The following is a 59,147-nucleotide window of genomic DNA, read 5'->3' as shown; positions in this document are numbered from 1 at the left end:
CCTGTTGGAGCTAAAGCCACTCATTCAGTCAGTCTCTACCAACAGCTTTGCAGCTCTGAAAATTTAAGGGAGATTTGCAGAGGCACCTAGAGGATTTTGGCACTCAAATCCATGCCAGCAGGGCTGGGGCTGCTAAGCAACATAGACAGCTGAACAGATCCCTCTGAGAGCACATGAGCTTCATTAGCCAATGATGTGACTTATGTTATGAAACTGGCCTCTCTGCCAACCTTTTGCAACAGGATTTTGGTTCCACAGCTTATCCTTAGGAGTCAGCACCCTGGTTCTGCAAGGGAAACAAGCACTGCCACCCTTCCTGCTCAGCACAGACAGGAGGAGGATGCCTGGGCTGGAAACAACCCAGTGACAGACACCCAGCTCAGAACCAAAACACCACCCACCAAACACTACCTGAACAGGAATCTGAAAGCTTTTATCAAGAGAGCCCTGCTCTCCCTGGGGCTTTGACCTGTGAGTGGAACTCCTCTTGTGTGTTCAGCTGGCACCTGGCACAGGCTCTGTGCTGAATTCCCCAGGCAGCCTGGAAAGCTCACACCCACCCCAAGGCTGAGCAGTCTGGGGGTGTTTAGCCCCAGGACAGTGTCACCAAACCACTGCTGCTTGTGCCACTTGGGCAGTGCTGGGAATGCCAAAGCAAAGGCATCCCAACGCTTTCAAGAGCTACATGAGAACATCTCAGGTGTCTTATGTCCATTCCCTTCCCTCTGAGAGTGGTTGGTGAATTTATTCAGACAAACGATGACTGAAACACTCCCAAGCAGCAGGATGGAGGAGCAGCTCTGGCTGTTGGAGCACAGTGGTCAAATGGCAAGGCTGAGAAAGGGAAGGCAGGGAGCACCCACACCCTGGAGCCAGCTTTGCTGTGCCATCCTGATCACTCTTTTGTCAACTATTCTTAGCTTTAACTTTATGGCACCTATTGATGAGTGAAAGCAATCAGCAGCAGAGCCCAACATCCTGTGCTCTTTAAAAATAGCAAAGCATGGAGAAAAGATTCAGTCAAGCACATGATGTGACCATGACAGCCTTGGCCTTCAGGGACATCTCGTGGCTAAGCACACCAGACCCAAGTAAAGAATTTTGTAGAGGTTCTGAGCAGGAGGGGCATTTAAGCAGGGAAAAAAAAAAAAAGAAAAATTGTACTATCTTCCCTTTAACTTGCTCATTCCAGCCCCAAGAATGTGCATTTCATAGAATATCCTGAGTTGGAAGGGACCCACAAGGCCACTCAAGCCTCATTGGAAAGGACTTCCTTACCCAGAACTGGGAGATTCTTATCGTAATCACTATTTAAGAGGAATGTGGAGCAGACAGGATTGGAGCAGGAGCCTACCTACCTTTAGACCTCTTTTTGTTAACAGGAAGAAAAATTAATATTGTCTTTCTCACTCTTTAATTGTATTTTAAACCAATACAATTCAAACAAGCACTCTAATATAAATCCTTAAAGGTAGCCCTTCATTTAATAGAATTATTTTTTGATGCAGAGGATATTGTGTTATAAAAACATGATCTAAAAATATATGCAGTATTCAAAGTACCTGCTGCATCCCAGACATTTTCTGGAAAGGTCCATCTGAAATGTTTGCTATCTCTGCTTTATTTAGATTCAGCCTACTTGTTGCACTTCTAAAACCTAGAGGCATAGAAAATACAGAAGCAAGTGCTTTTAAAAACATTTGCCTTGGGAAGACAAAGAAATCCCATCTCTGTACTGCAGCATGCATTACTGGAAAAAGCACTATCCTTACTCCTGAGAGGAATCAGCCTCGAGAGTTCCAATTAGATGGAGGGAAAAAAGAAAAGACTAATTGATATGCTTGCTTTCCAGACAGAAATACATTTTTAGTTCAGCTTGTCTATATTTTATGCAATGATACTCCTCCAGGGATAAGAGCAAAATTATGTATTTCAATGTTCTAAATTGAAATTTAGAACATTGAAATTGGGGGAAAAAATCCCAATATATTCTTATATCCCAGAACAGCAAAAGGGAAAAGCAAGTTCTAACTATTGACCAAAATTTAGACAGAAATATATTTTTTCCATAGTAAAAATTGAATATTTTTGATTACAGTCTTTCTTACTGTTTTTAAAGCATTGGCTGAGCAGACATGGGGCTCCTAAGGTTCAATTCAGGATCCTTTTTGTCAGGAGTGGCCACAGTGTCAGTCTCTGACCGCCCTGCCTAAATGATGGAGAGGGAAAAAAAACAACCACCAAGAAAACAAGAGTTTCCAAATTGCACCAAATGTTTATTGTTAGTCTAGTACATTCAATATCATATTGACTAGAATACAGTAATTCAAAATATTTTTGGCGAATTGAAACTTTTTAAAAACCATTTCAAACACTCCAAAAAGCAAATGCCATGAAAAATTAACTTAAAATTAAAACAAACATATTCAAGCAATAGTTTAACTTTTGACTACAGAAAACCTTTACATGTATTTTAGTGGTTTTAGCAGTACTGCATTTCAACAAAATATATGAACTCACAAAAAGTGGAAAATATTAAAATAGACACAATGTTAAAAATCTGAGGCATCCAGATCTGCAAGACTGTTGTAGTAGAATTACCTGCCCAGCTGTTCCCTTTGCTCTCTTTTGGGGCAGTTTGAGTTTGCTGTGGTGCTGCCACTTCTCTGCTCACCTGCTACCACCACAGAGCAATTCTTCAATGTCTTGAATTTAAAGTTTGACCCTCTGGTAAATTCCCTATACAAGTGTAAATATTCTAAAACTTGCGGCCCTCTGGCAAATCTGAGTGAAACAGGACCTTTGAAACATCCCTATCTTGCTATTTATTGTTTGCAGACAGGCAATATCCAGAACAAAATCTGAAAAAGGCAACACATTTTGGTTTTGTTTTTAAATACTGACATGTAAAACTGAGTAAATTAGAAAAAGGATAAAGTCAATCTTAATATAAGACATCCATTACATAGTGGGACAGGATACAATTATTGGAGAAACAGGATTACAATGACTCTTCTACATTGGTCATTTGAGCACATCCTACAATCATGACTTGCTACCACAGCTGGATTTCCTGTACAGACAGACAGTAACAAAGACCAGTCAGACTCTGTGTGAAGCCCCAGGATGACAAGTGACACCCTAGCACATCCTCCAAGCTCTGCTCCCTGCCAGGCTGTGCTTGTGAAGAACCCTGAGCTCCAGGTGCTCAGCAATGCTCCGCCTCTTGCTCCCACCTGGGTTTCCCAGCACAACCACCCCACCAAAAGCTGGTGGGACCAGTCAGTTTAAGCCTCTTTGGAAACCCAAGTCTCAGTGCCACATGCGTGTGCAGGGGCTGGGGAAATGAAATGGGGAAAGCCCTGGCTTGGATGGGGGATATTCCACACGAGCCCCCACGCTGGGCAGTATGGGTACAGCTGGGAACTTGGAGGAGAAAATCACCTCAGCTATTCCTTTTACAGCTCTTCATCACAAATAAAGCCAACTTAAGGTCTGGTTCAGTGGTACTGTAAATGAGCAGAATGCTGCCATGTTAGAACTCAGCAGAATCACATTTAGGTTTTAGTTTGTAAAAGTGGTTATTACAATTACAGCTGCAACACAAACTTCAGAAGAGGTACAATGTTTGCTCCTCAGAACAGGGTGTGGAATGTAACCATTTCTTGCAAGAGTTTGCAACATGAATAACTGCATAGATGACAGTTGTGTGTCTTCAGTTCAATAAATGTACTTTTAAAGTTTACAAAAAACACAGAAAAATTTCTATAAAAGTCACATTATACCAAGATAATGGGTGGTAAAAGTAGATTAGTTGTCTCTGATTAATGTTTAAGAAATGACTCGTGGAAAGGTGATAGAAACCAATTTCATGTCAAGAGCATTACATTTTCACTATTGCACTGACTTCACCATTTGAATCACTAATTTAGAAAAATTCACGTAGTTAAAAACTGTAAAATTAAACTAGCATACAAAATTTGTTTGTAAACATCAGGTAGCCAGTTCTGCTAACATGGAATGGACTCTTGGTTACTGCAGTACAGTATCTTGGTTATTTACAGCACTTGCCATGTGATGGGAAATGGCAGGACACAAACATCAGTTCACAGTAATTGTGTTCACAGAACTACCAAAGTCAGTGCAGTTTTGCTGTGCAATTTTTCCAATTCCCCCCAATTCTTTAAGTCAAATAATACTGTTACAGAGGCCAAGTGCAGATTATTGTTTTGTATGATCTCATAAGTGACGAATGATGTCTGCAGGACTTCTGTAAAGGTACTTCCAAATGGCGTAGTAATGGACAGCAGCTGCTGTGGCCACGAAGAGGTGCCAGATGGCGTGGGCAAAGGGGATCACTCCATCACTCTTGAAGAACACCACGCCCAGGCAATAGATCAAACCTCCCCAGGCCACTTCCTGCAGTCCCTCGGTGTTGCTCTGCCAGGGAACAAGGACAGGTCAGGGGCAGGGTGTAAAGGGGGAAAAGAGTATTTATGGACAAAATACACAGTGCTTTTCTCCCCCAGGCAAAGGGAGCTGGCTGTGACAACTCTGAAAATGTTGGGTGGGACAGATGGACAAGTGAGAAATGTAGTGTATTTATATTACACTTTGTGAAATGCACAATAATGTCCTTATATACCATGTCCCCATAGCACTAGAAAACTTATACTGGGACAACTCAAGAACTAAAACAAGATTGATGGTTTGCTTCATCAGCAGAGCAGACAATCATGGAGACAAAGAAAATCACAGTACTCTGTGGAAGTGTGAGTTTAATGCAGAGCTCCTCCCATCAAGACTTTGATACAGTCAGTTAAGGCATTAACCTGAAAATGTGTCACGTTTATATTAGCAGCAGAGATGGTTAATCAACATCATTTAAAATGTGCAACTATAAAAAAGTTTGGAGTAGGATGCTTTTCAGATGCACCAAGAAACCCAGGCTCTCTCCATCTACACAATGCAGCCCAGATTGAAGAAAACAAGGCACCATTTCACTGAAATGTGAACTATAAATCCAAACTATGACAGGCTGTATTTGGTTGCTCTGCAAAGAGCATTTACAAGTATAGTGTACTAAAATGAACATCTCTGCAGAGGAAAGAGCTGCACTGGAATTTAAGCTGGTTATAAAAGGCAAGTTTTGTTTGTTTGCACTGTTAATAGTCACATTCCTTACCATGGATGTCACTACCAGAGCAGGAGAAAATCCCATCGCTAAATAGAAAAAGAGTTCAACGATCTTATACCTAAAAAGGAATGATTTGAGCAATTTAAGGTGGTGTACAAAAGGATGAACATTTCCTTCAACAGCAAAAATGAATATTTTAAATTATGTGTTGGTATTGGGTCATTATACAAAAAATTTTCATGCAGATAGGTTATAGTGTTTTATGACAAAATTAAAACTAGTGTTTATCTCTGCATTTTAGAGTTGCAGGCAATACCTTCTCTAAATATTGCCCACACACTTTCACTTGCAGTAAGTACCAGTGAGAATATAAAACACTGAGGCAACTTAAATTTTCTTGTTTGATGAGAACCTTGGCAGGTCATCTCCAAAACAAAAAAAGTTTGGTCTTGTTCCCTGATGATAATTTTCAGTTTAAAGTTAAATGCAAAGAATAATTCTTACTTTTCATGGTAGAGAAATACATAAAGGGTTCCTCCAGCAGCCATCAGCCAGATAAACCATCTCATGTGAGATGCCAGAGGTCCCAGCTCACGGAGATTTAACCTGGAGGTATAAAGGTTCCAAGAGACAAAAGTGATGAGTAAACTAACACAATAGCAGTGGGGATTAATAAAAACAAATAAATACTCAGAGCTTTAACTACAGAATGATAGGGGAACAAACACTAGGACGTTCTACCCACAGAGAGGCAGAAGGTGTTTGCATTGATGGGTGGAAAGCATGAACTGAGATATGTGGAGTATAAATAAACTACTTTCTGATGCTTTCTAGCATCACTTTCTGTTCAGCAAGGCCCAGGAGATGACATTACAATGTTTGTCACAACACAATGTGGTCAATTGCATACAAGAAGCCACCTGTAGATTTTGGAAAGCTGCAACAATGAACTCTTTACTTTGGAAAAGCTTTGATTCCGCAGCTGTGGTCCCCATTTCTTACCATGGTGCGTAGGATGCTGCAATGAAGACATAGATCATCATTCTGTCACACATGTGAAAGCAATGCTCCATTGTCCTAGGGACAGAGAGACAGAACAGGTCACCATGACACATTTTGGGAAATTTTTTGCATCACCTCACTTTCCTGACATGCTTTGGAATTACTCTGGGGAAAATACCATCACCTCCATCCCTCTTACAACCATGTGGAGGAACTGAGACACGTAAGAGCTGAGCACTTCTCCCGTCCCCTCCCCTTCTCCACCCCCACCTTGCATCCCTGCCTAATCCAGACACTGTTACTATTTAGTGACTACTGGCTATATCCAATTTATGGCCCAAAATTATTTAGGGAGTCTTACAAGGGATGGATAAATAAAATAAAATTAAAATAATAAATCCCATGTCAGTTTTGCTATTGCTGCCTTGGTCCCAAGGAGGTTTCCTGCTGGTTAGCTGGGCATTGGCAAAAGCTGTGTTCTTCAAAGCACCTGAGCATGCCATAGTCCCAGACAGTGTCTTCATGTCTGCAATGGGATATTATCCATCAACCACCTACATTATGTTTTTCTCATTCTGCTTCTGGATTAAGAGCCACTAGGGCCTACCGAAACACATTTTCTTTGTGACAAGGCAGCAGACATTTAAGTTCACTGGTACATGAGCTTGGCTATTTCTTCTAAAAAAATCAAGGGTGTTTATAGGAACCAAGGCAACCCCCATGGCAGGGAGAAATGATGCATCTGACCCCACTGATATCGGAAGGTTAATTAATTACTTTATTATACTGTATTATTCTATATGCTATTACACTGCATTAAACTGAATCTGCACAAGCACCCAGCTCAACTCAACTGCCCAGAATTTTGTAGCTGTCAGCTGACAGTCCCAACACACACACACATTTGTCCCTGATAGGCCAAGGAAATAAAACACCCTCACTTTGGGTAAACAATCTCCATATTGCATTCTTGCATTCTACTTTGGCACGACACAGGAGCAGCAAATGAGATGAGAATTGTTTTGATCATTCTTTTCTCTGCTTCTCTCAGGTTCAGAGAATGTGAATCCCACAGGTGTTTTTATCACGATTCAGTAGAAAGTACCACCCCAACCTCCCGTAAAATTGGTTTGACTGAGAAGCACAATGGGCAAACATCCCAAGGAAGTGCAGCATTTTCCCCTGCTACCTTAGGTGACTCTTCTTCCAGGAGACGATGTGGAACACGGTGGAGACGATGAAGAGGGCGCAGAGCCCCACCCCGTACATCCATGCTGTGATCTTCTCCCAGCGGTCGTCGGAGAGCCGATGGAGGAGGGCGCTGCCCACGATGGCAGGGACAATCAGGAACTGCCAAAACAAAAGGCCATTGTCGGGTCCCTGCCGTGGTGCCACCCACAGAGCAGCACCAGCAGGCAGAGAGCCCAGCCCCAGCCAGAGAGTTTTGTCTTTTGGTTTTAAGTTGACACATCAGCACCAGAAATTCATCGATGTCTCAGGCATAGGTTAGATCTGGTTTTGCTAAATTTCTCCCCCCATGGTACCAGGGAAGGTTACCAACTCCTCTAGCCATGACAGCAAATTCTTTTGTCTAATTTTGTACGTATTAGCAGTGGTTTTATTTTCACATTCAGCCTCATGTTTTAAAACCAAATTGATCTTACTCTAGGCTTGAATTTAAGCCACCTCTTGTGCATAGACACAGAGCACAAGACAGACCAAAATAAACTCAAATCCCAAATGAAAAAACAAAGCATTTAGTAAAGTGCAGTTGCAAGAATTAAGCAACAGTTTTGCAGAACTTGGGTTTAAGCTACCATAAATAAATTAGCTGCAAACTTCTCTCATGAATAGATTTTTAATGCACAAAGGTGTTCTTCTAATGCAGCATATCCAACTCTGTTTTCCTTCCCACCTCCCTCTCAAAGCATTTCTAATTCACTTCTTCCAAAACAGGCCCTGTTCAAACATCATGATAAAATTACACATTTGCATGAAGCATCCAAGAAGTGACTGCAGGCTTTAAATGCATTCATTTAAAACCACACTCCCTTCCAGAACAAAATACCTGATGTACCTCTATCTCCTTCAGGAAAGGCAAAAAGAAAAGCAGAAGAAGAAAATAACCCCAAAAACCCTAAAAAACACCATACGTCCAAGTATTTAAAGAAGAGAGCTTACTGACAAAGCGATTTCTACCTATCTCCATCCACTATCAAGTCAGCCTTCTAAGTTACAAACACTGCACAAATTCTCTTCCAGGCCCTACAGCAAGTCTAAAATGCTAATTTGTTCCCTTGAATTGCAAATAAGCTTCTTAGGGTTAAATTCCTGGCAATTTAACCCAAGTCTCATATGTTAAACAATAAAGCCAGGAACAAGCAATGTTTAAACAAATCTGGCCACTTTGCATTACAGGTTTGATAGCTCAGACTGCAGAGTTCTAGTCTAGCCTGAGCTATTTGTCCTTTATCTAATTACAGACGAGAGGAAATCGAGGTTCTGCTCAGTGCAGAGGATGCAGAGCAAACTGAATGGATCTGAGAATAACAATAACATGAATGGATCTGAGAATAACAATTTCCTTCTGACTTTGAAGTATACCAGCTGTAGCTTCATTACTACTCAATTTCCTTATGTTTTGCAAAATTCAGTGTATTTGTGCCAAAAGCTGTAGAGCCATGGAAATTAAAAGTATGGCATTGATACATTCACAGCATTGGGACTAGAGGTGAAAACACTTCCTGAGCTTTGTAATGGAACTATGGAAGTTGACTTGGTGCACTTTAAGGCCAGAAATAGTCTGCCAGCCTGGCTTATCATTTATCATCAACCCTAAGTTTCCTGCACACATCCTGGATAGCCCTCAAATTCAGGGAAGGTTGAAACGTGTCACTCCTCAGGAGATCAGCCACTCCTGTTTTCCACACATGACACACAGTCTGAGTGAAGTGTGGCTGAAGCCCCTGGCACAGCCAGGAACTGATGAGATGTGACAACTGTTTCATTTAGTTTTTGCAGGGGACAGGAGGATACTTAGCCCCAGAAATGGTGGTGTAGCCATGGCTCTAAGCTGTATAATCCCACTGCATCCTCAGTTTCCTTCCCAATTTTCAGTGCAAATTCCAGTTTTGACTAAACTTGACAGAGAACTAAAAGGTTTCAGAGAGATTAAATACCTACAAATACCAGGTAAAACAGCAAATTCCTACTAATTCCCTATAACAGCCTAGGCATGAGCTGCTCAGGGACTCTGACAGAGACCACTTCACAGGAAAAGAGACCTCTTTGGGCTTTAGATTTAGATGTTACACAGAATAACCTGCCTTTCTTACACAGAGACCCCAGTTTTTTACTAATCTCCTCAAATAAATATTTCACAAGCTAAGCTGTGACATGGGATGCTCAAATGGGCCAAAACAAAGTTCAGTGTCAATCACTCTTTCCAGTAATTATTGTGTATAAAGTGATACAGTTAAAACAAAGAAGGAATTCTATTATCACCTCTTTATTTGCACCTTCAGAATCAAGAGTGCAGCACATGAATGAAGACTTTAATCCCTTTTTTGCCTTGTCCCGCTTTAAAGAACAAATCTACCTCTCACAGGCAAGAGCACTGTATTCCATGAAAAGGACTGATTGTTTTTCCTAAGTGTTCTTTTTGCAACCTTTTCCTCTCCGTGCTTGGTAGGCACCATGGGAACAGTCAGACGAAACAAGAGATGTTTTATTACTCTTTTTTTTTGGCCAAAAATAGCTAGATTAAATACAAATTCCAGAAATGATACCCTGCTGTTCCAGCCAACTCGATTAAAGTTCTTCAGATGGCAATGCCATAACAGGTAACATATGGTACAATGGGCTTTATCCATCTTACAAAAGAAATACAAAACTTCAGCTCACAAAAAAAGGCAAATTTTCCCAAGTTCATTTGAAAAAAATCACAAGCACAAGAATTGCATTTTAATCTCCAGTTTTCAGAATGGAACAGCCATTAACCAGTCCTTTAAGAGGAGGGGAGTTTATCAAAAAAGCAGTCAGAGAATCAGAACTAACAGAATGAGTGGGATTGTGCTGTGTCATTTTACAGCATGACAAAGCATTTCTTAGTTGCCAATATTCCTTGAAAAAAATTCCAGCTACAAGTCACAAAATCTTTGCTTATTTCATCATGGAGTGCAAGCCTTCCAAGTGAATAGCATCAAACCCAGTAACTTAATGTACTGTGAGCAAACCCAGAACTGTGATGTGCAAATAAACTAATTTTAGCACCGTGATTAATCCTGGCTGCATCAGAAGTGGGGCTGGAAGGAAGATCTGCAGAACAAGAGAGAAGGCAACAGTTTCCTAAGCTTTCTAGAGAAATGTCAGAACAAAGTAAGAGAATGAAGTTAAAAGCTCTTTGCAATAAGGAGGAAGATGAAGGATAAAAATATGTTAATTTACATCTACAGGTGGTAATCTTTCAGAATAGTTTTCAGCACAACCTTTGTGTGGTGCATTTTGGGAAACCAACTACCACAAGCCCTGCTGTTACAACAAGTAAAAACCCTTAAGGCACAAGGGAAGAGGCTGACACAAAAAGCTGTGAACCTGATCAGGGTCACTTCAGTGAAATGACACTCTCTGGTTACCAACTTACAGCAAAATACCCAGTACCTTTCACCTGTCTGGGGTTACTTAGGATACTGCTCCACTGGCCAGCATTTTACCTGCATTCTTTCCATATTTCTCCAGACAATCTCTGCCACAGACAGCTTTAAAAACCTGTTGGAAGTTTTGGTTTTGTATATCACATTCCTGGAAAATGAAGTTATTCACCTTGCACATCATGCAGGCAGCAACAATGCCCTTTGATGCACGAGCCACTGCAGCAGTGTGGTTGGTGTTACTGCTGCAATCTCATGAGCCTCTCACTGAGAGGGAAACACTGAGGGCACAAAAATGGTCCATGCACTTGCTTTTTTTTAGAAAGGAAGGCAGCAGAAACAGCAATAAAGATGCCACCCCTGCCCCCCAAAAATGTGACAATTAGAGGGACCCGTGAAGGGCTGTGCCCACCTCCTGCTGCCTGCTCCACGAGTGCACTCCTGCTACCATCTCTCCCAACTTTTCAATTTTCACCTAATTTTAGGAGACCAGTAACAGAGTGAGAGGCCCACAAGCAACTTGGGTTGTGCAACACACAGAGAGCAGAAAAACTGCTTATACCAGTCAGTGGGAATGGAGACATTTTCATCAGAAGAGTCCTGAAATTTTGATCACCCCTTCTTCCCTGCTCAAATGGCCACCTAAATGCTCCAAGTCTCACTTTTAAAAAATTTATACTACTTCTGTTCTTCCATGCACTTCACTAACCCAACCTGGAATACAGATTATAACTAATTTTAAGAATAGTTACTCCTTTTAAGGCAGTTAGAAGAAACATTTAAAGTAGTATAAAGCAAGCCATGTCTAAATCCTGAGGTTTTAACACAACAAGGTCTACCTTTTGTTTGATAAACCTTACATAGACCAGAAAGCTTCATTATGAAAGAGTCATCTCTCCCCTCCAATTCTCACAACCCCTGCTTTTCTCATGCACTGTTTCCTTCCTGTTCCTTTGAACACAGAGAACAGCTTTTTCTGTCTGTTTTCAACTACTTTGCTGCCATTCCTCTCCCAGTGTCGGAAGGCAAGTCAATGCTTCATTTAAAGCTAAAAAAAAAAAAAGGCAAGACATTTAAAATAGCTTTACAAGTAAGAAATTTGAACATACCTTACTATGCAACACAAAACTAACTTTTAAGTATTGTACCAAAAGGTTGTGCCTGGGATTCTATACCCTCCTTTATCCTTATTTTTTTTTTTTGTTGCTTGTTTGTTTTTTATTAAGCAGCTGCCATAAACTGATTCCTGTGTATTTTTAAGTTCAAAACCAGATGGGATACCTACTGAGAAGTACAGCCACACGCTACTTTAGTAGAAGCTGATTGCTTCCTGAATTATGAATAAAAGTTTGGAATAAAAATATAGTGGAGAACCATTGTTGAATTCTGTTCTATAGAATCATCAATGTCTAATTGAAAACTCACACTGTAATCTAGCAGCAAAGACTCAGCCACTTGACCATCTAACATTTAGTAAGTCTGCAACACAAAGGAGATGAAAACATCCCCCCTAGCTTTTCTGTGCTTTCCCAGCTTAGACTCCCATTTCGAGACTTTAAATATTGATGAAAAGTTATTGCACATTTATTTTAACAGTTCATTGTAGGTTTTAGCAGGTAGTTTGACTGTTTAGAAAGTAATCAGAGAGCTCCACCACAAACTGCAGCCTACCAGAAAACACTGATCCACCTTGGCTGTCATGTCCTGCTAAAAGGAGGGAGTAAAACATGCCTGTTTTTCAACTAGGTGAAAGCTGAAATTGCTTAGGAGCACAGCAACATCTGCCAGATATTTTGAAATCTAACTTTTTGGCCAGAGCGAACAAGATTTGCACAAGGATTATGAGATAAACTACGCATTTGTGCTAACTAACAGAATGTTGCTTCATTCCTAGACAAATAAGCATATATTTACATAATGCTGTACATGAGACCTTTGGCTTAAGAACACAGAAGTTTCAGTCAACTTTATGTCTACACGCAAAACCAAGGTGATTCTGTTTTTACCAGCACCACAGAGCTGTACGTTGGTTATTTACGAAATACACACAAGGGATCCTTAAGAACAGAGCTCCTTCAAGAACTGAAGAGTCCTGGGCACAACTTTGAGCTTTCATATCTGCAGCTCACTCAGACACACTGGAGATAAGAGATTGAGGACAAAGTCAAACATACTTCAGATGTTTAGAGTTGAGGGATTGAGGAGACGCACAAGCTGCCTTTATAAAAGGGCAAATGCTATCTTAAAAAGCAAACAGACACATTTTAAGTCCTTTTCAAAGTGCCAGACAGCAAATTAAACTTCCTAATTACTAAAAGGAAAAAAAAAAATCAAAGGGGACTGCTTCTGTTCTTTTTTATGTGAATACCACATATTCAAATCTAGAATAAGTCCTTACATTACGAAAATAAGGAAAGACTTGAAATTTCAGCAGGGCTGTCAGCATTATCAGGGCCCCTCGCAAAACAGCAGATTTCTTGAAGAGTCAGTAGGTATCAGAATTAAAACATTCCAGCTCTTGTTGCTCATATCCACAGACAGTCTGATGAGGCCTTGCCATTTCTCACATGGATAAATCTTTCTTTTACTTCCAGTTTACAATTTGCACAGTATTATGTCAGGGCAGACCTGGGAAATCCACCTTGCAGGCTAACTAGTAGTGGCCTATATCCCCTTTACTGCAGGCATCCTTTTACTGAACAGAGGGAAAATATCAAGTTAAAGACCTCTAACATTGGTGAAAATGAATCTTATGAAGTGTCTGGAGCTCCAGGAGATTCGGAACATTACCAAACATCTAATTTTCTGTACTGTTACAGAAATTACTGTTAATTTTCTGTGCATATAAGTTAATGTTTATATGCACAAAACCAGAGAGAGGCTGTAGATATGAACACAGTGAGGCAAAGGTAAGTATTTACAACAGACAAAAATTTATTGAAACATCTGGTTAAAGAAAAAATAGAAAAAGAAGCCCGAAGTGTACTTACTGCATGTGTGTAACAGTTAGCAGCATGTTCATAGCAAGTGGGTTTGTAGCGGCTGTTGGCTGGAGCTGGGTGGTTCATGAACCTGTGGAATAATTAAGAAGTACTTTCAGGAAAGTTACTAAAACATCTCTCTGAGTGTCATGAAGGAGATGAAGGAATACTTCCAACTTGGTAGTATTGAAAATTGTAAGTACAGACATGTTCAAAGTAACTGCAATTTAAATTGCAAGTTCTCCCAAGTAAAGTCTCTTACCAGACACACATGTTAAATAAATTCCTGTGACTGCGTGGTGCAGGGAATGGTTATCTTTAATCAGGAGTTCACATAAAGCAGTCAGACTCCCTCTTTTCTGACAGTTTGGTCAGAGAAAGAATGAAACATTTCCTATTTAAATTACATGGCAAGAACTCAAATTATTCTTGAAATATGGAGTTCATCATAGCTGTCATCATAACTTATTTTAAGAAGTTCTTGAAACTGCATCAATATTCCAGTTTGGAGCACTGAACAATGATTTTTACTCCTATAGCAAACAGTATTTGCATCTCTGGAGCATGAGGTGGCTCATTTTTTCAATCCTACATCTGTAACTGAGATCCAAACATCTCCTACATGGGCATGACACAAGCAGACTCTAATGGTCAGTTCTGAAGAGGAAACATTTCAAGAGGTTTGCCATAGATATTCCATCTTTTTATCTGAGAATTTTCAAACATTCTAACAAACAAACAAGCACATCAAATGCAGTCCATGCAAGCTGAACAGAATATGATGAAACCCTAGAAAGTTCTGGAAGAATTTGCCAATGCAAACGTTTCGTTTAAGTGTATTAAAAAACCCAAACCCTTGAGCTGTTTCCTGTGAAACTCAACAATTTAAATCTGCGTAGGAACACCCGTAAAAGACAGCACACACCTACATGCAACAGTCAAATGAAAGCTGTGAACTTCTCCAGCTCCAGTCTGTTATCCCAGCACTGATGAGTGTCCTAAAAAAGTGATTATCTTTCACAAGTAATTCCAGTTTACTCCAGGTTTTTCTAAAACTATGCACTGACAATCAGTCAGGTATCCAAGTAGCCAGGAACAGCTTCACAAGAAATACAGAACATGTTTGTATACTCAGAACCAAGAGCAGCTTTGTTACCTAGATTTATACAAAAAGCTTGTTAGACAAACATGTCTTTCCCCATGTCCCCCCTGGTTAAAATCAAAATGACTCCTATTTTTATGACATCTATAAAATACTGGCCAACCTCAAAACAGAGGAAAACAAACAACTAAAAAAAATCCAACCCAAATTTTACAGTTGGCATAAGCAGTTCCAGATTTCTGGAATATTTCACTTGGTTTTCTTGACTGATTAATTAAGTGACTTGTGAACCATTTTTTCTAAACTGAATAGATGAAAATGTAGCAGCATTGGGAAAATAACAGTGTCATGATCCCTCCCCGAACCATGGCAATTTCAAGAAACAGTTTCATTGGTACTAATACAAAGGCTAAGAAAAATGTGGATTTAATTCACAGACACAGAACATAAATGGTTGTTAGCACATTAATAACCCTGAAGGAGTTAATGTATAGTTAAAAATGGCAATTCTTTTGTCAGGGAGAAATGGCACCTTGTTCTCCTCTCCAAGAAGACAATGACACCGTCATCACAAAGGCTTGCAGAATATTTGGAAAATTACTTTATTCCCAGTGCTTGTATGTCTTCAACAGCTGCTGAACACCATCTCTGCATCCTCTAAAGATGGAACATTCAGTTTGCTCAGTTCTGCTTCCAAGTCAGGAAGATGTTTAAAAATAAAAGCATCTGTTGGCTCAGTGAGTGGCCAGGCTTGGACTGCCCTTGTCCAACTTCATAAATTCAAAGTCATGGGAAACTTTTCACTTATCACATCTAGAATATTATTGCTTTTCTCTGTGGTGGTACTTTGGAAGTCTCACAAGAAGTAAAAAAAAATTTAAAAAGTCAAACTGAAACCTGAAGAACCAAAAGGAATAATTTTATACTCTGCAGTAGCTTTATAATTTCTGGTGTTCCAAATTTCTATGTTAGATACTATTATCATATACAAATCTATCAATAATTGATGCCTCCTAATGGGATCTTCTATTATCCAACATTAGCCTACTTTTAATTTTTTTCCTTTTTTTTCAGTAGGGAATACACTGCATCTTTCTAAAGCAATCACACTGGATCTAGGGGTAATGTTAGATTTTAGAATTATGCACTAACACTTCAGAAGTTAGGACCTCTTACTGTCACTAATTTAAAGACATCTATTAGCTGTAGAACAGAACACAAAGACAGGAACAAATCTATCCTTGCTCTGTTACCTACACACAGAGCTGGGTTTTTTCCCTGTTTTGTTTGTGGCAGCACAGGAATGATGCAAATATTCTGTACCAGAGCTCCAGCATTAGCAACACCTCACCCATCCCCTTCACCTCAGTGTTTATACCAGTAACACCAACACCCCCAGTGTGTTTTGGCAGGAGGGGAAGTGTTCAGTTTTACCTCTGCCTTGCAGAAACGGGTCTCACAATGCCCCAGCACCAACTTTGCTGCACGTTTGACAGACCTGCACCTCTCCCTTCTGAGAGGGATTGCCTCCAACAGGCTGAAAACATTTGCTCAGGTCACTACTCACAGGCAGCAGTCTTAGTAAAGCAAACTTTGAGTTATTCCTCTTTGCCTTTTGATAATTAACTATTTATAAACGTTATCAGGAACAACTTCAGAGGACGGATCATTAACGAGGTGGCTGGAAGGGCAAAATGCCAGCCAGTGCTTCTCACGAGTTCATTTCATTTCCAGCTTGACAGTTTAGGCTTAATGTCTTAAGAAACAGATGTGGATTTTGAAAATAGCTGCTCTGTGGTATTACTGATGTGCTCATCAAAACCAGGAAAATTATTCTGACACACACAGTTAAAGTCAGTCATATACTCCTGCAGTTATAGACACATATGATATTGCAACACAAAGGCAGAAGAATGTGGTTGCTTATTCACATTCTAGAGGCAAAACAGCTCTGCTCCTTCTTAAAGATAAATAAATAAGCAAACAAACCCCACGCCACCACCAACAATGGATGCTTGTTTCCTGCCTTGTGAATACAGCAACACAGGGACATTGTTCTTCCTCCTATCTACAGGTCACGTTTGCCTCCTCTGGAAAAGATAATTGTGGGAATTATAATCTCACCTTCCTAAAAGTGGAAGCTCAGTAAAGAGCATTCAGATGCTGTTCGCTCCTAAACAAAGGCTCTCTATAACACAGCCATTAAGGTTATTATCAAATGCAAGACATTCTGACAAAGTCCCATTGAACTGGGATACAGTTTACAGGAAATGTCTTTAACTGAAGCCTTTTTGATTCTCTAGTAAATCTCTAATGTATTTTTTACTAGCAGATCTAGTGAAACCAGAATCATTTAATCAGAGGATATGCAGCACATCTCACAAGGATGCACAAACACTTCTCCATTTAAGATATTGACAATCCAAGATATTCAAGATAAAATATTAATGCCTTCAATACCAGAATAAGAAATTTCTGAAATTAAGAGACTGAGAACTGCTTGTAGCCAGCCAGGAGAGCAGAATGTTTTCACACTGAACTGAGCTGTGAGTTCCTTTTCACAATTTAAATTCTCAACACTCAGAACCTGCTCAAGGCGAAGGAAGTTCAAGACTCAGAATTTCACAGCAAAAAAACAACTTCTGATGGACATACTCCCAATATAAGCAGAAAAAAGGTACTGAGTGAGAGAGATAGCAATTTAAAACAAGAGGGAAGAAACTCACACCCCTCCCTTCATGCTACTTGATCTTTGATCTTGAAATACTTTAAATATTTTAAATTCTAAACATACAGACTGATCCATCCTTTGTGACAGACCCTAATCTCAAGCCGCTATTTATTTCCAAGGAACAGATGCTGTATGTTTCCCAGAGATTCCAGAATTAAGAGAAGATAGTATCTCAGAGACAAAGCAGAAGGAAAGTCCGAGGGCTCTTAATGCTTTGTCTTTGCATGCAAAGCCAGCTTAGAAAAACAGATTACAAAACCCCAAATCCATTGCACATATCTGTATGACATTTGTCTGGCATTACAACAAGCTTAGACCCCAAACTGCAGAAGAGAAATCAAATCTTGCCCTATTGATGATTCCCATCTGCTGAATGAATTATTGTTATAACCATAAAGCAAAATGTCATTAAAAACAGCAAGCACTGATAATGGCCTCAAAGATCTGGATTTTTTAGTCCTTTCAGGAAGTACATTTCCTTTATTCAGCTCAAAAGACCTCATACTTCCTTTCACCAGCTTAAAAACACATTCCCTCTTTTTGTGCTTTTCTTTCCTTGTGCTTTCCAGCAGCAGGAGAAGCCATTTAGACCTAATAAACCACAAATAACAGCATATGAGAAACTGCAATAACGTGGGCGTAACTCCACAAAACCAGCAGTAGCATACATCAAATGGGGTTAAAAATTGCTTCATTATCTAAATATATGCTTCAGTACCTAGGATGTTACCTCAGCTCTTTGTTTTCAAGAGGAAAACAAAAAAAAAAGAAAAAATACAAGCAGGTCAGAACAGATCTGATGACCATTCAGATTAGATTTTGAAGAGAAACAAAAGGATTTATTAAAAGCTGCTTGTACCAAATTTGGCTTTGACCAAATTCATTCAGTTAAAAGTAGATCCATCTTCCTCCACAGTAGGCACCTTCCCTCCTGGATTTGACAGTATCTAGCTGTGGTTTGTAACTGTTCACATAATGTTTACTATCTCTCAACATCTGAGGCACAGAAATAATTCAGATCAGTGCAGAAGCAGTTCCCTTATTTGGAAATATCAGTGAAATCCCACGCTGTGCGAAGGTTCATGTACTTACAGCACGATACTAAAGATAAAAGGAAAACTGCAATACTCTGAGAACCCACAAACAACTCTGCTATCATATATAGATTGTGTCATGGAAAAAAGTGTCTGTGCATCCCACTGACCTCTGCAAAGCCTCCCCAGCCTTCTGGCAAGTATGAAAGGCAGCAATTGAAGCAAAGAGTGGGCAGCAATCCCAAGTCACCCCAGGTGCTGCAGCACATCTGAGCTCAGGGGCAAGGGACCAGCCAGCCGAGGTGTGGGCTAGCACAAAAACCACGTCCGACCGCATTAATATTTTTCTCTTTCAGTTTTATTTCCCTTTTAATACTTAGGTTTCAGTTTTTTGAGCAAGTTGGTGAAAGGAGAGCAAGGCAGGCCTATGGCAGGTACCTGGTCAGGGAAGCCTTGTGAAACTGGGCTCACCCAGGAGATGGGCTGTCCATCAACAGTTACTGGCCTGGCATGTGGACAATGAGGAACCAAAGCCCACAGATACTTATCCAAGAACCACGACTGCAGTTACCCGATCAACCTCCCCGTGAACATGAGCAGCATCTTAAAGCTGAATGAAGGTTGATTTTTAACCTGAAAAAGCATAGATTTAGATTGGATACTAAGAAGTAATTCTTTCCCGTGAGGGTGCTGAGGCCCTGTCACAGAGAAGCTGCGGCTGTCCCATCCCTGGAAGCACACAAGCCCAAGCTGGACAGGGCTTGGAGGAACCTGGTCTAGTGCAAGGTATCCCTGCCCATGGCAGAGGGCTGGAACGAGATGAGCTTTAAGGCGCTTCCGACCCGGAGCATTCTGCGATTCCATGATACTCAATGCGCCCTCGGAGGCAGCAGAACAAGGAGCTCCATGGCTCCGCGGGGCCACACGGAGCCGGCGGGTGCTGACCCAGCCCGGCCCAGGAGCCACAGGTCGGGCCCCGCGGGAGCGCCGCGATGCGCGGCTGTGACACAGGGCCGGATGCGCGAACCTTCACCCACTGAACGGCGGCGGTGAACAAACAAACACACAAACAAAAGACCCTCCTCACCCCCGCCCACTCGCGCCCACCGAGACCTGGCTGCCCTCCCCGCCCGGCACCGGCGAGAAAACCCCGGCTCCCCCACCCACCCCTCACCCCGCCCAGGGGTCCCATCCCGCGGGGAGCGCCTCGGGCAGGAAGGAGGATCCCATCCCCGCCGGGGGTCGCGGCGAGCTCACCTCCGGAACCGCTCCCGGAGCCGCCGCATGGGTCCGGGGCGGGGGTTCGGGCCGGGGGGCTGCGGGCGGCTCCGGGGGCGGCTCGGGCCGGGCTCCGGGCCCGCATTGGCGAGCGCGCGGCCGCGGCGCGCAGAACGGCGGGCGCCGGGCGGGCTGAGCGCGGGGCCGGGCGGGCGGCGGCCGCTTTAACCGGCCCTGGCTCCCCGCAGCCCCCGCCCCGGCCCGCCCACCGCGGCCCGGCCCCGCCGCCGAGCGCGGGAGGAGCCGGCTGAGCGCGGCACCCGCGGCATCGCCGCTGCGAGGTGGGACCGGGGCACCGGGGAACGGGGCCGGGGGAGCGCCGGGGTGGGAGCGGGGAATGGGTCTGGGGGGAGCGCCCGGCTGGGAGCGGGAGCCGCGGCCTGGCTCCCGAGGGTGGCCCGGCCGGGCCGGGGCTCCGGCCAGCAGTGGGTGGCAGCGGCCGCGGGAGGGCCGGGGCTGGCGGTGCCCAGGGCCCGGCTGCAGCTCGTCCCGCGGCCCCGCAAGGGATGGAGCAGCACCGGGGGCTGCTGGGGACAGCGGTTTAGCCGCCATTGTCTCAGCTCGTTCAGCAGAGAGGAGGGCTTGGCGGTGGCAACACGCTTCCTCTTCCCAGTCTGGGAGCTGTGGGAGCCTTTTTGCGCCGGATTCGGCACGGACTGACCCGGGTGACTTCACTCACCCGTCCGTGGGGTCCATCCCGGCGTGGCACAGGAGAGCACAGAAAAACGCCGTGGCTTTGCTGTCACATTAACCTGCACATGGCATCATTAACTCCGCTCCAAATCGAGGTTACAGTGGCCAGAGTGCTTGGCAGAGAGAAACTGGCTGGCGGGGTTCCCGTCTCTATGCCCTAATCTTACCTACTCAAACCTAACTTTGCCAAGCAAAGGTTATTTCACTAAGTGAAGGAACCATGTCAAGCTTATTTCTGTAAGGTGAACGTGGCGTTGCCTTGTACAGTACAAATAGGGCATGAATTAGGAGATTATTAATATTATTATTACTAGAACTCTATTTATGCTATTTTTCTAATCTAATATCTTGTTTCCAGTGGGATTTTGAACAGTTCCAGCCCTCAACAAAAGCGATTAGTAGATGCACACCAAGGCAATGCATGAGTTTAGACAAATAAACCATACTCAGTGTCAACATCTTTCATGGTAGGACTGATGCAGACAGGATCTGCTGGCAGCTGTGCCATGGTTTGTAAGTCATCTCCCAAGCTAAACGTGTCACCTCTGCCAGGTAACCACCTCCAGCACAGGGAAGTGTGAGCATCATGGCTTGGCTGCATGTCAGGCTCAATCTGACTGTTCATGGCTGTCCCCCTTTACCAGCTGTTCCCTGGTGCCAGCAGTGAGCAAAGGATTAGGTGGTAACAGTTTTGTAAACTGCCATGGCAAGACTTGCCCCTCAGTGTCTGTAGTTCCAGTAAAGAATAAGCTCTTCTGATACAAATTGCAGATTTTGTTCTCCAACAGGGGCTTGGTTGTGCTAGGACAGGTGAGGCTGGGCCAGAAGACTTCCACAGACAGCTGCTCAGCTTTTCTGAAAAAGGAGGGCAGAGCTTGATGCTGGAAAGGAGAGCTCCTGAAATGCAGAGCCAGGCTAGTTCCCTGATAAATACTCCCATTAATTTCAGTGAGGTATCACTGTTAATATATTGGTATAATCTGTCATCTGATTTTGCAGTGTCACTGGTAATAAAGTTTCATATTGCCTATGTTATCTGTTAATCCAAAAGGAGCAAAGTTTGAGGATGCTGCTGAAGAGCCCAGACCCGCACACAACTGCATTTCAACAGCTGAAGTGCCAGCACTATCCCAGTATCCTGGCTTTATGTTGAGGTAGGGCTTGTGGTGATGTAGCTGCCCTTCTGCTCAGTACCACACACCCATCCTTTCATTCCTCTGTAACTCCCCAGTAATTTGCACTTTGAGGTTGTAGAAATGTTCTGGAACATGTGATGTGTACGCCATGACTGGAAGGCTGGCTGCTTTGTGGTTCTGGCAAAAAAACTGGGCTGACTCCTGTAAAATAAGTGCACTGACACCTTCAAAGGTACACATAGAGGTGTTGCATCTTGTCTCCATCTCCTCTCATTCCTTCTGCTCCTCTTTGACTCTTTCTTCTGCCTTCTCCCAAGCCACTGTCATTTTCATTTCCTTCCCTGCTGCCTTGGATATTTGATCTAGACTCTACTCACAAATGTGTCAGAGTTCCTCTCCTTACACTTTTCAAAGCCTGTTTTTCCACCTTTGTTCTGTAGACACAGATCTCAAACCAGTGTAACTTCCTGTTGCTGGAGCATCAAAGATATACAAATTCAAGATACAGTAAAAAAAAAATACTGTTCAGACTTGTTTACTTTGAATGAAAATAAGAACATTCATATCATGAAGCTTGACTGAGTGGAACCAGGGTAAGAATGCCCCAACCATCATGACAGTGGTGATGAAACTGGAAGATTTTTTACTGGAAGTCAGTGTTTATTAAGGAGAGCACTAAATTACTCAGCACAGGTATTGTTAGAGCAGTCCTGACCAATAACATATTTTTAGTACCAGTGACTCTTGTTGAACTCATCTCTGTAATTGTTTTTGATGATAGAATGAATCAGAGTGCCTTAAAAACATGGCAATAAAATAAAGCTCTAATTATGGACCAAGGAATCATTAAGTCTAAGTCCTAAAAATTGGCATTCACCATACAAGATTAAGGAAGCAAAAACCATGTTAGTTTGGTTACTCATATTTACAAAGTAAGAAAAACCAGAACCTTCAAATACCTTAAGTAGTTTTGATTAAAAACATTCTTAAGACTAGAAATATGTCATTGTGCACTCAGCCAGAAATGCATTTTAATAAATGACTCAGGGTTACAAGAAGGATGAAAGAACTTTTCTTACTGAATGCATCCCTGTTGTGGGGCCCAGTCATGTAGTGTGCTTGGAAGGAGCAACATACTGAACATGAACAGGCAAGGGTTGATTAATAAGACATTTAACCTATTATTTTTTTTTCACGGGACAAAGAGACTTTAGTTCTGTAAGGTATTTGTAAAATGGGTTTCCAAAATGAACCAGGCAATCCCAGTCTGATACCCAGCAGGCACCCATTTGGTACCATAGGTGTTTGCATAGCAAATCTGTTACTAATTACAATTCTTGACACTCAGGAGTACATGAGCTGTGTGGTTTGCCCTTATTATTTTTAGGTCAAATTGTACCCATGTACAGTCTCCTGCCCGCCCTTCACAAGCACTGTCTACTTGTCTAGAGGTGGAGGAGTTTGATGAGCATAAAACTGTCACATAAAGACATACTGAATTCTGAAAGAGACATTGAATATCTGTATAGGATTATGCAAAGAGGGACACAGAAACAGGGTCTGTAGTTTTCCCTGCATTGCAAAATTGTCCTGGGTTGTACAAATCCATCAAATGAATAGGCAGGCTCTGAAAGCTTCCTTTTCCCCACCCAAGATGAAAAATGTAATTGCCGCTGGCATGCCAAAGGTGAATGAGATTCTGTCAGGAGGTTATATTGATAAAAGTAAACATCCTGCACAAAAGCTGAGTTTCTTTTGGCTGTTTTGCACAGATGAGTTCTTATTACAAGCCTGCACAATAACCAGTCCCCTGATTTGTTAAACAGATAACAGAGCAGCAGTTCCTCAGTTGCCAAAATGGATGTATTAGTGACAAGACATGGATAATGCTCCCAGCTACTCACTTTTTGGAGCTGGCAGTGGTGATGGGCTGGCTTCCGAGGCAGAGAGCAGGACACCACGGCTCAGGGAGCCAAATAAATGCAGTGGGGAGGGAGCAGAGCAGCACAGCCTTAGTGAGGCACAGGAAATGGGTTTGGCAGGTGAAACTCTTCTCCACTCCCAGTCTAAACTGGAGAGTAAATCAAGCATGTGGGGTAAATAAGGGGGAGAAAAGTACCCTTCTGCTTTCTTTTGACTTCATAACAAACAGAATATGAGGATTTAGCCTTCTTGTCTTAGGGGTGTGCATGATAATGGAGGAAGGTGATGGTTTCAGAAAGGTTTGATTCAGAAGCTTTAGTGGTAAAGCTCTTTCCTGTTTTTGGATTTAGAGAATACAGGCTTTGGACTTTGTTAGCATGTTCAAGGACATATGGCAGCAGAACTACCCTGTGAAAAGTTTATGCTTTGTGTCCTGCAGACAGCATGGATAGAGCTTTTTTTTTTTTCCTTGCTGCAAACTGACCCAGATTTCTGCTTTATTTCACAGTCTTTTTGAGCATAGTGTGAAGGAGAGGCATCGCTTCTGGAAATGCATGTCAATGGTCTTGTGAAATGAGCGTCTCTCCCTCCCTCAGCCTTCCCCCAATCTAATTAATAAGGTCATCCCACTGAAGGCAGGCTTATAAATAGCTTTCCAAGCACTAATGGAATTAGTTCTGGCCTGGACAACTTTTCCAGGGTGACACAGGTATCGAAGAAGGGCTCGATCCTTGACATAGACAGCCACTTACAGCAGGAAATGTTGAAATGTAAACATTTACCTGATGTCCCAGCTCTTGCTGCCAGCACTAAACCTGAAATGGGATTACAGCATTGTTACTCACATTGTAGAAAGACTTGCAAGTGAAACAAGGGACTTTAGAGGGATGGGCCTTGTATTAGATTACATTAGTTTGGATAATGAAATGTCAAATTCTGCTGAAGGTTTTGTCACTATTTCTGAGGGAAGTGTATTTTTCATGTTCCACAAACCCACAGGATTTTGTGAGGATAATAAACAGTTACCATGGGGAATAAAATCGAAGTACTTCCAGTCGATAGGAATCTTTACTGTGACAGCATTTAATGGGAAGGGAATAGCACAGCTATAAACTGTCAAAAGAGAGTGATGATTGAAAATTGACTATTTAATTGACTATTAAATCATCAGTGAATGGAGCCATAGAACCCCTTCAAAAGCAATGGCTGAATTATTAAAATTTAAAATCTGGCGTGAGACTGGAATTTTATAATGAAAATAAAACCTAAATGCATCACAGAAAATGTAAGCTCTGATTGTTTAAAAAACTTGAACCAAAATGTAAAGAGAATGTATCTGATTCAGGAACTTCACATCAATAAGCATGAAACTCCTGAAAACATGAGACAAACATGAAATTATAATATGATTATCTATGTGACTAATGAAATTTAATTACAGTTAAATAATGGAGAAACATTATTTTGCAGTCTGTTCTATTTGTTCTATCTTCACAGTCTGTTCTTCTATTTGGCCTGTGTATTGCAATAATCCTACAATGTATTGCATTTCCAGTAAACAAAAGGACATTTCAAAGATTTCAAAATGCTTATTGGGAAAACCGATGAAGGTCAAATTTTATAAGAATTCATCTTATTAATCAAATTCTTTATTGTTGCATGTTCTGAATATAACCTTCTCCTTAAATGAAGTTGACACGAGGGCAGGAGGTGCTTCTTCATGTAACTGAGAAAAGATCACTTTTTTAGAGAAGGAGAGAAAAGCAGCACTTTTCAGTCTCTGAAATGGCCTTGGACCAGCTGCACAAATTCTGAGTCATCAGATGAATCAAGTCTGTTAATGACTGCAGAGAACTTTTACTTCAAAAAATGCAGAAGCATCCTGCTTTCAGATATTGATTCTGTAGTGCTTCCTTTGGGAGGCTTTAGTCATAAAGGTGCCAGATTTCAAGGCTTTTTTAGAAATAAAAAATGTGAGAAGGGTTTGGCTTTTAATAATTGTATCATAAAAAAGATGGTGGCCCACAGCCCTTGGAACATCTATCAGTTTCTGTAGCAGAAATCAGTATGGAATTTTGGCTGACAGGCAAAGAGCGAGTTATTAAAGGTAAAATTCACTCATAAAGAGAATTTTATATGAAAGGCCAAATCAGGACAACCTGACTTAGGAGCTAAGCAGCTGCCATTGCCTTCAGCTTCAGACTGGAGAACACCTGAAAAATCACAGTTTCTTAAACCAAAGGGATAAGAGTCATGAGGATCTGTGTTGTAGCCTGCCTTTAGGAAGTCTACAAGAGAGAATAAAGAATTACTCAGCTGTATTGTAACAGTATATCCTCTCTGTGTCATTAGATCCTAAGAGATGAGGTCTCTCACCCCATCCTCCAGTTGTCTCATTATTGTGGCCTGCAAAGAAAAGCCCCAGCTGTACCCCATCCTTGGGGGAAAAAAAGACCATTTTTGCCCTCTCTCAGATGTAGGATTTTAGCACCCAGAAGTGGAAGCTTTTGAAGATTTTTTTTTAGCATGTGTTACCCGTGCAGTACTAAATTATTTCTCTTTGGACCCAATATTTTAATATATCCTCAAATTCTTCCCTTTACAGAAGTAAATGAAAAATGTTCACCCTTGTACCAAAGCCAAAATAAAGCAGTTCTGTGTTTGAATCCTGGTCCAGAGTGGAGCATCTTTAACTGATGTTTATAACATCCATACACAAAATCTTTTCTCCTCCTTTCTTCTCCCCATCACTGGGATTTTGCTCTGTGAATGTTTGCCATCCACTCTTAATGTGCCAATCACTCTTAATTCCTCATCTTTGACTTCACAATTAATGAAGGGAAATAAGCTGTTACCTAATGGGGCTGACACAAAATCCATTTAAGTTAACGGAAAGACACTCATTGTTTCCTATCAGCCCTAGGTCAGGCCAGAGTGAACAGAGTGGGTGGAATTTAGCCTGTCATTTGTCATCTGAGAGGAAATGATTCCTGCATCCCATTTGGACTGCTTAGAGATTTTAAACATATTTAGCAAAAGAAAACATTGATTTCTTGTCAGTTGTTAAATGGTTGAAATTTTACTCTGGTTGGATAGTCTCTCAGTTTAAAATGATACTTAGTTCTCTCAATATTTAAAAAAAACCCCAAATGTAGGAGAGAAAGATCAAGGGGAGTGTAAGTGAAACTGAAGAGGTGCCTGACTGCCCTGTGCAGGTCATGAAGCATCGTCTGCACAGGAGCTCAGCCTTGCTGGCAGGGGCTGCACAGGGCCTGTGAACTCACCCTGCCCTTCCTGCCAGCTGGCTGACAGCCTCTCAGTGTTATTTATTTTAGGTTTCCTAAATGCATTTGGAGAGGGAGAAAACATCTGTACTCCAACACATAGTGTTGTCTCAGGTCTTCTAGGTTTTGTAAACAGACTTAATAAAATATGAATCCATTTTTCTCTATTGCTTGCAAATGTTTAGAAATATCATTCAGAAGCAAAATGAACATGTTCTTTAATATAGCCTAGCAAACATCAGACACATTGTCCCTACTATATCTCCCAGTCTGAATTATGCTTGTTAGCCTTGGGAAGAGGGAGCAGAGTGCCTGGCAGGGACAAGAGGATCTGATTGTTTAAATTCCCCTGATAAGTTTAGAGACTGTTTCTGCAGTGTTTCTGCAGACTGTTATTTAAGGACAAAAGTCAAAATGTTCTGTTTCTTGGTTATGGTGTGTTACAAAGAGTAAAGGGAGTTCTGTTTCACCACGTCCCTTCTGAACAGCAGGAAACTCTTGGGATATATCATTTAGTTGCTGATGGCCAGGCCAAGTTGCTGAGAGGTCAGAAGACTTGCAAGAAACAGAGACATCAAGAAGTTTGATTTCAGTGGAAATTTATCTACTCTGCTCCCAGCAGTGGTTGCAAAACAAGTGTTACTGCTGCTAGCAAGCTTTGTGAGGCCTTACATCCACCATCCACTTAGCTCTGTCTGTCCTTGAGTCAGAGTTATAAATTGTGTTATCTTCGATGGAAGGGATGAGTTTTCAGACAGACTCTGACCTGACTTCTCTTTCTGCTGTGGTGGTTGAAAGTCTACAGCATTCCAGTGATATTACTGAGGGATTGGACTCACACAAATGAGACTCTGATCCCTCACATAATTGCTGGAAGAACTAAAGGGAAAAAAAGTCCCTAATACTTGGGAAGTTTTTAGGAGCCATTTGGAAAGTGATTGGGTAAACAACAATCCAGAGGGGGCGCAGGAGTCCCTCAACTTGGTTTTAAAATCCCTCAGACAGTAAATTCCTGTCCTTCAGATTCCTGGGTCTTGAGGCTGAGTGCAATATTTGTAAGGGCAGGCTGGTTGAACAAAATCAGAAGAAGAATAGAAGAAATAGACAATGCCCCTGATGAAGAGCTGAAATAGAGATTTTTGTGGGCACAGATCATGTCTTTCCAGAAACTGTTCCTTCCCTGGGGCTGTCACTTCTGAGCTGCTTCTGGTTGCCCACAGAGGGGAGTGGGGATCCTCACCAGGGCCTAACCTTGTTCTGCTGCACTGGGTGTTACAACCTCTTATCTGTTGCTTGTGGGTGCTAAATTGCAAGGCCACATTTTTGGGAACAGAACCCAGAGCCTTGGAGGAAGGCCATGCCTTCAATCTCTGTTTCCTCAGTAGCTTCCCCAGCGCTGGGGCCATGGTGCTGGCAGGGGATCAAAGCCCAGGAATTCCTGCGCTGTGCTCCGGCTGTTCCTCCTGGCTGAGGTCACAGCACTCTCCTCCTTTCTGTATGGTTTCAGCAGGATCAGCTTTATAAATTACAGGGCAAGATACAGCCCTGGTGTGAGAGTGGGGCTAGGGAGGGCACAGGGCTGCTTGTGTCCCAGACAAACCAGCATGGTGGCATCTGTGCCCTGTCCTGCTCCTACCAACTGCCCAAGGCTCATTTCAAACAGCCTCACATCTGATAGAAATAGGAATTGTGGTTTCGGAACTGCCTCCAATTCTTTGGAACTTTACAGGAGTCTTGTAATAGCATTTTACTTAATTCTAGAAAACAACCCCAGAGCTATTAGCAACCTGGCACTGGAAAAACCTCTGTGGAGGTTTAGTCAAAATGACAAAAGTCTCTATCCAAAATTTATAAATTTTCAGTTTTTCAGTGGAAGTCCAAATTCCCAGATTTTGGCAGTAGACCTGTACTACTGGGTACATTTACACTAACATTAACCATTTGAAAGCTCCTTAGTGCCCTTAGAGACCAAAAGGAGAATGCTTCCTTTGAGGAAAATGCCCCTTAGCAGAGGAGAGATACTCTAGAGGAGTTAATATCTTTCCTTTTTTTCTTGAGTTCTGAGGGGGGCAAAGGCTCAACTTTTGGATGTTGACATTTATCCCACAGAAACTGAGCAATGAGCTGTGCCCCCACTGGCAGCTCCTGCAACATGGAAGGTTAAAATAAATGGTTGTTCAACTCCAGGCTGTATAGTGTGTGACACATTAGTGCTGCTTTTAGTCATCAATATATTGCTATTTAAAGATGACTGAGATTTTTAAGTCTGATGATTATTCATATTAAAAGTGTTTCTTTTTCATTTGAGATTTTACACTGTCATGCAGACATCTCCATAATTAAATGTGTGCTTAACTCTTTCTGTCTCCAGTTAAGGAGACATTAATGGGAACCTACCAAAAACAACTGCCAGAAATGTTCCTGCACTTTTATTTAAAAATATTAATATCAAATTACAGTGATGATAAAAGTCCAGTATGAGATCACTAAAGGAAATCAAGGCTAAATGGTTTTGGAATAATCCAAGGTAGTTTGTTCAAACTGCTCTTTTTCTCACAGTTTTTCTATAGTCACAGCAGAGACCTATTCTCTTCAGCATAAGGAGGGGTTTAAAATTAAACACTTTTAAGCACAAAATCTCTCCACTTATAAAAGAGCAGCACTGAAGTTGCAAAATCAAAGACCTTAATATTAGGAAGCACCAAAATTCAAGTCAAGTCTGTTTTAGCCTGTCTCTGTCTAATATTGCACACTATTTAATGCCATAATCAAACAGTATTTTTTCTGTGGGAAGAATCACACAACTGAATGGACTATGTTCACTTTGGGAGTAGCTACGCAGTATTTCATTTTCCAAATGTGTGGCATAGGGTTTAATCCAACCTGGGGGGGAGAGGTCTTACATAAGTCTTGATAATCTGATCTGATCCTTAGTCATTTACAGACCAGCCCATATCTAATCTGGGCACTGAATCCACATGTTAAAATTTTCCTCTGATTTTTTTTGTCTTTAGAATTTTCTGTCCCTACAGTAAGAACAAATCACCTGCTGCAGTGCCTGCAGGAGGGAGCTGCCTCACTGAGTAAACAACCATGGCTTGATCCTGCCTTCCAGGGAGCAGATGGATGCTTGAGATTACCTGAGGTATAGAAGGTATTGTCTCCACTGACTGGAGATCCCAAAAGTGCTCTTTTTACAGCCACTTCCCAGGCCAAAGCTCTTCCCTGTGCAGGAAGATTTCCATCCTTGCAGCATTGCTCTGTCATGACTTTGCCTCTGTTCCAGGCTATGGAATGGGGCTGAGCTACACCTTACACAACCTGCAGACCAAGCTGGAGGCCCATAACACAACTAAAATTGGATCAATTCTTTTGTAACAAGTGAGTGGGACCTTAAATGGGTATGTTGTTTGTACTCATCCCTTTGCTGCTAAGGAGCAGAGAACAAATATTTGTACAACTGCCTTCACAAATCCAGTTCACATAAACCCTCTGCCCTCCCTGCAATAAAAAGCTGCCAAAAAAGATTGGCTGTTCATTAAATTTTGCTGTGGGTGATGAATGTGGCTGCCTCCAAAAGCAGTCCTGACCTCAAGACTGAACATGGCCTGGCAGGAGTGACCCAGCTGTTCTGACTGGCTTGGAGGGCAGATCCTCAGCCTCTCTTGGGAGCTCTGACTCCAGTGCAGCCACGGCTGCTCTCTGGACCTTTATTCCAGCTGATTAGCTGCACAGCTTTACATCCCAAATCCTGCTTTTTATCCTCAAGTGTGAAAACCCAAGCCAAGCAGCTCAGAGTCTCTGCTATTCTCACAATTTACCCACTGTAGCAAGGGTTTGCTGGAGGAGGGCTGGAGAACAGCATCATGAAGATGTGTCTGTTCCAGCTGGGAATTTCTGCACAGTTCCCAGCTTGGAGGGGAATGGGACAATGCCCATCCTTCTGCTGACAGTCGCACAGAGGAGGTGGCAAAGCTGCTCGTATTTGTTGTCAAAAATGGACATGCTAGCAGGGGCCACAGCCTGAGCTAAGCCTGTGGGAATGTGGGCAGCCACTCTGCATGCCTGCCCAGGGAGCTGTGCCAGCTCACCTCCACCCTGACCTCACACAGCCCCTGCTATTGCAGCTCTGAGTCCAGCTCTGAGCAGCAGCTTTGTCCTCAGCGCAGGAGGAAGGTTTATTTTGATGGCAGGATGATTAATGTGCCTCAGCTCCATAGCTGTAAAATCCCTGGGGAGATGGGGCATGTCTAATTTGTACTGTGCCACAGCCAGGTGAGCACAGCACCAGGTCCCTACTCGGGCATGACCGTGCTCAGGCTCAGTATTTACCTGACTGCAAAAACTACAGCTGCTTTCCTCATTTATAGTGGCAAAGCTGGTATCCACTAACCATTCCTCTTGAAAAAACACCTCCCAGCTCCCTCGAGAGGCCACAGGGAGAAACCATCAGCTATAGCAAACTTTTTCTTATGGGATCAAGGAAATTGCAGTCACTTTCCTTACACTGGGACTTGAGGCAGCATTGAAGGAGTGAGCCCTGTCTTCTGCTGTCCTGCAGGTGAGGCAGTGAAGCTCATCTCTTTTTTTTTATTAAAAAATGGGCTAAAACCAGTGAAGAAAAAAGCCATCCTCAATCAAAGAAGCCCTTGGCTGATGGCAGGTCCTGCCCTGCAGAGCAATGCTGGCCTGGGGCAGCATCACTGCAAGACTCTCATGATTTAAGGCCTGAGGGTATTTTGTATTTGCACATTCATCCTTCACATAACCATGTCCATGTTTACATATGGCTGATCCAGATTTTACGCTGATTTCCCAACCAACAATCCCTGTCATTTCCTCCTTGACTCACCTCAAAGCCAAACTGTTCAGTGCTGGTCTGGGAGTGATAAAAACACATTTATCCAGTGTTGGATAAATGCACTGAAGCAGCAGCAAGAACAGCTTTGGTGACACTCTTCCCATATGCCGGTGGGGTTTATTTTATGTCCATTATGGTTTATTTTTTTATTTTATGCTAATAAACCCTGCAAATATAAATATCAAGCCAGACTGGTTTGTGTGGGTATTTGACATTGATAGAATAAATTATCTTTCCCACATACTTTCCATTATATATCTGCTTCCATTTTGTGCTGCACATGGACATGGGAAGGAAACCTTTGCCATCACAGCCCTTTGCAAACACAGTTCTCTTCCAAGCTTTTGGTCCTACTACTAAATAAATATGTATGTAAGATAGCCCTAGTATAGTACTAAAAAAACCCACTATTATTTATACAGCTTTCAAACCTATACAAATTCTAATTTTTCACACAGCAAACTTGTTTTAAGGCATGGAGCTGCAGAGGATCTTCCACAGCTGTGCTTACACCACCTACAGGACCAGAAACCCAAAATGCGCAGTAGAGACCAAACCTTTGGTTTTTTCAGTGAACCCAAATGAAATGTCTTCTTACCTCAGGGGAAACAAAATACACCTGAGAGGTGAATTTCCTCTGGAGGTACCCAACCCTCTCCTTAGGCTGTGAAAGCAAACTGAATTTTTAATCAGGCACTCAGGTAGGTAAAAGAAGAGCAATGCCATAGCCATGAGCTTGGGCTTGAAATCTGATTGACCCCATAACACTGATTCTGGAAGAAATCATCTCACCCAACAAAAAGGGTAACATAAAGAAACTTTTCAGTACCCTGAAAGGCAACAAGATGCCTGGACAGTTTTGAAGCTTTTTGGTTAAAAAAAAAAAAATTACAGCTGAGTTTCATCAACTGCTGACAAATATTTTATTTTCATTTACAAACTCCTGTGGGTACATAGTCCCAAACCACTCCCAGAGCAGCATCTCTGGCTCTAAGGCAGAAGTCCTGTCCTATCCAGGGTGAGTGCTGCAGCTGCTGGGCTCTGTCCCCACATCTCCCAAATTTCAAACCTGCCCTGGGCTCAGTTCAGACCAACATGGCCAAGAAGGGGACCCACAGGGTCAAGTAGAGGAGAGCCCCAAACCCACCATTTCCTGAACTCATTCCATTCTCAGTCATTTCTATTTAGTTCATTTTCTTCCACTTCACTTCTAGGATAGCCCTGCCAGGTTGGACACAGCTCCTGAAGCTGTGCAAAGATGTTTTTGTATTGCATATTATATCATGATATATTCTTATGTATTATATACAGTCTTATATGAATTTATAGACACACACACACAGAGGCAGGTCAGCCCTGGTTTGCCAGCTGGACTGGACTGCAGAAGTGACAGAGAGGGGAGCAAAGGCTGGGGAGATTTACAAATCTGCTCTATACATTGCATCAAATCTCATGCAAAGTCAACATGGCCTTGCATCATCAAGCACAGGCTGGAGCCAGCAAACAACTCAGCTGGAGAAGCCACAGAATGAGGAGAGAACAAGCCTGTTCAGGTAAGAGCTCTGCATCTAAAAACATGTCCTGACATATTCACAAGAGGAGGTTAGGTATTTTTGAAGTTGATTTTTCTTTTCTTGCAACTCCCCAATACTCTGAGCTCATTAAAATGAAGACACTTTAATTTCCAGGAGTGGCCAACAGAGAAAGGTCAAGGAAGGACTTCTTTGTAATGTCAACTCTCAAATTCCAGGGAGAAGAACAGCAGGATTTTCATTAAACCACCATCAAATTCTAAATTACTGCACTGTCAAAGGAAAGTAGGACTGCCATTATACAAAAGGAAGTGAAAGAAAAGACCTGATGATTTATAGCTTGTACACTGGTCTGTCTGAAATGGGGTCTTGGGCTGACAAAAACAGAGGTCTAGCTACCAGCAGCTGGTCCTGGCTGGGCACAGAGCAGCCAGAGCTGCTGGTTCAGCAGTGGTGTTACACTCTGCACAGCAGGTTTTGTGGGGACACATTCATAGAACCCCAGTTCTGAAGATTCAGAGTTACTCAAAGAATGTTCCACAGTCTTCAAAAGAAACGAAGGAGCAGTTTTTTGCTGTTGCACCAAACCTCAAATAAAGAAAGCGAGCCCTGGGAACCCAGTAAACTCTACTGAACAGGACACTCAGTCTCTTAGGGAGGCACTCCAGTGTAAAATCCAGAGCTGTTGTTTGTTGCTTTGTGGTTTGTATTTCCATGGATAGATGCCAGAGGAAGACAGTCTGATTAGACAAATTACTTTTGTTCAAATTGAAACAAATATTTTATTTTATTCATCCCATCTTCACTTGAAAAATGCCAACTGTCCACTAGAAGGCATCCTGATGTCCAGCTAAGCAAAAAACATTGCTTGAGGCCCTCAAAGGGAAAACAAAGGGAGGAGCTGAATCTCCCAGGTGCAGCTCTAATGAACGAGTTTGGGGTGGTCAGACCTGTAGCTGCCTTTGTCCCTCAGGAAAGCTTTGCTCAGATCCATGGGTTGGATCTGAAAACCAAGACACTGTCTTTTAACAGTTAATTAGCTGCACCAATTACTGGTCACATTGTACAAAGTGTGACAAAATGAGTGTGAAAACCAACAGTAAGAGAGGAGCTGGATCTGAAAGCAGGGTGAAATGGCAGAAAGCTGGGCCAGCACATCTAGTGTGACAGCCAAATAGAAATCATGGTTGTACCTGTGCAGATTTGGACCCCACTCCTGCATTGCAGTTGCACTCGTGTCACCCCCAGGTATTTCCACTGAAATCCGGTTGAATTGCCTTGAGGAAGCTCCTGCCTGCAGCAGGGACAGGGAGAACAGAGCACAGCACATGGGCTTCAGACTTGTCCAGGGTCACATCCCACTCCTGAGCAACAGAATCTGGCCCCTGCAAATCCAAAAACTGGAGCATGAAAAGACCACTGGTTTGTGGGGAGACACCAAGTGCGCGTCATGTGCTGTAGCTGCATTCCAGAATGTGCTTTTTGGAAACCTGATGCTTAGGACAGCAGCTGCATGTCAATGTCAGATAACCTGCCCTGTCTCTGGAGCTTCTGGAGAAAAGGGGTGACCCAAGATGAGGTGAAGAATGAGAATTGAGCTGGGGTGACTTCAGTATTGAATTTAAGACACTGTAGTACAGGATTAAAATAGAAGCACCTGCAGCAATTACAGGTTCTTTATGCAAGAACCTGTAATTATCTGCACAAAGACAGGTCTCAGCATGTGGAGCTGTGTGCATTGCATTATACATTAATATGAGCCTAGCAACCACAGAAGCCAATAGGGTTGCTACAGTATTGCATTATCTTTTATTAGGAGACATGCATTATGATGGTTCCATTTCTTGAAATCCAAACATTAAAGTGTTTTCTGACTGCACCACACACAGGAGCAGCCTGTGCTGTGCAAGCAGCCAGGGCTGCACCTACAAACCCAATTATCTCTCTGCAGCCTTGCCCTGCTCTGGTCATCTGGGGCACTTGCTGTCCCCATCTCCCAGGTTGAAGTCATGATCAGGCTCACTGGGAGTTCTTAGCCCAAAGTGCCCCTTTGAACTCAGGGCTGCTCTGAGCCCTCGGTGCCTTCTGGCAGGTTGTGCTGGGGGTTTGAGACGCTGTGATCTGGCCAGCAGAGGTTTATCTGCTAAGACAGAAAAGCTGTGCCCTGTAGGAGCAGAGCTAATCTGACTGGCTGGCACTTCAATCAAACAAGAGCGGTAAAATGCTTCTGACCCAAGAGGATGCTCTTGAGCTCTGCACTGACAGGATGCAGTGACAGGAGCTGCCCATGCTCACAGCACTGTTACACACTGGTGGCACACATCCCACCTGGCCTTGTTCAGGACAGGCATTCCTGCCATCCAGCCAGGTCCTGGTGCTCATCCTGGGGGAACTGGCCTCTGAGGATGGGCAGAGAGCTGCTGAGACCCAGCTTCCACTTCCAGCCATCTGCACAGGATAGGAAATACCTGGAGATCTAAGTGTACCCTGCTCATTGCAGGCAGGTGAGTGCTGCTGCACACCTGCCTGGAAAGAACTCATAGCAAAAGGCTGGCCCTGCTCCAGTCCAGGTAAGGGCAAGATTTTGCTGTGTCTAGAAATAAAGAGAGGTGCTTCACCCTTATATGATGAGAGCACAGCCTGGGCTTGAGCCTTTTGCCTTCATCCATTTCATCCAGTAAGTATGCCTTGGCTTCTTCTGCTCAAAAAAAATGGAAATGATCCAGCCTCTGTAACATCTGTGACTCCAGATTACCCTGAATCCTTCCCAGCAGAGAGGGCACAGAAAAAACATGGTCATCTCCTCCCTAGCAGCTGCTAAACAGAACAGGAAAAGGCAGCCCTACAGCATGACTGTGCTTTGAAGCTCTGCCCTGTGGGCCAGGCTTTGGCCACCTTGGGGGAAGTTTTAACAGCACCATTCACCCACCTCCCAGCTGGTGGTGGGACCTTTCTTTACCTTCTTGCCTCAAACATGACTGCCCTCTCCTCTGGGAGCTCTATCCCAGGTTGGGGCATCCTCTCTTTCACTGTACATGAAGAGCAAACAGGCAACAAAATAAAAGCACAAGTTCACCTTCAGCAGCTGAAGAAAGCAAAGCATTTTCTGCTTGCAAAAGTGGAAGAGCAGCAAGTCCATCTGCAAAACAGTTTCCCATGAACCAGCCCATGATAATATCTTACACTCTCCTAATGGCAGTTTAACAAACAAATGGACTTTTGTAATACTGAGAGCACAAATTCACAAGAGGAGAGAAGCCTCGGCATCTCATGGCCTACAGAGTTAGCTGGAGGGGAAACAAAAAGGGTCCTTTGTCCCTTCAGCTCTCCAGAGGCAATAATGGGGGAGCAGCATGTCCCCTCCCAGGCCAAAAACCCCTGCCAAGGCAGCTACAAAAACACATGGATGTGACAATGATGATCCCTATCTCCTCCTTCAGTCATGGTTTAACACTCCCACCTGTCCCAGCAGTTCTCTAATGTCTACCACCAAGAATTGCTGAAAACCTCCCTCCTCCCAGGGAACTCAAACACCAGCACCTTTTGTAAATACACATCCCAAAGCTGTGGGGTTAATACTTCACAATGATTTTTTCCATGCCAGAATGAGTTAAGGTAGGAGTCTCTATCCTGGCTTCAAATTTCCTGGCTTTCCCCTGTCTGCGTCATGACATAATTCTTTCCAGCAGCCTTTTCCTCAGATGTTCAGAGTTAGCATTGGGATCCTTGCCAGTTTTCCTTCCCAAAACAAACAGGGAGCCTCCTGATGCCAAAGATTTGCCTTCTATTCATTTCTCCAGGGATAGAACACTTGGCTTTACAAGCGATGCCCCGATTTTCAATTCAGCATGTGTATATAAATAAAAATGCAGCTTTACAGAGCCTTGTCTGCACTAGAAAAGACTGGATGGCGTGCCCCTAACAAGCTGTCTCTCTCCATCAACTGTAAATAGAGCTTCAATTAATTAATGAGATTATCTGCCAAGTTAGTACACATTGCTTCAGCAAGGAAAATAAGGCTTATTGTCAAATTACTTTTTGCTGGTGTAATCATGTCAGCATCAGAGTTTTTGCTAGTAATAAAAACACCCACCCATTATTAAATCCCCCTGGTTCCAGTGTAACCCTGCTCTAAAACTAAAGCCCTGAAAAGTGATAAAAATACCATTCCCATCTCAGTAAAAAAGCTTTTCTTTCCCTCCAGTGTCCCTGGGCTCATAACACCTCCCCTGCCCTGGTGACCTGCCTGCTTTGCCTGGAGGGCTGGAAATTGCAGAACTGCTGGTGGCTGATGAGAAATGATTTAAAGGAAGCATTACTGTGAACCCTGCAGAGAGCAAACCACAGCCCTGCACTGCTCCCCACGGGGCACAGCTGAAATTTGGGAAGATTCTGTCTCACTAAGGGACATGTCCTTCAGGCTCAGGACAGGTGGAGTGTTTGTCCTTCAGAAAGCCCAGGCTGCTGCTGTTTGCTCTTCTTTTGGAAGGAAAAAGGGTGGGTTTCCTCTTTTTGAGGAAACAAGTGTGTAACATCAAATCTGTGCTTGAAATGCTCCTGAAACAGGAGGAATGCAGAGAATGGGAAAGAAATCACCTGTAATAAGCACTATTAATATGCCTCCATCAAGTATTGTCCTCCCCATAATCTCTCAGGAATTCAGGGGGTTTTCATTTGAAGAAGGCAAAGGTGGATATGCCCAATCCCTGCCTGCCCTACTCTTTCTTGAAAGTTTAGCCCTATAATTGACCTGAATTTATATATTTATTTTACATGAAAGAAGTGGCAGAGATAAAAATAGAATGTGAAGAATATTACATAATGAAGTGATAAAAGGATATTGATTACTTAGGCAATATAATTATTACAAATAAAGGTGGATGCTAAGCCTATACTCCTTGCTCATGAAGAAGTCAATAGCAGTTAAATTCAGTGTATTTTTAGAGTAATAAAGAGCTATACCATGGGCCCAATCAGCTTCAAATACTGAAGGAGTGCAAAATGAGAGTGTTTAAACAATATGTTAAAGTCTTCTAGGTATTCAGGAAGAGACACAAATATATAATCATTCATAATTTAAAATTTCTCCATAGCACCACCCGTGAAAGGATCTCATGTTCCTTCATAAATATTAATTAAGTCAACCCTACACCCCACTTGTGTAACAATTATTACTGACATTAACAGATGGAGAAACTAGGGCACAGCTTCATTGCCCACACAGAGCATCTGCTGCAGATCTGAGATGAGACCGACCCATCCCCAGCCAGGGCTGAACCATCAGATTCTGAATGCAGATGCCTTGTGACAAGGATCTGCCTCCAAAAACTGCCCCTGATTTGTCACATAGGGGTGGAAATGCCTCTTTGAAACATGAATGTCAAACGGTGTCAGTGTTAGACAGGGAAACCAAGGAAACCAGCATATGTGAGGAGGAAGAAGTAAGGAAACTAAAGCAGGAGCAGAACAGAAGCTTGAGGAGGCATCTGTTCAGATTTTTCTGGTTTTTATCATTCTGCTATAATTTTCTCTAGTTAATTCAGATAACTTTTTGCTGTGGATGTCAGAGCAATTTATTTATAAACAATTAATTTAGCTCTAGCATGAAGAGCCAGACCTTCACCTCAGAGCCCTGAGAGCTGCCCCAGGAGTCCACCTGCTTTCCTTGGGGGCAGCAGCCACCAGCAGACTCCAGCACATGTACATGCCTCCCATGCAGCTCACATGCCCATCCTTGCTGAGGCTCCAGCTGTCCTTTCATGCAGGAGCCCCTCAGGGACCCCAGCAGGACACGTGGATTCAGTTCAACCTGAGCCCACCAACCCAGAGCCCACCTGGCAGAACAGATCCTGCACAGGGAGTCAAGCACTTGGGAGAGCCACAAAGTCATTTGGGCTGGGGCAGGGCCAGGACACGAGGGCAGTGCTTTGCCATAGCAAAGGTACACAGGGAGCTCAAGAGACTTGGGGCTGTGGGGTTTGAAACCTCTAAAAGATGACAAATGGGCTCCCCAAAGCAGCATTGGCTCATGGTTGGAAGAACAGTATTTCCAATTAAACTCCCAATACCAATTCTTACCTCCTGGCATTCCCACCAAAGCACCAACGTCACACAAGCTGAATGAGTGATGACTCAAGGTGATGCAGTTCTAGGCAGTAAAAATTATTCTTAAGTTCTTACAGCCAAGGGGTTTGACTTGGACATGTCACTGTGCTTCTACACTCAGCACTATCAGAGGATGAAAAAAATGTGCTGATAAAAAAAATGAGACAAGATTAACCCCATTTTCAAATTCAAAACAATCACTGCATGGGAAGGAATTCTCCCTGGCAAATATGGGTTAGTCTGTCTGCACTAATCCTCTACTCATATGTAGTGGCTTATTAGGGATTTTAAAAAGAAATCTAAAGGCTTAGACAGTATGTTTACAGTGGAACAGCCTCACATGAAAGATGAATTTTCAGTGAATTTAATGACATGTTTGACTTGAATTAATATTGGAGAACTCTGGAAATCTTTTTTCCTGTTGTTTCTGTAAAACCCTTTAATAAAGGCTTTACAGAAGCAGTAATTTGTGACTCTAAAAGCACATTAAGCCAACTGTAAGTGAGCCAGTGCAGACTGAATTCCTGCTTCCTGCAGAACAGCAATAAATCCTCCCAGCACCCCTGAGTTCACTTCAAATCACAGAGCTACAGAAATCAGAGTGCCAAGGTGACCACAGCTCACCCAAAGCAGGTGTTGTAAGGCTGTGCCCAGGGTTTGCCCAGATTTCATGTGGCTTGTTCAGCAACTTCTCTGATCCACCTGCATTGTTGTGGGAGAATGTTTTATTTTGTTCTCCTGGTCCATGGGCTGAAATTCAAGCGCAGCCCCTGTGTGCCAGTTTTGTAGTGATAACCCCCTTATGAACAGCATAAATGACTAAGAAGAAAGAAATCTCAGTGCAGAGGGCAGAAGAGCAGAGAAAACTAACCAGAGACACATGGAGCAAAGCACAGAGGGGACAAGAGCTGCCCAGGGATGCCCCATAATTCAAGGGCAGAACTGGGAATAGAGCATATTTCCTAAATCCTTGTCACTCATATTGCTGATGAATAAATGTTAATACAATTTTACCCACATCTCACTCATTTGCAAAGGGCACCTGCTGCAGGACAGGATTTCTGTGCTGGATATCCTGGCCTTAAAATCCTGTCTAATCCTCTGGGCAAAGCACGTCTCCATAGGCACGGGCAGGATTAAGCAAGGCACAAACCCATCCTCAACTGAGCAGGGATGGAAGAGTCGGATTCAGGGGCTCTTTCCCTGATTCTATGGATCCCCACAGCCACATCCTGGTGCTTCCCCATGTGGGACAGGGCTGGGAAGATGCTGCAGGTATCCCAAAGGGATAGCTCAGTCTCTGCAGAGCTCCTCTGCAAGGCTCAGTTTGGGATAGAAAGCAACAAAGCCTGGTTCAGGATGTTTTGTACTCTGTGAATTCCAGCAAGGGATTCACATTTTACACACAGCTTATGCAAACAGCAGCCCTGCTGTGGGAGTACTCATCCCTGTTTTCTCACAATGATGCCAATGGCATGGCAGAGGACTGCAAGCACTCCAAGGAACACAGCTTCAAGGCTGATTCTGGCAAGCTTGGCCTGATAAAAGCCCATTTGCATGCATTAATCTTGACACAGTCATTAAGTAAAGCATGGTAGCAGAGACCTCCCCAAAGCAGTAATTTCACTCACAGGGACTTGATTACTCGGAATTCTCATTACATACTCATGGACTCTCTCATACTAATAATACTCTAATCCTGGTCTAGTAAAAAACAATATTCCAATATTGGCCTAGTAAGACAAATTACTCCTATATTTGTTTAGTATATAAGAAAGCCATTTTATTCCTGTTGGGAAGACAAAGTCCTGATGCACTTTAGTTTTTCACTTTCCAGAAAGGGATTTGCCCTATGTTTACCTTTCTGCTATCAGAAGGAGAGTATCATTTGCTGCTTTTACCTCCACGTTTTGGATCAGAGTCCACCAACTATCACAACTGGCAAATGTCCTCATGGGAGAACAATGGAAACTGCTCCTGTGCCTGCAGCCTCCCCAGGCACAACTTCCTAAAGCTTAAGCCAGAAAAATTACCCTGCCAAAATCAGCAGTTTTGCCATCAAGCTTCCAGGAGCCAGGGATCTGTGGTTAAAGCACACAAAACTCCATATCTGGAGAATTTCAGCTATCTGAAAGTATTTATTAACACAGCCTTGCAAGTCTGTTTTACCTACAGAAACAAACACAGTGGCAATGAAATGGAGACATGGTGTCATTACATTATTTGCATGACCTTCAGCAAAGAACCACAGCTTCTTTGGTGGCACTGTGGCATTTGGTGTCACACGAGCTGTGCCATGTTCTTTGTGATATTTTTGAGCTCTTTTTAGTCCATCTCCCAAGGTCTTATTAACAAATAATTGTTCTCGAATGCCAGGGATCCCTTATCACCAAGAAGGCTCCTAGAATGTTAAGTGATACATGGACACACAAAAAGCTTTAAAAAACTTACAGGCTGAAGGGAAGGCAGATGGGAGAGCCCAGGGAGAGATAACCCACCCTGCATGGGTGACAGCAGCCATGGCATATGAGCAGCTCAGTCACTGCCACATTTTGCCAAAGCAGCTGCAACAAATTGCACCTTTTCAGTGCTAAATAACCAAAAGAAGACATTCAACATAGTTATTTCAGCATGATACATGGAAGAACTGATTTAGCACCAACTTCTGATTTAGCAGTTTCATCATCAAGGGTTTTACTCCAGTTTAAACCCACCCATCAGAAACCTTCCTTCCAATTCAGGCTTCCCTCCCAAACCAGGCATATCCATGACTCCCAGGGTGCAAAGGACAGCTTGAAAACAAAGCCTGGGTTCACACACAAGAATATAGAAACCAAAAGAAAAACCCCTAACCATTCTGGCTCCTTTTCTAAAAATCCAGTTAAATAAAAGGTACTCTTGAGATTTCCTTGCCAGAGCCAGGATGCTCTGTGGCTGACTCAGAAACCAGCATGTCTGGGGATGTAGCACAGGCAGACTGTTCCTACCCAGCTGGAGTACAAACCATGCAATCTAGCCAACAACTTTGTTCAATTGTGGTTCAAATTCACTACAGTTTATTTCTGGAAGTATTTAAAATGCCTGTCCTGAAGACATTGGGACCACTGCATCCAGTGAGTCATCCATGACACCTGACACAGGTAATAAATCTCACTATGTTTACTAAAGCTTTCTGTAGGACTCTGTGGTAACTTCACATTAACATGATGTAAAATAGCCTCTGGGACAGGCACCTGCAACAGTCTGAGTCCAGTGCTAATTTTCCCTTAATACCCAACTAAAATCCACCACTTAAATAATATCACATATAGGAACTTGAGCACTATTTAGAGGGACACAATAACCTTGTGTTAAACATCCCATAGGGCACTGAGAGGGAGAAAACCAGCAAGATGCAGAAGAAATTTGTTAACCAAAAGGGCCTTTAGCTTATAGCTCTGAAATTATGGGAATAGCAGGACCTGATGCAGATAGCATTAAATTTGCTGGAGATACAATAACAGCCTTGATGTGGCCCAGCAGGAATCTGATACAGCTGAAGGAAGGCTCAGGGTAGGAAGCAGGGTCAGACACGTGGAGATGGACACTAAAATCAGAAATGTGGGGTCAGAAATTCCTGTTCCAGTGGACAGTGGTGACACACGTTTCACATTACTGGTGAATTCACCTCAGTTCCCACTTCCCCTTGGGCAGGAGGCATTGTACCCAGCTTTTCCAGGAAGCACACTGTATCCTGCCAGGGGATCTGTGCAGGGCAAGGGGTGCTCTGCTCCTTAAGAGCAGAGCTTGTGTTCTACCTACAGAAAATAAGTGCCAAGACAGGCTTGGTACTGCCCTCAGGAGAGCTCACAGCCAATATGGAAAGTATTGAATTCTGATGGGAGCAGCAGCTGGCTTCCACAGGAAAGGCACTATCTCTATCCTTTGAAAATCCTCGGTGCTTCTGCTCTCCCTGGGGAGGTGAGAACAGCCTTCCAAGGTCATTTGCACGACTGAGGAAGGTGTGCCGAGCCTGTGGGGCAGCAGAGCTCAGCCCATTAGGGTGGGATGCTCTGAACAACACTGTGTCCCTGCCAAAATAATTGCACTGGGCACAACTCAAGATTAAACCAAGGCCCCTCATCAGAGCCTGAGAGGATAACAGCGTCACTGTTGCTGGCTGCCAGTGGGCTGCAAGGCAGCAGCAAAAATGGAAATTAGTCTCTTTATGGCTGGCAGGCAGAACTGTGAGCTCATATCGATGCAGAGCACAGCTCAACGCCAAATGATCCCCGGAGCAATGGCACCACATCAAATAAATCTGAACATACCTGGGGATTGCGCGATCCTTCTGCACACGGGGAGTAAACATAGCAGAGAGGCAGGGACTGGAGCTCCAGGCAGGGTCCCTCACACCACTGTAGTCCTTTTCCCAGGCAGATCAGCAGGGTTCTCGTAGGCAGAGACGAGCCCCTTTGCCCAGCGAGTGCCAGGGGAGCCCTGCTGCATCACCACCAGCCGGATCGGGGGCTGGCTGTCTGCAGGGACCTCAGGAGCATATTCCTTGCTGGGATCCTTCCCTCTGCAGTCATAGAGCACGCAGGAGATCAGGAAAACCAGAAGCAAAATGACATAGCTAGATACCAGAATGATGAGATTCAAGGTAACGGGGTCAATCTCCAAATAAAACTCCATTTGGACCCATACTAGAGAGGGCAAACCTGGAGAATGAAGTTTCATATGCACGAATGAGCAAGTGCTAACTGATCAGAATAGATGTATTGGCTTTGTGGTAAAAATACACTAATCCTCAGGTCTCCTGTAGCAATGGATTTCCCCGAACCGGACGATTAAAGCAGCTCAGTTTAATAACTTAAGCTCCTTCTTTTAATGCCACGTTGCCTACAGTGGCAGAAGCTAAATTTGATTGCTATATTGATAGGAAAACATGCCCCTTGCCCAGGGACCACCTTTTTCCTTGGTGGGCAGGTACCAAACTGGGTTTTCTCTAAGGGCATTTTGCAGAGCCTCCCTTCCTCAGGTGGGTTTGGACTCATGGGCTGAAAAAACCTGAGCTGTGTAATTAGTAAATGAATACAGAAATAATTAGGAAGTTATTTGCAAGGTAACTTTTCTCAAAATCTCACACGCCTGATCCTGATTTTGACTAAATTCTTTCTGCCCTGGGCTTGAGCTACAGCAGTGTTTTAAAGTGAATTAAAGATGTTTATTACCCAGGTCACTGTCAGTATTACAAGGACACGTCACACTGCTGTCACACACTGCCCAGCCAGTCCTTGCACAAATCCCTCTGTAGGATCCTGCTTCCCACAGGTTGCTCTGTCTCATTTGAGTCTCCCACATGTGAGAAGGTACAACAAAACTGCAGTATTTCTGCAGCCAGGGGACTGTCAATTTCTTTTTCCTGTGTGGATCCTCGGCTGAGAAGAGGGTGAAGTTTGTGAGTGCCTGGCAGCAGCACCAGGTTCCTGACCACAAACCCTTCAAGTGCCTTTTGCACCTTCCAGATTTATGTCTCTGAAGCTGACAAGGGAGTAGGGACATAGAGAGCTGCCACTTGTCACCCACACAGTGCTTGGAGAGAGACCACCCCGGAAGCCAGAGATGTCCCGGACACCAGGGAGGCAGACACAAAGGGATGGTGCCAAGGAGCACCACAGACTCTGCATCAGCACGTTCACCTCTCCGTGCAAAACCCCAAGGTTTTGGTTACAGCACAGGAGGCCTTTAGGAAGAGATTAGGCTGTCCCAGCTCTCAGCACTGCCAGAGCTGTGGAAAAGGGCTTTACGTGTCAGCAGGATCCGATCTGGCGTGTCTAAGCTGTAAGAAATATGTCATGGGGCCATCCTGCTGCCTGGGCCTCACACATGGCACTCGCCTTAAGGTCAACAGAGCTGCATCCCCCACCCACCATCTGCCCTCACAGCTCTTTAGCTGAGGAGAAGTTTGTATCAGAGTAATCCCAAGGCTGGCACTGCCAGTGGCACCTTTGGCAGAGGGAGGGAACCCCACGGCACCTGGGATGCACATTTGTGTGTCCCAGCTCTTCTGTGCCTGTCACACACCACATGCTGTGTCTGAAGCTCAGCATTTGGCTGTCAGATGTTGTGATGGTGTTCACAGGGGTCTTAGGATGAGGGAAGAGATGAGGATCTGACTCTATGTTTCAGAAGGCTTGATTTATTATTTTATGATATATATTACATTAAAACTGTACTAAAAGAATAGAAGAAAGGATTTCCTCAGAAGGCTAGCTAAGAATAGAATAGGAAAGAAATCATAACAAAGGCTCTGTCTCAGACTCTCTGTCCGAGCCAGCTGGGCTGTGATTGGCCATTAATTAGAAACATCTAACATGGGTCAATCAAAGATCTGCTTGTTGCATTCCACAGCAGCAGATAATCAATGTTTACATTTTGTTCCTGATGCTTTTCAGCTTCTCAGGAGGAAAAATCCTAAAGAAAGGATATTTCATAAAAGATGTCTGCGACAAGATGTGGTTTAGATGAGGCTGAGATTTTTTTCAAGACAGGCTCTTAATTATGCACTTCCTGTTCAAAAGCAATGGTGATAGGAGCTGGGATTTGGTGTCAGTGATTACTGGGAAACTGAAATTCTTTTGGAAATCCCTCCAAAATTCTCAGAAGCACCAGCACATTTGAAGGCAATGGGTTTCACAGCCTTAAATTTCAATCATGTTGTGCTACAAAAGATCAGTACCAGAGTGATAAATACTATATAGTCTCCATGCTGAGACACAGATAGGATTTTACAGTAAGTCCTTTAAACTGTTCCTCAAATGGCAGCCTGGGTTCGGAATTTAGCACATTGCTAACAAAAAAAAAAAACAAAAAAAACCCACAAAACCCAAACAACTACAACAACAACAACAACAACAACAACAACAACAACAACAAAAACAAACAAAAAACCCCAAACAAAAAATTTTTTGGGATTTCCAAACCTGAATTGTCTCCTCCAAAGTCCTTCACATCAATAGCTTTGTTCCAGATTACTGTCTAACATTGCAGCAGGAAGATACATGCCTGAAGTGTTTAGTTTAGTTTAGGCATCATGCCAGCTTTTAGAGGGACTTTTCAAAATGTAAAATCTGGTACTACATTGCCACAGCACCTCCCATGTTGCTGCAGACAATGGTCTCCTGGAGACAAAAAAGCCTCCTTGTTTCTACATCTCCACAGCATGTCAAAACATTCTCTTAAGGGTGAAAATAGATGATAATTTCAAGACACCTCCTCCCAGGGCCTGGTTTGCAGCAAAATCTCATATTTATGCTTTTGTTGTATTCCCAGGATTCCTGTTGTTCAGCCTGAGCACTCCCAGCAGCCTTCGTCCAAGTCAGTTTGCTGAAAACCGAAGCCTAGGAGGGGACTTTGCTTCAATACCATTTGCTTCCTTCTCCCAGCCCATGTCCAAGGCAAACCAGATGTTGACTGTTCCTGTTCACTATTCCTGTGCCCAAGGATTGCCAGGGTCTAACACCATCTGCCAGCAGCCCTGTTGCAAGAGGAGCACCACAGTACCTCAGGAACCTCATCCACAGGCACACTGGAGCTTTTTATAGAGGAGCCTCACCCCAACAAGCTGGCCTTGCTCCCAGGATCAGTGTCCTGGAGTCCTCCCCTGCCTGACACTGCTCCCTTGTACCCATCCTGGGGCCTCAACTCCATCACTGACCATCCCCCACCAGCCTTTGGCATCTCACCCTCCTCAGGCTGTTTATGCCTGCGCCCTTTTCTATAGAAAAGTCACTCAAATTGCACATGCACTGATGGAGTACTGAGAGCTGCCCCAGCTCTGCAGTGAGCAGGAACACATTTCCCAAGACACAGAGTGTTGGGAGCTTTGTAGGGCTCGGACAAAGCTCAGGATATTGTGTATGCTCCCCCCAGGCAAGCAGAGCCAGGAGATGGTCAGGGCAAAGTGCTGCCTTGAGCAGTGACTGTGAGACAGCACCTGGAGAACACATTTTCCTTGGATCTCCAAAAATCATCTGTGCTACAGTTGCTTCAAAAGCCACACCAACTCAGTCACCAGTTGTGCGGGCTGCAGGGATGGTGGGTTGCACAAAACCTCTGCTATAACCTCTCAAAGTGGCTTAGCTGGAGCTTATTTATTCATTCATGCCAGTATTCTGTTATTTCATGTTTGACAAAAAGCCTTCCCAAGAGTCAGAACTCCTGGTTGGAGACCAAAGGCCAGCAGCTGCCATTGGTGCAACTCCACACTCAGGCCTTCCTTTAGTTTTTTTCCTCTTATTTTGTCCATCTCAGTTTATAGACACTTCTGCACAGAAAGCATCTTTTCTTCTGCACACCCAGCTCAGCTGGGATGAGAGATAAAGGAAAAAGATGCATGTAACAGAGAACTAGGTACTTTCTGTAATTTTTGTTTGAAGCCATTGCACAGTGAATTTCACAGTATAAAAGTTCAGATGTTAGTAAAACAGCAAAGAACCTCCCTACAATCAGAAAGAAATAAAGATTTTTAAAAAAGGTTCTGTTAGGAGGGAGCTATAAAAACTCTGTTTGGAGAGCAACAACAGCACAAGTTGCAGAGGAATTGCAGGCAATGGCTGAAGAGGATAAATCAGTCTGCAGGAAACTCCATTGTCGGACCCCACAGGGGAGTTCAGCACTAAGTCCCTGCTGTGCCATCTCTGCAGAGCAGCTCAGGGCTGCTCCACAGGCACTTTTGGCTGGAGGACTGAAGCCAGCAGCTCAGGAGGGTGACCAGCACACGAGGCATCAGAAGGATGCCCAGAGCAGAATATTCAGGCTCTGCTGGACTCAGACACATGGAAGCCAAGATCATTTCCCCTCCTTGTGCTCCCCAGCTGAAGGCTGAGGTGGCAGTAGAGCCTCGTGCGCTGTGGGAAGCACTGGCACAGCTGAGCCCATTTCAGCCAGGGGAGAGTCACCACTGCCTGCCCTGATTGACTTAACCATGGTGTCATCACTAAAAACAGCCCTTCAAAAAGAAATCATTTCAATCCAGCTGCAGTGAGAAAGAGGGGAATAGGCATGGCAGCAATAGCAGCATATGCTGACAGAAGAGTGAATGGGCTGAGATGGGGCATCAGAAAGGACAACACCAGCATAACACCTTGTCCTGCCAAGTCCCTGCTGCTCAGGACAGGAAAGGTGGACACTTAGATGTTACAGGCAGCTGTGCCAGCCCATTGCCTTCTTCATACAAGTCATAATTTAAGAGGGAAATTGCAGACATTCCAGGACCACAGGGAGAAACCTGATGTGATCAGGAGCCACAGTTACTCCAGTACCTACAGTCCAAACCGAGTGCCCAGAGCAAATCCAGGGAAAGCAGATTTGTTACCCACTCATGTGCAGCCACCAAGGGCAGAGCCACAGCCACTGAGCCCCTCTGGGGTGCCCAAATGCCAGATTGAGCAGGGCAGGGTGTTTGAGAGGGGCCATACATGCGGGCTTGTGTGTAGCCCAGGAATTCTGAGGTCATGCACAAACCCTGCCAGGGTCGAGAAGCACCTGACTCCTTATCCTACTCTCCCATGTCTCCTATGGCCTATGTATTTCCCTAGTGCAAGAATAATGCAATAGATTTGAGAACTTTGGGGAAAGGAAGCTGGAATTCGCCAGCAGCACAAAAAATACAGAAGGTGAGACAGCAGCTAGCAGCACCAGAGATCTGAACAAGAACCCAAAATGAACAAGGTGACAACGCGACTTTAGGGCTGGGTTTGCTGCTTTTCCCTGCAGGCCTCTTCCAGCTCGGGTTTTTAAGCTCACAGAGCTCCCCAGCCCTGATCCCGGCCGGCCACACGTTGGAGCTGTTGCTCTCCTGAGGGAGCCTCCCGGAGCCGGCCGGGCCCGGCAGGTGGCACCGGGGCACCAACAGTGGACCCGTCCACTGCCGCCGAACGCCTCGGAGAGAACCAGCAGCGCCTGCCAGAAAGAAACCTCTGCTTTTAACCTCTTCTGCTCTTTAAGATCTTCTGCTTTTACCATTCCGCTCTGCTTTTCACCTCCTCTGCTCCCTGGTGCCAGGCCTGTGCCGGCGCCTGCAGGGGGAGCGCAGGCCCCGCCGTGCCCGCTCGCTCCATGCTCGCTCCGGGAAGTGTTGGTTAAACTCCTTCCTGCTTTACAGCGGCATCTGCTCTGTGTTCCATCTCTGCAGCAGCAGAAAACAGCAGTGAAAATCTGGAAACCAGGGCACTGGGAATATTTCTGTGTCTGCTCTGGGGTGTCCCGACCCCCAGGGGAGCACTGACTTTGACCCTCATCAATGGAGAAAGTTTCCTAGACTTCAAAATAGATTGGAATCCACAAAAGTGTGAAATGGATTATAGAGAGTAGTGTAGGTGTATCACTTGGTGAGAAATACAGATTTTAGGATTTTTAGTATGTTGTGGATGGAAGCAAGATGGAGGGCACAGGGTGTCGTCCTGGGTTTCTTCTTCATGCTTCTTCTTCATGGGTTTGGGTGGCATTTTGTAACTGGGTGGAAAAGTCCACATTGCAGGCTCTTTGGGATCAGTTATTGGGTTAAATAATGTCTGACTGAGACTGTGAGAGGCAGCTGGCACCTCAGGTTAAGCATATCCTGCATCATGCTGAATAAAAAGTTCAGAACAAAGACTAAGGTCTTATCAGAGTAAGCTTACAAACCTTACCTACAGATCTCTACTCCTCTCCCCATAAACTCAGACACCACTGCTACCACATCCATGAAAACACTTCCCACTTGAGCCCCTGGTACCCAGCAGGCAAACATACTAACCTATATCCATTTTCCTTTATTGCAAGTCAGCTTACTAGAAAAGTCTCAGCTGGAGAGGATCTGGTCCTCAAGAAAATTAAAGCAGTTGCTTGTGAGGTAGCAGATGCTGATCAGCTCTTTCCCTATTGCTTTTTCTTTGTCTCAGACTCCAGGTGAGATGTGGCCCTCAAACCCCTGCCCAGCTGAGATTGTTCAAGCAAAAATGGGGTGCTGGTGTTTGCTTCTATCCCAGCTTCCTTCTGGAGGGCTCTCTTGGCACCAGAACTGGCTCTATTTGATGCTACAAGGAGCAAAACCCTCAAGGGGCTGACTTTGTGCTGTGACATTTTTGCTTTGGATAGGGATTTTGCAGGCAAAAAAAAAAAAATCAATTTTAATTTAGAACGTGTGCACAAGCCCAGGATGCTGCATGAGAAAGGGATAAATGGGTTAGAGGTTTGACCGAGACCAGTTGGGTCACAAGGCATGGCAGTCAGACTGGAATCCTTTCCATAATCTCCAGCAGGATGTAACTAAAATAATGCTGAATTTTCATATAAAAGAGCTTAACATTTAATTGACTTTTTTTTTTTTTTTTAACCAGAAAGACAGATTTGATGTGAAAGAGAAAATTCATTACTTGATTTTAGAACAGTGATCTGAATCTTCATGTCAGATAAATCCTTACAACTTTATCAACATAACTGGGCTGATATCAACAGATCATGGGTGCACTTTAGTCAGTGCTATTCTGTAGGCTGAAAAGTAATAGAAGATTAATACCTGGAGGAAGGAAATATCCTCATTTTTCATCTCTAATAACTTTCCAATGAAAGCTCAATTACCCCAAATTGTGGCAAATCTATTTTGATGTGCTCTGAGATATTTAGTCAGTCTGCTTTTCCATGTCCGTGCAAATGTGAATTCCTTCTCATTATTAATGGTGAAATCACTTAAAAACAGGAGGAAAAAACACGAAATGCTTGATATTGAATGCAGGTGTCCTGGAATGGATAAAGCTGACTCAAACTGGGTTTCAATTTTTCTGTAGCTGGGCTGTTTGCTTGATTTGTCTTCTGTCCCATAACTCAGGAGCTCATCAAGAGAATACAGATATAAAATTAATGATGTAGACATGTTTGCACCAAATTCAATGAAACTCCTTTTGCTTACCCCATCTGAGTAAAAACTCTGAGTATCAAACTGAAAATTACTCCATATAAACTATCCTATCCTTTCCATTGCTCTGACTTGGAGCTGCACAAATAACTTTAAGGATAAACTTCCCTTCTTTCTCTGGCCCTGAAGTCCATGCTGAGATGCCTTGCTGAGCTGGGAATGGTTTAGGTGCACACAGTGCTCTGCCCAGGTGTGTGTGTTTAGCTGAACAGGGACTATGAACTAATTGTGACTGTCAGAAATCAAATTATTATTGTAGGTAGTAAAGCATTTAATCTGAGAAATCACAAACTGAGAGCTATGGCTTCTTGTTTTATTGCCTATGAAGATTAAGGATTATATACTTTCTCTCCTTATTCCTAGTAAATGAGGATTTTTCAGGTGGAGTGGTAGCAAGAGGCACTTGCTGTGCCCAGATCTGGGAGTGTGCTGAGTTTGGTGACCTCCCCACCAACACAACTGTGTCCTGGAAGAGGAAAAATTGGTGCTGGCACCCTCCCAGAAAAGTCAGGGGCTACAGGGGCATGGGGGGAACTGAAGGCTCCAGCTTTGGGCAGTGCTGCTGACCAATTTTTGCCATTGCAGACAGAGCTGCTGAACAGTTCCTGGTTCTGTTTGCCACTAAATCTGTGTGCCTCCCTCAGGGTGACAGAGGTGTGTTTGCCTCTCTCTATTTGTCTTGAATAAACCTCCATGGGGCAGGATGTCAGGAGTACATCAGTATTCCTGGGCATAGTGGAGTGCTGCTGTGACTGTGTTACCAATCTGTGGGTAATAAATCAGTTTTGCTCCTGAATTCAGTCTGCTTTTTCTTGATTTGCATTCAAGACCCTGCACCCTTGGGATGAGTGGCAACATGCAGCTGCTTTTATAGGCCAGGGGACTTCTGTGAGCTGGGGATGGGTAGAGGGTCTTTGCCCTAGTGAGCAGGTTTGCTGGCAGAACAAATCATAGGAGTCATTTCCTCAAAACCAGAGGTCTCCAGGCCTGGCTCCTGACTGCTGCTTTGAGTAAGATGTTGGGTGAGGGAGGCAGAGGGGAGTTAGATGATGAGAAAGGAGTCTCTCAAATTAACTTGGCAGGATCTGCCTCAAGAGACCCTGCAGAGCTCTTTGCTCAATTCAGCTGGGGTGCAACTGGAGAGAAAAAACCCTGAGCTTTCCTGGAGCAGCCTTTCTTGTTTGTTTTGCTTTTTCAGGCTTCTTTCAGATCTGCAAATCTGTATCACATCATGTGTGACGGCAGCAAATAAAGTGAACTCTGAATTAATTTTGGTTTTGTTGTGTTTTGTTTTTTTTCAGGGAATACAGGCCTCCCTCAAAAGAGGATACTTGAATACCAGTCAGACACCTGGTGAGCAACCCAGCTGTTCTCAGCTGTTCTTTCCATCTCTCTTTTTCATTGTTTGCAGAAACAATGAAGTGATCGAGGACTAAGAGGGTTGAACTGAAAAAAAAAAGAGCCCCAAGTGCCAAGCTCTTTAATGCTCTTTGTAAAACCCAAATAAATGGAAAAATAAATCAAGCTTGGACACCAACAGGAAATTGAAAAGTTACATCAATGGAAGGACAGAAATGTATACGTCAATCATTTGGCTGGAGATGTTGTGGTATAAACAGATTTTTATCACTTATAGCTCTCTATTCAAATAATTCTGCCCCAGAGTTCTTTTGTAACAGTACAGATCATGATTTTGTCAACAAGCCTCTGGGAACAAATATAAAAAATAGAGCAAGACTGACTTTGCTCTCCCTGATTTCAAGTTCGCAAAGTTTTTACAGCATTGACTTGATTCAGAAAAACAGAAAAAGCTTCTACCTAAACCTCAGTCAAGGCAGCAGGACTTGTTTGATGCCAAAGTGGGCACATCCCAAAGTGTTTTGTTGAGTAGAGATGGACTCCTTGAACTGCTCCATCCCCACTGTGCTCAAACCTCATTCTCACTGTCACCTCTGTTTTTCCTCCTTCACAGCAACACACATTTCTGTGAGTTGGTTCATTTGCCCGCAGGGAAAGGCTGGATGTGACAGCAGACTGTCCCCATTCCAATACCCCAAGCTGCCATTCCCATCTCTGCACAGGGTCGTTGTGGTCCAGCTCCATCCCAGGGATGTGGTCCCTGTCACAGGAGCCCTGCTGCTCTCGGGTGGGGACAGCTGGCCTCTGAGGACAAAGCCTCTGCCTTCCTTGGGAGATAAAAGATATGGGAATACAAACAGTCATAAATAACTGATGTCACTCCAAACTGAATCCTGTTCCCTGCCTCACCCACTTCCACTCTGTTTACCACCAGGATTTTTTGTTTTGTCTCGGCTCCCTCCACACCCGCCGGTTACTTTGTGTTCCTTTGGACAGCAGCAGGACTCCAGGCTGCAGCAAGGGCCTTTCCTGGGAGATTTTCCCTCTGACCAGGAAGGAGCTATGTCCCCCTGCTGTGGAGACATTTAGGCCTCTGATCTCCTCCTTCTGACACTCGGGCTCTCCCTCTCGTCCAGACCCAGCAGCTGCACTGCAGTCAGTCCTGCCATGTTCCTCAGGTTTCTTTCCTGGCACCAGACTTGGTTTTCTGCTGCAAATTTAATCCAAATAATTTTTGCATTGTTCTTTCCTGGCCACTGTCTTATCATCTCTTCACTGTTCCCTCCTGGCTTCCTCTGTGGTTCCCATCTGTCTGCTGGCTCTGTGTGTATCTGTAGGCTTAGCTTCAGTCAAGTTTTGATGTCATTCATTGGACATCTTGTTATTATTTGTCTCAGCATTCTGGTTTCTCTCTGCTCTTGTCAATGCATTCCATGTATTTCAGCCTCTCTGAGTGAAATCTTGGTCCAGAGTATCCAAATTGAACTCAAGTCCAGGGTATCCAAAAAGGCCCAAGCTGAAGGGGAAGGCAGGATGCTGTGAAGGTGCCCATGAAAATGTTCACAAGGACAAGGTGAACTGAGCTGAGCTCAGCTGGCCAAAACCCCTGAGATGCTCTACAGACCTGTGTGAACTCTGCCAAAATACAGTTCTGTTCTGAAAGCAGGCACTGCTTAGAGTTTTACACGATTTGCTGGAGAATCACGAGTTTCCTGTCTCCATGTGACTACTGAGGACCTGGTTTGCCAATCTCCACACAAATGGAGATGGATGCACATGGGAATAAAATTACTTCATGCTCCCAGGTAAGTAGCTACCTGTCTGGTAAGCATTTAACTATACCTTGGTCATTCACTGGGGACAAATAAGAAGCAAAATTGACATAAATTCATGATATTATGAGAACAGTTCCAACACTTTTAGAAGCTCATGCAGCAAAAGTGGACAAAGAGGAAATGTTAAAAGTTTAAGCTTTAAACCACCATTTCTGTCACCCTGTGAAAAGGGAGGGTGATACAACAATTTATGCTCTTGGGCTGAGTGCCTCACTGTACAGGGACATCTATCTCAGTGTAATATAACAAACCTGTCTTTTGGCTAATGTTCAACAGTTCTTGTCACAGCTATGCTCAAATGATCAATAATCTCTTGGAACAGAGGTGTTCTGGTCAGACTGTCAGCAATGTGCCATCTCTGGCCATGAGTCAATGACATTTTCCAGAGCCCAGCAGCTGCAGCCAACACAAAAAAGAAAGCTTTGTGTCATATGAGACTGGGCCATGCCAACCTCCCCTTCACTGCCCACACTTCAGTTCACAGCAGGGCCACATCTGGGCAGGGCAGGCTGAGCCTCCTGATAGTCACCAGTGGGAACCCCCCATCAGCACTGCCCTGGTTTGGGCAACATCTCAATAAACTCAGTGCAGCCAAGAGTTGTTTCCATTCTTATTCTGACAAATCAGCTAATTAGAGTACAAAATAATATTCTCAGGCTTGGCAAATCCTTTTGACTTTGAAAGATTTTAAAATTTATTTTGGTTTTTCTTGCTCAGACAACATGGAGACTCAGTGCTAAACTACACAAAACAAATTTAATATCCAATTACAAACAGTTGGCTCTGGTCTGGAAGCACTTCATTTAACTGCCATGATTCAAAGGAGAAAAATTATTTCATTTTGAATACCATAATGCTTTTTAAACACAGCACATTGGCTGACCCATCCTGGATCACGACCTCAAGAACTTCACATACTTGTTTTTGAAAATGAGGTTTGTGCCTTGTCCTGTTAAATGGATGTTCAAGCTGCAGTGAGGGGAGGGGAGCTGCCCATCTGCCCTTGGTGATGTTTCAAGGGAGATGTTTCAAGGTCTAGAGTGACCCACGTGTGTTATCCCAGGCCTAACACCAGTCCTGACTCCCTGGCCCTGGACCACAAAGGTGCAAGAAACCCCCAGCAGACACAGACAGCTCCTCAGGAAGGAAGGGAACAGCTCACCTGTGTGAGTGTGTCTGGCAGTGCAAGGATTTAAAGGGTGTTACATCCCTGAGTCTTCCATGGCAATATTCCCAGGTGCTGCCTTCAGGGATTGACAGAACAAAGCCATTCTTTTGGGCTGGATTCACACCTAAGTGTGTTTTTCAGATCCAATGCTGAAATTTCCTAAGAAGACACCAATTCTCACAGCTCAGGTGGACATTGGTACCTGTCCTCCTGTACTTCTCCTTCAGCTTCACAAAGGGCAGAATTTTAAAGCAGCACCACATGCCTTTAGAAAAATCTGGGGGTGTAACAGGAGGTGAATGAGGTGCCTGATCCTGTACAGAAGATATTTGTGCTCAGAGGTGTGTTAAGTTTCACAAGACTCAGTGCAATCCCCAGGTTCCATGTGGACCACCCAGCTGCATGACAAGAAACCCATTTTTTCCTCATGGCTTTGTCCATACTTTATGTGTTTTGCAGCTTTTACAGCTCTTTTGTTTTCCCAGCTGGTTTGCCTGAGATCAGGTCACAGAAAGCAAAGGGCTTGGTCAGAATTTAAACAAAAGCTCTTTCAAATTTAAGAAGAAGAAAGAAGGAAAAAAGCCCACTTGCAGGGAGACCCCTTCTCCAATGAGGGAGTTTGATTTGGAGGCTTTTCTGCAAGAAAACCAAAGCTAAATTGACCCATGACTAGCACTGCCAAGGTGTGTAAGGTGGGTGAGATTTGGTTATCTCTGTAAAGAAAGGGAATTTCAGGAAATCAGAATATTTTAGGTCATAGGTTGGACTAGATGGTCTTAAAGGTCTTTTCCAACCTAGTTAATTCTGAGATTCTGTGAAAAGACTTCAGCAACAGAAATACATATCCAGGATTTAAGACAAGTGATAAAATCTCCTTCCTGATAGACAGCCATCAGAAAAACCAAGGAGGATAGAAGGGTAGAAGATCAAAACCTCAGATGGAGATGGATGAAGAACAGAGAAGCTCAGCCCCCAGCCATGGATGGATGGATGCAGAGCAGAGAAGCTCAGCTCCCAGCACAGCCATGGATGGATGGGTGCAGAACAGAGAAGCTCAGCTCCCAGCACAGCCATGGATGGATGGGTGCAGAACAGAGAAGCTCAGCTCCCAGCACAGCCATGGATGGATGGATTCAGGACAGAGAAGCTCAGCTCCCAGCACAGCCATGGATGGATGGATGCAGGACAGAGAAGCTCAGCTCCCAGCACAGCCATGGATGGATGGGTGCAGAACAGAGAAGCTCAGCTCCCAGCACAGCCATGGATGGATGGATTCAGGACAGAGAAGCTCAGCCCGCAGCACAGCCATGGATGGATGGATTCAGGACAGAGAAGCTCAGCTCCCAGCACAGCCATGGATGGATGGGTGCAGAACAGAGAAGCTCAGCTCCCAGCACAGCCATGGATGGATGGATGCAGAGCAGAGAAGCTCAGCTCCCAGCACAGCCATGGATGGATGGATTCAGGACAGAGAAGCTCAGCTCCCAGCACAGCCATGGATGGATGGCTGCAGGACAGAGAAGCTCAGCTCCCAGCACAGCCATGGATGGATGGATGCAGAACAGAGAAGCTCAGCTCCCAGCACAGCCCTGGATGGATGGATGTAGAACAGAGAAGCTCAGCTCCCAGCACAGCCATGGATGGATGGGTGCAGGACAGAGAAGCTCAGCTCCCAGCACGGCCATGGATGGATGGATGCAGAGCAGAGAAGCTCAGCTCCCAGCACAGCCATGGATGGATGGGTGCAGGACAGAGAAGCTCAGCTCCCAGCACAGCCATGGATGGATGGCTGCAGGACAGAGAAGCTCAGCTCCCAGCACAGCCATGGATGGATGGATGTAGAACAGAGAAGCTCAGCCCGCAGCACAGCCATGGACTGGATTTGAACACAGCCCCTGTGAGGGTGAAATCCCAGCCTGACTGCAGGGTACCAGGACAGCCCAAGCACAGCACAGCAGGGCTGCAGGGCAATATTGAGCATCTGAGAGGGGCAGGTTTCCCTGGGCACATAACAAATACTGCCAGTTTTACCCTTGGTCAGGTTTCTAAGAACCAGACCCTGTCATCAAGTAATTCAATGGCAGCTTCTTTTTGTTCCTGGGGCACAGAGATCAAGATTTCTACTTGCCTGGCAGTAACTGAACAGGCTTTGAATGAACCAAAATTACTAGAGAAAAACATTAACTCCTTCATTTTATATATGAACCCCATAACTCCAATTGTCCATGAGCACATTGGGGTGTCATACATCAATTACTGACATTTTATGTCCATGCAGACAGAGTATCCTGCATTTTAAACAACTGCAAGAACAGAAATTTTGTTCCCATGGAAGCTATTTTTTTTATTACACTACTAAACCTAGTCTTAATACTTCCAAGTGTACTTTGGACAGTAGCCAAGCTGTGCACGTGTGGTAGGAAGCTGCCTGGCACAGCTCTATGCAAAAGGGACCAGGGAGAGTGGCTCCACAGGCTCCTGTGGCATCTGAGCCCAGGAGAGGCAGAAGGGAGCAACAACAGCTTGGCTGGCGAGGGGATGGTGAATGTCACCCCACAGGGGCCAGGCAAGAGGCTGCTCTTACTGTAACAGGGTGGAAAAGCAACATGTAGAGATTAAAAATAAAAAAGGGAGAGCAAGCTCCTTTGATAGCCTCAATATCACAATCAGGAGAGACTTCCTGGCTTCATATTTTCCATATAAACACTCTTCACTGGATAAAGTTAATGGTTCCCTAACTGCAAGGCAGAAGGGCTTGATCAGTTTAATTGACGTCACAGATTGGGTATTTTAATGAAATGTGCTGTGCTTCCCCCATTTATATGTTTGACCCTAACCTTTACCAGATGTTCAATTCCTGCTCCCTCGCAGACACTGCAGCTCTGTGTTTGGGAGGCTCTTGGAAAGCTGAAATAAAATCCTCTGACACGAACCCTTTTGTTTGAGCTGCTCCCTGCCACGGGGATGGCTGCACAGAGGGCTCTGCTCAGCAGGAGTGTGCCCAGGAGAGGAGGAGAGCACAGCCAGAAGGATCACACTGTGCTTTGCCTGCCTGTGTGGGAGGGTAAAGGATACACTGCTGCTCCCCTGCCACTGCACAGGGATGAAATCACAGCCTTCCCTTCCAGCCCCTCCAAACTGTGGCCCTGAGACCAAAAGAAAGAGCTAGAAAGCCTGAACTGGGGATTTGGCTCTGCCACGTCCCCTTGGGCACTCTGTTCCTGCCTCTCAGCCTTGTTTTCCCAGGCATAAAGCAGGACAATGTCCCTTTGCCCAATTACATCCTGTGTTTATTATCAGGGGCAGGGCTGGGGAGAGGCTGCAGGGCTTGGATTAGGAGTGCTCCCTCCTGTCCCCTGGGACAGCCCAGGCTCTTCCTTGAGAAGAGCCAAGAAGAAA

At 44.0% G+C, this 59,147-nt stretch overlaps 2 protein-coding genes and 1 long non-coding RNA gene across 4 annotated transcripts; 1 reads left to right on the top strand and 2 right to left on the bottom strand.

Annotated features, from left to right (window-relative positions):
* Positions 1 to 2,255: 2,255 nt before the first annotated feature.
* Positions 2,256 to 43,829, bottom strand: MMD (monocyte to macrophage differentiation associated). 2 transcript variants are annotated; one of them, XM_066566080.1, is made up of 7 exons: positions 43,759 to 43,829; positions 13,779 to 13,860; positions 7,329 to 7,489; positions 6,140 to 6,214; positions 5,642 to 5,743; positions 5,186 to 5,255; positions 2,256 to 4,440 (listed from the first exon to the last, which is right to left on the bottom strand). In XM_066566080.1, the coding sequence occupies exons 1-7, from the start codon at positions 43,797 to 43,799 to the stop codon at positions 4,240 to 4,242; spliced, it is 732 nt and encodes a 243-aa protein (XP_066422177.1). In that variant the 5' UTR covers positions 43,800 to 43,829; the 3' UTR covers positions 2,256 to 4,239. The 2 variants fall into 2 exon arrangements, with proteins under 2 accessions (XP_066422177.1, XP_066422179.1); XM_066566082.1 differs by lacking the exon at positions 43,759 to 43,829 and adding an exon at positions 19,894 to 20,018.
* LOC136566781 (uncharacterized) lies at positions 20,137 to 31,996 on the top strand. The gene is made up of 2 exons (XR_010785074.1): positions 20,137 to 20,195; positions 29,965 to 31,996. It is a non-coding gene; the product is annotated as an uncharacterized lncRNA (long non-coding RNA).
* Positions 43,830 to 43,837: 8 nt separating the features above from the next.
* On the bottom strand, positions 43,838 to 44,221 carry SMIM36 (small integral membrane protein 36). The gene has a single exon (XM_066566083.1). The coding sequence runs from the start codon at positions 44,165 to 44,167 to the stop codon at positions 43,838 to 43,840; it is 330 nt and encodes a 109-aa protein (XP_066422180.1). The 5' UTR covers positions 44,168 to 44,221.
* Between the last annotated feature and the right edge of the window lie 14,926 nt (positions 44,222 to 59,147).

Source organism: Molothrus aeneus, chromosome 26 (genome assembly GCF_037042795.1).
Source record: "Molothrus aeneus isolate 106 chromosome 26, BPBGC_Maene_1.0, whole genome shotgun sequence".
Classification (NCBI taxonomy): domain Eukaryota; kingdom Metazoa; phylum Chordata; class Aves; order Passeriformes; family Icteridae; genus Molothrus; species Molothrus aeneus.
This window is presented reverse-complemented; position numbering and strand designations above follow the sequence as displayed.

Excerpts from the sequence above, each read along its gene's own strand:
- MMD (XM_066566080.1), bottom strand. The coding sequence starts at position 43,799 with ATGTTTACTCCCCGTGTGCAGAAGGATCGCGCAATCCCCAG. Across the intron at positions 13,861-43,758 it reads AAGGATCGCGCAATCCCCAG|GTTCATGAACCACCCAGCTC; the intron begins GTATGTTCAGAT and ends ATTATTCCACAG. Across the intron at positions 5,744-6,139 it reads GCAGCATCCTACGCACCATG|GTTAAATCTCCGTGAGCTGG; the intron begins GTAAGAAATGGG and ends TTATACCTCCAG.
- SMIM36 (XM_066566083.1), bottom strand. The coding sequence starts at position 44,167 with ATGAAACTTCATTCTCCAGGTTTGCCCTCTCTAGTATGGGTCCAAATG.